The following is a 72,089-nucleotide window of genomic DNA, read 5'->3' as shown; positions in this document are numbered from 1 at the left end:
TTTGGGAGACATCAAGATGAGCTCCCCACCTTTCAGAAAGGTATATTTGATGGGCAATAAAAGTCCCTCAAACAGTCCCAAAATCTGGTCCAAAATCAACCAGAAACTGTTCAGAAAATTCTAGACAGCAGCATATACTTGGATTAAATTAAATGTATGAGTTAATTAAAAGGGGATTAATTCTCAATAATAAAGGTGGGGTCCACCTAGATGGACCACAAAAATTTCAGATCCATTCCCAATAAAAAAATCTCCAAGAAAATTAAGCATTTGGGGTCATCCAACCCATGCATGCAACATGCATAGGGATGTCCCACCTAGTGGGCCTGGACGTCCCAAAAATCTGAGGGTCTGGGATGTTTGTGGCACATCAGTGGGCCACCAATTATTAAGAGAAAAATAGAGGAAAGAAATAGAGAGAAAGAGAGAGAGGGAGAGGTATCAACGGCCATAGGGGAGGATTTCAGTACTATGAATGCTCCACCATTACAATCACACATACATCTTTCATATATCATGCATGCATTTGATCTTACAATCCAAAGAAAAATCCTAGATCAAAGAAATCCATTATGGTGGGTCTATGGAGAATAACCCACCATGGAAACGTACATGCATGAAATAGGCCTTTGACCTCTCATCATGGAGTGATGTAGGACCTCCACCATTGATTGATGGCTCCTACATACTATCAAATGTTCTAGAAAGGAAATGTAAGAAGAAAAGAAGGGAGAATCTTAATATACATCACCCACCTTTAAGATCTTCCTCCAAACTCCGAGGGCTAGCTCCCAAGCTCCAAAGGAAGGCTTCTAATGGTGGTGATGAGGATTAGATGATGAGATTGGGAGAGAGAAGAGAGAAGGATGGCTAAAAAATGGAAGAAGGTGTGGACGTCCCACCTCTTGCAAGGGAAAGAAAGAAAATAGGAAAGGGAGAAATGAGAGAGAGAGAGAGAGGTTGTAGGAGTGTAATCATCACTTTATCTCCTAGATAAGAGAAAAGTCATTATAGCCTATGGTGATATAAACTATGTTGTTAGTCTAGGAGTAGGGATGGGTAGTGTGTGGGAGATGGGTGGTATAGAAGATGTGGTTTTGGGTAGTGTATGGGTGGTGTGTGTTAGAATTTGTACAAAAGAGGGTGGCCACCTTGAAAAACATGCTCTCCATACTAGGTGGGCCACATGATCATGATCAAAGGCTAGAAATGAGATGCACATAACTTATGATCCATACATCGGATAGACGCACAAGATGCGGCATCAGAACTGCAATGACGACGCGAATAACATGACATAGGTTTCGACTCGATCCGAGTCGAGTCTACATGACCGGACTTAAGGATGACCGCAAACGCTATCCGAGGGTCGCGGGTGATCGGGATTCGACCGGTAGGACCACGGGAATAAGAGAAATGAAATGTACACTCATACACACATATGCACACACACACGCACTCGGGTCGGGTCTTATATTTATTATTGTAGAAAATCAACAAGCTATCTTCCTTGAAACTTGAAAGTGCTTGAATCTTGATCTTCCAACTTCCAAGAGAGGGAATGTAGGGGAGAGAGAGAGAGAGAGAGAGAGAGAGAGAGAGAGAGAGAGAGAGATTAAAATCACTTGGAAGTAGGAAATAGAAGAGAGAAAGAGAGAGATTAAGACCACTTGTAATTAATAAATATAAGAAAAAAATAGAGTAAGAGAGTTTTGGAGTGGGAATATTACAAACGAAGGAGATTTGGAAGCCTTTTTATATAAAAATGGTTTTTTAGATAAAAATAAAAATTCAATGTGCCATGACCAATATTGGATCGTATATGTTGTATATGATCGCATATTTTCACATATGCCACATATGTGATTGCATATGTGCCATGATCGCATTTGTGATTTGCATATGGATATGCGCATATACGGTTGCACATGACAATAATGGTACACACCCATGTCGGTGGCTCACATAGAGACTACGTACACTCTCATCAGATGCTTACACAAAGACTCAATTGAGTTTGAATTACAAACTTTATACTCAAATCTACACAAGACTTCAGTATACAAATAAACACAAAGTAAACTCTTACTAATTGGATGAGCCCCATTGCTAATGCCTTTATAGAGATGATTCTTCACACTTGAATCCGCTTCTATTCAGCTCTACCAATCTTTGAAGTGGATCTTCTTCAGCTTCTTTAACCGGTTGCCTTGCAATGATGTACCTATTAAGGATGCCAAGGTAATGGGAGAGAGGGTTGGTCGAATCTCTTACAAATAATGGTATCGTTGGTTCCAATTAGGGATTCACCTAGATGGCATTTTAGTTAGAGGATGATAGACATAAAGATTTACCTATAGGTTTGGTTTCTAACCTCTAGAGAATGTGAGAGTACATGTACATCTTCAAATGGAATTTGAAATGCTCATTAGAGTGATGAATCATAAGGAAGATAACATTAATCTCTTTCTGTTAGAGCTTAGAAGGTGTGGTAATGAGTTATATGCACTAAGGTCTCTAAAATATATAAAAAAAACTTATTAAATTTGCAAAGGTCCGACTGACACTTTTATAGAGAAAAGGCTCCAATGGACACATAATGGCTAACTATCGATTTGATCAACAACTCTGTTGATTCGATTGACTCAAATCGATAGTTGTTGATCAGAGTTTTGATTCAATCGAAAAACTCCTAATTTACCTATTTAGCTCACCGGACAGTTTTAGTCACTTTCGATCGAATTGACAAGTCCCGTCAATTTGATCGACGCTCGAATCGACTCAAATTAATGGACCGTCGATTCGATTGACAGAGCTCTGATTTCTTCTATTTTTGTCTACAACCATCAGAAGTTTTAAACCTCTTACAAGCCTAACTGAACATGTTCTTTTTTTGTAATAAGGATGGGATAAATGTATCAATTATTTTTCTATTAAGTGAATCATCTAGAGGTAGATTTTTTTAGGACTAAAGGGGGTTTGAGGCTAGGTTTACCAAGACACCTTAATTTACCTGTGTCTTCAAGCCTTGATGCAACAAGTCTTTAAGTCTCAAGTTGTCTCTGTCTTCCAATAGGTGCTCAACCGACTCAAAACACACATACTCCAATTATTGAGAAATTGAGGCACTAACAAAATAGAAATATCTTAAGATTCGGTGAGTAGATTGAGAATTCAATGGTAGTAATAACCTAGGTAAGCTTTATGGACAATATGATTGATTTACCTTATCGGATGGTCGGGTGTGTGAATGGTTGTGATGCTTGGATTAGCACAATGCAATGGTCTACTACATGAATTTTGAGATCTAAGGTTTTTGAGTCATTTATATAGTCAAATTAGTGAAAGATTGACTCTATAGGTTAGAATTCACAAACAGAGTTACTTATATCATCCAGATAAAAAATATCCCCTACAAGACTAAAGTTTTAGAATATGTCCCGTCTACATTTAATTTATGAATATCTATGTTAGACATTGAAATTTAATTTACGAATCACAAAAAATAAGTAAACATGAAAAATAATACTCTAGGGTGTTATATTAACAAGCATAGCCAATTACATTATGCGATGTGTCCTCGAGTATATCACAACCAACTAGCTATTTGATTATACATACTCTCTTAAGCTATTACATAAACTATGGCCTTTCACATTCCATCACGTGTTGATATGATGGCTATGTGTTCTTAGTCTTCTTGGCTATTTGACACGTGTCCTTGGACGACAGCCATCCTAGTCTCCTACAATTTCCTTTTTTCAATCGTATCGATTACAAGGACCCCGTCCTGATCTTACGTATTGTAGTGTTGGCAAGTATTAGCTTTCTAGCCATTATATTTGTGACGTTAGGTTGGGTGTAAATGTTAACCAATTTATTAGTTATATAATTAACTAGGACATTTTTTTTCTTATTTCATGAGGCATCTAAACGCTACATGTGATTAATACAATTTGGCTTATTTACATATACACCACAAGTAATTTTTTAAGTGCATGTGTATTTTTCATTGTACCATGCTAGAGTATCAAATATTTTTCTCTTTCACTTTTCTGATTCTGGAGAGGAAGAGATGATCACACGGAGAAAAACTTTTATATTATATCAAAGTGTGATGGATGCTACTCAAGCATCTCTTTACAGGACATGTGGAAGGGTGATGTATAAATCAAGTATGCCCATAGGTAAGACCCAACCAATTCCTGTTTATATCCATACGACTCATTTGAGGGACCGATGTTTCTCGCAGCAAGGCCTATTCTATTTCTTCGGCAGGGTGATTAATTTCTTTGATCCTATAGCTCCCATGAGGGGGGAGCTTGTTGAAATGAAACCATGTTCCTGTGTGTGGGGAATTGAAATTGCAAAGCACTCCCTGTCGGGGGTGGCTGAGGTAATGGGAAATGACTCCCTTATTATTGGGTATTCACCACATTCCTCTGGTTTCACTGCATTAGACACTGACCCCCCATTGTGGGCATTCGCCAGTGCTGGTCTAGGGTTTTCGGTCGGGCAAGCCGCTGCTTGAAATTGACTTCAAATCCCTATTGTGGGATGAGCTGGAAATTCATTGGAGACCCTGTTTGCCGGATTGGTTTGAAATTGAACTGGAAATTGATTGGAGGCTGTCCTGAAATTAACTAGGGATCCTATTTGTAGGATTGGTTTGGAATTATGCTAGAAATTGATTGGGGACCCTGTTTGTAGGATCGGTTTGAAACTGAGTTGGAAATTGACTGGAGACCCTGTTTGCAGGATTGGTTTGGAATTATGCTAGAAATTGACTAGGGACCTTATTTGCAGGATCGTTTTGAAACTAAGTTGGAAATTGACTGGAGACCCTGTTTGCAGGATTGGTTTGAAATTAAACTAAAAATTGATTGGAGGCCTCGGTTGTGAGGCCAACCTGAAATTGACCGGGGATCTTATTTGTAGGATTAATTTGAAACTGATTGAAAATCCCGGTTACGGGATGTGCTGGAAACTAATTGGATGCCTTGGCTACTTGGTTGTTTTGGAATTGACTAGGAATCCTGGTTGTGGGATTATTTTGAGATTGACTCATGGTTGTGGAAGGTATTGAAAGAAGTGCCCCATGGTCGAAGGTTGCACTGTCTAGTGTCGGTGGTCCTGTGCAGAGTTCGACGACTGTGCTTGATTCAAACTGGAGGTTGGGAGTAGCCCATGAGTTGATTGTTGTTGTTATTTAACTGGACCAACTTGGTTATTGGCTATGGCAACTTGCGCTTGCATGAATTGTTAGAACATGTTTTGCATTGCTTTCATGTCTTGTGCTAATTCCTGTATACAGGCCATTGACGTGACTTTTTCCTTTTGTGGTTATTTAGGCTGAGCTTTTGTAAGATCGAGAGCATGAAAGGGTTGAACGTCTTCCTCATGGTGATCTATTGCTACTTGAGATCTGGTATGGGTTATGCTGCGGTAAGGGAGACTTTTTCGAGGACGCCTGACTCGTGGAGGTGCAATTTTTTATTCATTTAAAAATGAATGCTGATGTAGATGTAGATGTGGGAGAAATGGTATTCTTTAGAAATTTGCAAGATCTTATTTTTCAAGTCGGGTCATGATTCGTGTGGCTAGTTAGTCCCCAGTGGAGTCGTCATTCTGTGGACGTTGGAAGATAGATTTCCCAAGGGTATGGGAGATCGACTCTCGCTTTCCACTGGTTGTCTCACTCGAGGGATTTCGTTTGGGGGTACAGTCAGTTAGATTCTGTAGAAACGGAGAAGATTGAGGACCTAAAGATCCTTAACCCTAAGATGACTCACGCATTTACGTTCCAGACATTTCGAGTAAGGGACTGTTGGTACAGATAAAGAAGGTGTTAGGCACCCACTCTGCTCATACAAATGTATGGTCTTTACTTTACAAGATCTAACTAATTTTTGAGGAGGATGACTAGTTCTTGTGTGTAGAAAATATAATGCAATGCAATGGCAATGGTGATTGATCGATCTAAATTTTCGATGGGTAGAATCCGATTATATCGGTAAGCCACAGAGCATACATTCAAAATAATTGAGTGTAGGGTACAAAGTATGTATATATGGGATGCTTGATGCTGTATTGATACTTATGATAAAACGATGACCAACCGGCTAGGGTTTCTGATGGACCTTCTTCAATTATATTGGCAGGCCTTAGAGCATATGATCGCTAATCAGATACGAGAAAATGATGAAATGCAATGTATATGTCAAAATGACGACTAACATGCTAAGGTTTCTGATGGGGCAAGACCCGATTATATTGGTAAGCCTAAAAACATATGCCGACCAATTAGATGCGAGAAAATGATGAAATGCAATGTAATGCTAATGTATATGAGAAGCAAATGGGTTAAGAATAGAATTAATGTTGCACGATGCTAATGCTGTTATTTGATGAAACTGATGGAAGCTTAAATGGTTGGATGAACAGTAGTATCGCAAAGCCAGATTGAGTGACTCATATTTGAACTTAGATGGCTCAGGGAGCTTGGACTCCAGCTAGGCTGGACTAGACTAGGGCAAAGCTCTCTTTCTCTCTCTCACTCTCCTTGGTGGAGGGATGGCTAGATGGCTAAAGCCCCAAGGGATGAGGAGGCTTTGAGATGTGAGTGGATTGAAATGAAAGTGGATGATTGAAATGAGAAGGGGAGGGGGCTATTTATAGCCTCTAAACTTGATTTTCTGGTAATTCCGGGTGATCCTAGGGGCAAAAAGTGGTTAAAGGGCTAGGATTGGATATTGACACATGGCATCATCTCATGGGTTAGATGAGGTGGTAAAAGTGTAATTTTAGGTAAAGATATGAGCATCGGAGTAAATACACTTCAACCGCATACTTAATGTTTGAAGAAGGAGAATCCCAAATGCTTGAGGGACGTTGCCCTAAAAAGAGGGAGTGCCACATGGTCGGAAGAAACCTGGCTGCCATCGGTATCCACTTGGACTCCTTGCTTTTGCAGGCAGCATCCTCCAAGCATGTGGATGCTTTGCTCTGAGGTTTCACCTGTTTCTCCGATTGGGCTTAGGTTCGAGCTTGGTTTTGAGCTTAACTGGGTGAGTTGACTGGGTTGTTGGATTGAGAGGCTAATCGGGTGATTTAACTCAGCGAGTTGACTCGCCAAGCTGACTTCAGGCTCTAGGGTTTTAGGTTTCTAGGGTTTAGGGTTAGGCCGACTGGGTTGAATGGGCTGAGTTTAGGGTTTATGACTAAGATTCCTAGGGTTTAGGCTTCTAGAGTTAGGGTTTAGGATTGGAGTTTGGTTGACCATCTATCATTTCGAACTCAATCAACTTATTAGCCTTGGGTGAGATGTCTACAAGTATATCACAACCAACTAGTAATTTGATTATACATATTTTCTTAAGCTATTACATGAACTATGACCTTTCACATTTCGTCATGTGTTCATATGATAGCTATGTGATCTTGGTCTTCTTGGATGTCTGACACGTGTCCTTGGGCAATAGCCATCATAGTCTGCTACGATTTCCTTTTGTCAATTGTATATTGACTGTAAAGATTCCTTCCCGATCTTACATATTGTAGTGTTGGCAAGTATTAGCTTTCTAGCCATTATGTGTGCGATGCTAGGTGGGTGTAAATGTTAACCAATTTGATAGTTATATAATTAACCAAGGACAATTTTTTCTTAGTTCACGAGTCATCTAAACGCTACATGTGATAAAAACAATTTGGTTTATTTACTTATACATCACATGTAATTTTTTAAGTGCATGTGTATCTTTCATTGTACCATGCTAGAGTATCAAACATTTTTCTCTTTCACTTTTCCAATGATCACATCGAGAAAAACTTTTATATTCTGTCAAAATGTGATGGATGCTACTCAAGCATCTCTTTACAGGACGCGTACATGTGGAAGGGTGATGCATATATCAAGTATGCCCATAGACAAGGCCTAACCAATTCCTGTCTATATCTCAAAAATTACAATAAAGGGTGTATAAGTAATGAATAACAAAAGTAAAAGTAGTGTTTAAGTGATGACTTGTACCCACCTCGCCACTTATATAAATCTCTCATACATCACTTATACTCAAATGTATAATTAGTATATAAGTGAAGCTTAAACGCTGAAATTTTGTATCTCTGTTATATACACCACTTAACCATGACTTATACACAACTTATTCTAAAAGGGATATATGTACAGTATAATAGGTGTAAAAGTAGTGTGTTAGTGATGAAGACTAATACACTACTTAACCATTACTTGTTATTTACTTGAACATTACTTAGACACCTGTTATACCTCCATAATATAAGTGGTATGTAATTGGTACATAACTAGTATATAAGTGGTCTATGATTAATAACCACTTATGCACAGCTTATACTCAAGATATACACTAGTTATCCATCACTTATTCTATTATAAGTTGGATTTACCTGGTGTATAAGAGGGGTTTAAATGATTTTGAGTTCTATTCGGATCACTACTCTTAAAGATGAACGGTTTGATATGACCGACCTCAAAGATCAACAGCCTGATTTAATTAATCTCCAAGATGAATGGTTTCATTTGCTCGATTTCAAAGTTTAGTGGGTTAATCAGAATCATCTTTAAGCTTAACGTTTGATTAGACTGATTGTCACCGGATTCTACATATTTAAAGATGAGCATTCTAATCAAATGATCTTCAAGATCAACCGTCGAATTTGACCAATCTCAAAGATGATCAGTCCAAATAGATCGATTTTTGAGATGAATGGTATGATTCGACCGATTTCAAGGTCTTTATTAGACTAATCTTCAAGATGAATGGTCAGACTTGGTCACATTTTTATCACTGTGGGCCACACAATCACAATTGAATATGATGATTGGGAAGAATTCAAATCTAAAGTGGTGGCGAATAACTTTGGAATATTTTCTGCACCTGAAACTTGTGCTAGAATACAATTAGAGATATTTGTAGTCCACTATGTTGTGTTATTGAAATCCACTTGAGTAATCATCTACACTCAATCATTTTCACCTTATGATCAATTCTCATCCCAAAATGTAGGCCATGAGGAAGATAAACATTGCATAATGACAACTAAAAGCAATAATAGCATTCGATTATGTGTTGTGGCCCATAGTAATTGTGCATGATGAACATTTTTTGACTAATGAGGTACGTGGTTTGGATTTATATAGTTATGTTTCATGTGTACAAATACAAATGAATCTTTATCATTCTTAGATACACTCTTAAATAATAATTTAATAAACCTAATCATGATATTCATGACAATATTGGAGTCTTAAGACTAAGTGTTGTAGGAAGATCATACAATACCATAGCTACTGGGCCCATTCTGATACATGCATGACATCCAATCTGTCCATCACATGTCCCTTCACATGATATCTTTATAGCCGAAAAACCATTATGGTGATCTAAAAATTAGACAGGCCACATTATGTGAACCCTTAAAATCAAATTGTGTGGGCCACTACAATATTGGATCAAACTCATTTTCAAAACATGGAAGAATCACCATATGAAATGTCAATTGTACGGTTTGGATTGACATAAAAAATAAAACCCAATTAATTACCTAGAGAATCCAGAAGTATATAAAATATGGAAGACTTCAAAGAAAGCTTGATGCCATGTTCAATAGCTTCTTGGGTGGCCATGAGGATGGCATTGATTGTGTTGTATGAATTTGTACCACTCATACTGATCAATTGTGGAAAATGTCATATCTGGATAAAGTAGTGCACTCAACTTTATATCAATTGAATGGTCCACATTTGCTTAATATCAGCAAGGCCGGCATCCAAATTACAGTCACACCATCGATTGTGGTTGATGGTGAAATGTTTCATTGAAATGTGATGGCACTGAAAGTAACTTTTCCGTTGCAGTGATAAGGACAGCATGGTTGCTGCATTCACGTGTAGATTTTGCCAAAATCTTATAGCACTTCCATCAATCGCATAAGTGACGTACGTGTTTGGGTATGTAGATTCTGTGGATAACTTAATAATCATCCAATGATGTTTTCATGGAATTCAAAATAGGGTGTTTGTTTAGATAACAAGTGGAATCATTAGCAAGATGATTGCTAGCTTTGTTTCTTGCGCCATAGGATCCTTATCATGAATATGATTAATGAATAATGTGTGGAATCTATATATATAAAAAGCTCATTAATTGTCTTGTCATTGGAAATTTTATTTATTTATTTATTTATTTTTATGAATAACATATATCCAAATGCGCCCTAAATTGCTAGATATATCCATTAATCTCTATCACCAATTTCCTTCTATCGTGAAACTCAACTGGGTTAACTTGACTCAGCAAGATTTTGAACTGAGTCTCTGGAAACTCAGTACTATGCTTAACTCGTTCTGGACTTTGTGGAGAATTCAATTTCTACCCACAATGATGGAGATATTTTCAACCTTCTATCAAAGTTATAAAAATCTCTTACTCGACTAGAAAATCAGCTGAGTCAACTTGGGGGCACACGTGGCCAGGCGTGGGGGCCATGCCAAGCCAAGCAAGGCCATGCACAACTCATCCATGCATGCCATGCATGCGGGGCAGAACAGTATAACTATAGAGATACTTTGGGTGCTCCTTACTGCTGAGTGGGGATTTCAACCCTATCAGCCTCAAGGAACAGCACCGTTGCCAGGCCCCACCTATGCCCCGTCTGCAATATTTCAAGATGAGTATCCGGAGAAGTCAGTATTGGGCCTGACTTGGTCTGGAATCCATGCAATTAAAAAAAAAAAAAAAAAAAAAAAAAAAAAAAAGCAGAAACAGGTTTGGAGTAAGATTTAGACCCCAAAATCACCCAAGGAGCCAATGACGTCCTTAACCAGTGAGGCAACTATATATAGTGGATGTAACTATAGTGTTCTTTCTTTGAGTTGCATTATATATTTACTTACTTTAGACCTAACTATTTTAAATATCTATCAACAATACTACTATTTTCAATTTTCACTAATTAAAAATATCAAGTGAGTTGGGGTCGAGTGCAGTTTTGGGGCTTTTGAACTATGCCCTGTGTTGGAAGACATTTACGTAGATTTGACATCCTAGGAAGATAACCACGATTAAGGTGATGATCTTAAAAAAAATGTAACGAGGAAAAAGATGAATGGCTTGGATGCACTTTCTATTATGTGTATTTCAACAAAATTTATGAGTTTTTTTTATTTTTATTTTTAAAGTTTAAGTGTTGGTTTGCTTTTTTATTCTTTTGTGTTTTTCTTTAGTATTATATTGGATAGAATGGGAGATAAAAAATAGTTTATATGTTTTTACCCAACATCGATTCTTGTTAAGTATGTTAAACTATACCCAAGTTCGTATGCGCACACAAGGAGTGCAGTCAGTGGAAAATTTGGCCCAAAAATCTTTAACCAGATGTGTGTGAGTATATGCGAATATGCACATTTATGTATACTCGCATGTGGTGTCTTACTGGTGTTGCTTTTCTACTAGCGAGTGCACATGGTATAAAATAAATTGTTGGAAATTTGTATCGTGAGACTCTGCACCGAGGGGCGCGAATTATCTTAAAAATAACGACATGTGTGCACCTTGACCCAATGTTCATCTGATCGTACTACTAACTGAGATCTACATAAGAGGTGAGAAAATTATTGGGGAGTTGTATCATGAGACTCTGCACCAAGGGGTGCAAACTATTTCAAAAATAGCGATACATGCACACCTCGACCCTGCGTTCATCTGATTGTACTACCAACTGAGATATGCATGAGAGGTATGTGGTTCCCAAGTACAAATTCCTTTATAACGAGCATTGATAATTTTCTATTACAGTAATTTTGACACTTTCTAATATCATAATAATATCAGGGACTATTTGGCTGCGTGGAAAGATACAGTCCAAGGCCTTCCATTTGGACGGGACAGTCCAAGGGAGAGGCTGCAATGCAGCTGTCTGTGGATAAATGCTACGGCAAAAGATGCTCTCTACTCTCCATCGTAACCACTGCTTCGGCAAAAGATGCGTCTATTGCACATCCCCACCGCAACTTGATGCCAACCAATAGTACATGGCCTGGATTTCAAGAGAGGCTGTCCACATTTGAGGACCTGCTTATTACAGGGTCCAGATCTTGTGGCACGTTTGCCATGATCACATATGTGCTATAGCTCATCTCTTCAATATATGCTCCTGTGATGAGCTGCTTATGAAAAAGGACTACTGAGGATGGCCAAAACGAAAATAGTCAAAATAGTCGTTATTCAACGGACGCGGATTCGGTACTTCGCCGGCCGTCTCTAGCTCGGCACCGGCAGAGGATCTGAGCGGCCACCACGATATGGATTTTATCTACACCGTCCATTAATTTTTCCATCTCAATTTAGCTAATAAGATCAAAAATGAAGCAGATCTAAAGCTCAAGTGGACCACACAATGGGGATTAATTTCTTACCGTTGAAAACTTTTTGCAAGCCACAGAATTTTTAGATCAAGCTGATATTTGTGTTTTCCTTTTATCCAGGTCTATCTAACCTCATGAAGAGGTTGGATGACAAATAAACATCATGGTAGGACCCTAGTAAGGTTTCAATGGTCGGGCGTTTCTCGTGGTGGGGTCATCTGCCTTATTTTTAGGCCCATGTCCTAAAATGACAGGGACAAATCAATGGACAGTGTGGATAAAACCCATACATCACGGTGGTCACTTATAGCCCTTGCCCTTGCCCTTGCCCTTGCACGGGAGGGAGTAGTACCCAATCCACTTCCTTATTCAACAAACTAGTAATTAATGATCAGAGGTTAGGATTGGTCCTAACTTTCAGATGAAGACCTCCTACTGTGGGCCCCAATGTCAGAACCATTTAATTTTAGTTAGTGCACAAAATTTCAATGGTTTCTAATCGCCAACATCTGAAACACACCACCAGAGTATCAATTATCTCTCCTTAAAAAGATACATCAGGTAGTAGCTGGGCCGGCTTCAAAACAATTATCTTCCCCTCGGTTGTTGAACATGCATCGTACCGACTAATTATTTTTTAAAAAATTAGTGGATACTCTGCTACAGAAAAGGAGAGAGAGATCCAGTGGTACCAGTACCACCGTAAGCTACACTAGTACCTTAGTAGATGTAGGGCCCACGTTATCTGTTCTCAACATCTAAACCGTCCATCAGATTCGTTACGCAAAAATACTTCCAGTGTCCAAAAAATCATGCTGATCCAACAAGCTGATGGGGGACGCTCGTGAGGGCCCACTGTGTTGTGTATATGGAATCCAGAACATTCAGACCCTTGGTCATGCAAAAATCAGGTGGGCCCTGGTGAAAATCAAGGGTGGGCCGTGGGCATCTCCAACCACCTTGTTCCCTGTTCTGTGGCCTACCTGAGAAATCTGCATTGAGGTGACGCATCTGACGGACGTGTTGGATGTGATATATACACATCCTACGTGGGTCCCACAACTGTCTTGTATCATCATAAGAATACCATTCAATATCATTCCAAGTAAATATGTGGTGTGTATGTGCCTGCACGTTGATAAGGGTCCACGAAGGGATTGGTTTGGAATGATTTGTGCACTAGAGCTTTCTTTCCCATGCAATCTTTTTTCTCTCTCAACTTCCATTAGAAAGAGAGAGAAAAAGAGAAACCGTTCGTGTCTCCATCAAAGCACCCAAAACTGCAACTTGTCGATTGTTGTTTGTCGTGCATGAGACAATGCCAGCCCAGTCAACCAAACCACCTCTTTTCTTTCTTTCTTTCTTTTATTTTTTCCATTAATAGACTAATAGCTGGCCCACCTCTACCTCTTTTTAAATACAACCATCAGTTTGTTCCCTGGACCAGTAGAGACCCTACTTCCATCGATCCACTATATGGTACCTGACCCTCCTCTTTCAATAGTATACACCTGTTTCCAGTTATTACAACTGGGGCCCATGGTACCTAAATCCACACCATTGGTGCATTGTGTCCCACCTTGGATGGGCTACTTGCCAAAACTCTCTTCTATAGGAATGGATCCGTTAAGAAGAGAAATGCAATTGTGGTCCACATTCAACTGAAAAGGGTCTTAACATTGGTCATGGGATCTTCCAATCTAGGAGATTTATGGTGCATGATTCATACATTTTGAGACTCAATAAACTAACGATCCGGTCAGTGAAGCAGCTAGATTATCCATTTGCATGACCAACCACTACAAATGGAGCGGAGGGTCGTGATATTTCTTCGTAAAAAACGATATTATTACGAGATTTTCAAAATATAATCACTTTTCAAATATTTCAATATTAACACATTTTTTTAAAAAGGATTTTAACTAACTCACTAATGATTATATGCTTCAAAATTTATAAGTATTTATTAATTCATAATAAATATTTTTAAAATTTTCTTTTTTTAGTAAGAATTTATCCCCAGAAAAGCCTCATACTCACTAGAAATTCCTAAGAATGAGATTTATCACCATGGCATAAGGATGAAAATGGGCCGGCAATCTAACCCTACAAACATAGGGCGTAGGCTGTAAACTTGGCTCAAGGCCTAGGCTTGAAGTTTACCCCCAAACCAATGATAAATATCCCAGTTCAATTGTCGAGTGGGTTACCATTGTAAGAAAATATAGACTTTAAAACCCTGATTATTGGGTCCCATCCAAAATACATGTGTAGCTTTGAATTAAGGGTCATGTTAGAATGATCCAAACCATTAATTTGGATTCAGGGTAATGTTAGATTTGAGACTTAATATATATGCGGAATAGGTCCACGGATCTATCTGTGCATAGAACATGAAGATCAAGGGGTCGGATGACTTACCTAGCTATGACGCCATAGGAGCCGGATAAGAATACCAGAATACCGATATAGCTAGGATCTTCCTTTCCTTCCCACCATTTCTGCAAAATAGTAGATGAGATTCGAATTCTGCCGTGGTGTAGGATCGGGGACCCAGCTCTCTTATATAGAGTTTGTGGAGAGAGAGTTTGAAACCCATCACAACTCTCGATCCCATGCTCCACATTGTAGCATCCTAGTTCAACTCAAATTGCTGTCTGCGTAAGATAGCTATAGCATTCCAACCCTAGTATTCAAAGCCGCGCAAATAGACTGCACAACGCATCACCTGAAGTGGGGCCCACTGGTTAACTCAATCTCATAGTCCAACTGGTAGGACAATCCAGACCCTTGATTAGTAAGACCCACTATATAGAGTACTTGCATTAGAATGATCCAAACCATTAATGTGTGTAGCTTTGGATTCAGGGTCATGTTAGAATGATCCAAACCATTAATATGATGGGACCCATTGTGAATGGTGGATATGAAAAAATAAAAAATAAAAAATTATTATGATAAACTATTTCAAACCTTTGGTCATTTGACATGACCGGCTCAGCTCAGATCTATAAGGCTGGAGCCTTTTCATCCAAGGGCCAGGCTGGGGCCAGACCCTGGCCAACCCATTGCCACCCTTAAAATCCACAGTATCTGGTCAACAGGCGTTTATCTGTTGAGTTTGTACCATTAACAAATTTTAATATACCCACCCAATAAATGGCCACCAATGGAATAGTCAGATCATTGTAATTTTGGGTCCGGCCCCATATACAGTGGGGCCCATGAATCGGACCGTTCGGATTGAGGTAAAAGTAAGCCATGTGCAGTCACATGGATGGTGACACTCCATAGGAGCAGGCAACACCTCTTTCATATGCTGCGTCATATGGGCATGTCTATATCATGTGTGCTATTTAAAAACATATATGCAATGAAAGAACCCTAATAAGTCTTTGCATTTGGGTCAAACTCTCACTCATGATTTATTTTTTAATTTTTTAATTTTTTTCTTTTAAAGAAAAGGTTAAGGAATATAAACATCACATATTCTCCTTGTATGGAAAAAATATTAAAAATTATTAAAAAAAGAAAAACATGCCGTCCAATGCATCTGAATTTGGTTGTCTAACTTAAAATAATAAAACATTAGATGCTTTCTTCTCTCCCTTAGTTTTAAAATATTTCATGTTCCCAGTCACGTGTAGACTGAACTTTTAAATGCCAAAATAACTTCCGTCTTATAAAAAAAAAAAATGACCCTTACGTGGGAAAGTACCTCTCTCGGTTGTGTCACTCAGGGGCAGCACACGTGCAAACTACATGATTTTCGTGATCCACCGACGGATTGATTCCATACTATTTCGGACAATCAGACCTATACATTTGTTTTTTAATGAAGGCCGACGGCATTATGTTAGGCATTGCAAAATCAATGTCCTAAAATCGGGCGGCATTGTTGCAGACACCAATGTCTTGAAATTAGTAGCATTTAAGCTAAATGTATATGATGTTTTACAACTTACACATGCGGCGAGCTTAAATGATGGATTTCTGTTTTTTATTTTTATTTTTCTATTATTTCATGGAAACGACGGTGGTATATGCATGTAATTTTGCAATTATTAAAATGTATAATTTATCTATATCTATTATCATTATAAAAAAAAACCTCAAGCATTAGGGTGAGCATTAAGAGGAGGGGAAGTGTTACTAGGTATAGGTGTAAGAATTCTATAAGGTGTGCTTTATTGATTAACAGTCAAAATTTTCCTAAGGGTTGGATAATATGATTGGACATACTAGTGGACCCCACTAAGTTGTAATTAATCTAAAATCATATAAGGGGTGATGCGCCATAACTGTGTTACACGCAAAGTGTTCTAATTGGACTAGGATTGACAAATTCGTGTGGAGCCTTAAGAGAGGAGTTTCGATGGGTTTTAAACCGGGGGACCCTCCGATGCCTAAGTTAAGTTAAGGGAATCTGGGTCTAAGTTGAGAGGTAGAGGGAGGGTGCAAGATATTGCGTACCTGTAGCAATGGATATTTATACCTATGGATTGGGTGGATCATGTTCGTCAATCTCGACATGATTTACTCAATCAGCGGGATACTAAAATAGTGGAGATATGGCCCGTAATCCGGAGATCGTGTGACACATCGAGCGTATCTACGAGCAAGACAGTCGGTTATATTCTCTTAAGGCAGTTTCCTAGTTTAGTTTGGCACATGCTGCACCCACATTCCGCCCTAGCCTTGATTCGGGACATCCTTCTTCGGATGGAGATGAGGATGAGGACGAGAAGAGTCTCGACTCGGATGTCCCTCTTCTGATGAGGATGAGGACGAGGACAAGCCTCGGCTCGGATATCCCTCTTCTGATGAGGATGAGGACGAGGACGAGCCTCAGCTCAGGTGTTCCTCTTCTGATGACGACGAACACGAAGCCCTGGTTCAGGTTGTCGCTTCATCGATTGAAGCTTATCATGTTCGACCCAGGGTTCGACTCGAACGCCGTTCTCTTTCGTTATCTAGGGTATTACTAGTGGACCCCACTAAGTTGTAATTAATCTAAAATCATATAAGGGGTGATGCGCCATAACTGTGTTACACGCAAAGTGTTCTAATTGGACTAGGATTGACAAATTCGTGTGGAGCCTTAAGAGAGGAGTTTCGATGGGTTTTAAACTCCTCAACCCTCTAAACTATAAAAGCAGGCTTGGGGTCCTCAAACCTACATACGACTAAAGCTTCTATTCCCATCTCGGTGTTTCTTTGAAGTTAATGTGTGAAAGACTACGACATCAAGCCTACATCAATGGCGTCCCAATTAGGTACTAATTTTGATTTCTCGATCCTTGTTTTCGATGCACTGATCGGTCCTTTCGATTCCCAATTAGATTAACAATTGGTAACAGAGACATACTGTGCATTGACCATGTCAGATTTGTTTAGATTGTTGAATCTCTTTAAGAACACTTTGGGTCGGATCTGTGTTTTAATTTCGGGCCATTGGAGCGTGATTTTATAGCTGTTTCTAGCGTCCCAATCAGCTTGAGGTCCTCCACCTACTTGTGTGGCCACAAGATTTCTTTTTTCCGATTGACATGTATAGATTTTATCGACTTAGCAACCTTGTCGTCCATTGTCGCCGCCATGATTGCAACTTCCTATATAACCTTGTTTCTTATGATATCAGCAAGGATGACAACCGACACTGAAAGTCATGGCATTCACCACCATTGCTAATTGAAAACTTTAGTGATGACCAGTCTTAGGATGCAGGGACGGCAACTGACACCACCCGCCCCCCCCCCCCCCCCCAACAAAAAAAAAGGAGTTTGAGTGGATGGGTCTTGTGGTTAGGGCTAGGTTTTGTTATCGACTTTTGAGGCTAGGGTTGGGCCTCTCTATGGACTGGCGCCCACTGCATCTCGTTGTGAGCCAGCTTTTGACATCAATTTGTCAAGCTCAGGCCCAATTTTGGGACTGATGTATTTGATCTATATGGGCTTATTTTAGTGGTCTTCCAACCCTATGGACTACTATAGCAAGCTTGGGTTTTAGGCCCATACATGAATATAGCAGGGCTAAATTTGGACTTGTACCTAACTTTAAACCTATTTTCGTGCTCCTTATGAGGCCAAAACTTAGGCCCTTTTAAAATATATTTATGAGCCTCCCTATTAGGCATCTTTTAAGCATTATTATCTTTGATTTGGATCGTCTATGCAGCCTATAATGAGTGTACTATCTACTTAATTCACTAGATGAATGATTAAATATCATCTGGTCCTTTCATCATGAGGACTTTAGGCATGGATTTGAACTATCCATTTTATGGACATTAACGTAAGGATTTGACAGTCCATCCAAATCATGTTAAAAGTTTCATCTAAACCGTCCATGTAGTGAATGTAGATCTGGGATGCTCATTGGTGGTGTTCAAATCATATGGACAAAGATCTTATTATGTCTAGTTGTGGGCCCATTACCCATTCTTTAGTAGCTGATATGGACTGTTGGAATGAGAAGTGAAATTTAACCATTTGTATCACTCTATTATTGTTCTCCACCTTTCGACTGACGATGTTAGCTATTTATTGGGCCAAATCAGACTAATCCAATAGTCAATCCGTTGATGGTAGGATTAAAAGCGCAGTCCTAAGTCTAAATTTATGAAATTGAATCTAGTTGTTTTAGCCACCATAGTGACCTTAATTAGTTAGAATTTTATGGGTTTGGACTTGTGATATTGGGATTCAGTTAATGGATTGCATGCAGTTGCGTTTATGTCCAATGCGAATGGTGAGGAAAACGCGAACGATCACTGTTTGGTAGGGGCATGAATGGTGGGGAGTAAATGGTACTAGTGATGTAAAGTTGAAAGACTCATCTTACCTGTAGGTGTTCAATGTCTCGGATTGACATAATTGACATCGCTTAGCTTCATGTTCAGAAGAGTCACTTACATGTCATGACTTCCTCCCACAGGAGGAGTGATGATGATGTATCTGATTCTCGCCATGATTAATTGGTTAGGCCCATCTTCATCCTAGATAATTCAATTGGAGGCCCCCAATCAATTGAAATGATAATTTTGTTCTTTGTAATTAGTTTCATGAATTATTTCATGTCTATTATATGTTAATGTGAGTATATTTTGTAACTAGTTACAATTTCAACTCAAACACATCATGTTCCTGCCGTAAATAGGTCTAATTATGTTAAATGGAAAGAATCAATAAAGATTGTTAGGGTTGCTTGTAGTTGGACCTTGCCTTGGATAAACCAAAACCTCCAAAACCATTTGAAAATGCTACTAAGTCAGAGGTTAATTGTTACGAGGCATGATCTAGATCCAATAGTATGTCTCAAAATCATGAAGCACTCAATTTCTGAGACAATGAGGGGTTCCATACTTAATGTGGATAAGGACAAAGCTTTCTTGACTGAAATGAGAAACCGATTTAAGAAATCATATAAGATTAAAGTGGGTTTCTTGCTGAACAAATTAACATTCTCATCTTATGATGGAAAATGAAACATTTGAGAATACATTATAGAGTAGATCGAAATGGTATCTAAGATCCGCTCTTTAGGCCTGAAAATTATAGATGACCAATTGGTTCACTTGGTCATGAACAACTTACCTCTTTGGTATAATATGTTTCTAGTGAACTATAATATAATAAAGGATAAAATGGACATTGGACGAACTGATTTCTCAGTGTGTCGAAGAGGAGAAAAGGCTCAAGATACTCAGTAAGCCATAGAATGTTAATAGTAACCTTAGGACATAGACATGGACATAATGGGAAAAAAAAAGGAAATAAGATTCTAATAAGGGATCCGTAGGTCCTCCGGCTGAAAATCAACTAAAAAAATGGATCAAGCAACAAGTGGGCTAAAAAATAATAATTGCTTCTTCTGCAAGAAGTGGGGTTATCAGAAGAAAGATCACATAAAGTACAAGTTGTGGCTCATAAGGAAGGGTTTCTCCTATTTACGTGTTTAGGAGTTAGGATTTCTCCTATTTTTGTTTACTCCGTTCTTACCACAGTTGGATTTCAACAGTTCTTTGAGTAAGTCCACAATTTTATCAGCAAGAGGAGGGTTTCTATCATTTCTCCTTTGATGTTTATGGTTGTTGGCACAAGTTTTTACATTAAAGGCTTCTTGAAAGGGTTTTGTGTTTTTGAAGTTATTCTTTTTACAGTTTAACTCTCTTAGAATTTCTACTTCAGAGTTCGAGGATCCTCCCTTTACAAATGAAGGAACAAAATTCTTAGATTTTTAGAATGTTATCTTTAATATAACCAAGTCTAGATTTGTCACCACATCAATGAGATGAGGTTAACAATTTTTTAAGTTTCTGGTCTCCTCGGGTATATTTTCAAGTATCCTTTGAACTTTAAAGTGGGGAAACTTGAATTTTTAATCTCTTTTTTAGATTTAAGATTTTGCGATTTAGAAAATTTTAAATTTAAATCCAATTTTATTTTTACAAAATAATCAGAAAAATGAGATTTTTCCAAAACAACCTTTTAAAGTTCTAATTGTAATTTGGGCACATTTTTCTTTTTAAAATTTCAATTTAGCCGCAATCTTGCAACTTTCTTTGTACATATGCTACTTGAAGATCGTCTTTATTTTCAGAGTCACTTCCAGGAGTTTCATAATCAGATGTTTCACAATTATCTAAAGAAGAAATTCTGGCCATAGTCATAAAGACATTAAGATCTTTTATAGTTTCTTGGTCTGATTCGTTAGTTTTTAAATTAGTTTTATATTCTAATAATTCATCTCAAGTAGCAATCATGCCTTTTCTTCACAATTTATCATTTTTATGACATTTTGAAGCGAGATGCCCAAATTCAAAACAATTAAAACATTGGGTGTCTTTAGATTTAGATTTTCGATAGTTTGAGTTTCCTTTTCTTTTATCAAATGATTTTTGAAAATCAGTTCTTTTCTTATTTTTAAAATTTCTTTGCCAATATAGCTTATCATCCTCATTTTCCTCGATACCTGAATTTACATTAAAATCCTTTGATTTAGATTTAGAGGATTTTCCTCGATATTTGAATTTCCTCGATATCTAACTTGTTCTTAGGAGCTTTGAAATTCAGCTCGTAAGTTTAAAGAGATCCAACCAACTCCTCAACCTTCATTAAATCAGTATCTCTCAATTCCTCTATAGCAGTAACTTTAGAATTAAACCTATCAGGAAGTGATCGCAATATTTTTGCACAAACCTTGCTTTTAACAGTGAATGCATGACAACCCTGACCCTTAACACATGACACTTGTTAGATCCAACTTGGTTTCAATGATCCCAACTGTTTATAAAATGAGATTTTTATAGCCCAAGGAGAAGGATATTTGTTTTCTTTCTTTTAACTTATTTCAAATAATGTATCATTTGAATCCTTTTCCTTACAAGGTTGAGCCAGTGAAACTAGCTTAACCCCATAGGACTAAGGTAAGGCTAGAGCTTTTTCAGCCTAATTAGGGTTAGGGATATGGCTTAGGGGATTAGGACTAAGCTAGGGCCAACATCAAGCAACCCTAAGCTCTACCCCTAGTGATAAGGGATGTAAAGGTATATTAACTTATCAAGGATTAGGCTCGAGGATTAGTGGAATCAAATTCACAAGGCCAACCCCGAGTAGTTAGGACAATGCTATGTTGATGATAGAGATTTATGTATCAAATTAAGTTTTAATTATCCTTAACTTGTTAAATTTTTTAATGTTCTTATAGTTTTTAAATTAAGAAACAAAACAAGATCAACATGTGATGATTGACCTAACTAGCCTCGTGGTATTGTAAAATGCCCCAAAAATTTATTCTCTCAAATATATTCTTTAGTTGGCCTTTTAATTACTTTTTCGAGAATTAGTGGATGAAAAGACCCATGCTTTGGAACGTGGTCCCTTATGGAGGATTTTTTCTTTTTTCTTTGCTATTTTTCATGAGCTTCTTCTTCCTTTTCAGATATGTCTTTCAGGAAACCACTACCACCACCCCTTTCGACTGCATTTCTCGACATACGTTCATTGTCATCAACTTCTCTAATGTATGAGTACCTCTAACAACTTCTAAGTACCAAAAGTATTATTTTTGCTCCGACGACCACATTTCTTAGAGATGGAAGTCACTGATACGTGTAAGACATTTTAAATAATTATTTTATTTTATTTTTTGTACAATAATATTTTCTTAGAGATAGAAGCAAATTTTGATTGTGGATAAAGAGTGATGGCCATGGTTGTTATTATTATGGGGAGAAGCGATTGTCAAAATAAACTTAAGGTAGATAAGAATGGTTGCGATTGTCATGTGGAAGATAGTGAATGAGATAGAATTTGGATTTTTTAATTTATTGCCTTGGTTGAAGTGGTTGTTAAATGTTAAGGATCTGGGTTATCTGTATTAAGGGTCTAGGTTGTCATGTGTTAAGGGTCTAGGTAATCATGTGTTAAGGGTTTAGGTCGTGGTTATCATTTGTTAAGGGTTTAAGTTATCATATGTTAAGGGCTTGGGTCATGGTTTTCATATGTCAAAATGTATAGGTTGTCATGTGTTACGGGTTGAGATTTTTGTGTGTGAAGGGTTGAAGTTGACACATGCTATGGATCTAGACTGTAGCCTTTGGTCCATTTTTAATAGTGAATGCATGACAACCCCGGCCCTTAACACATGACAGCCTTGACCCTTAACACATAACAACCTCGACCCTGACAGCCTCGACCCTTAACACATGACAACCTTGACCCTTAACATATGACAACCTCGACCCTGACAGCCTCGACCCTTAACACATGACAACCTCGACCCTGACAGCCTCAACCCTTAACACATGACAACCTCGACCCTTAACATATGGCAATCTCGAACCTTAGCACATGACAACCTCGACCCTCAACACATGAAAACCTTGACCATTAACAAATGAGCCCCAGAAGGAGGCAAACCAAAGGCTTAAACAGACTACACCACAAGAAACAATGGTGATTGAACTCCTACCGTCGAAACTTCTTAAACAAACTACACCACAAGAAAACTTCTAAGGTCGTTCATACACCATTTGTGGGGTCCATCATCACATGTGTGGAATCCACTCCATCCATTAACTTTAGAATTTCATGGAAGGCCATGATTGGAAACATGATCAACATTCACCAATTGTGACGAGAAGGTTTGAAGTCCATTCTCTCCAGAATTTTGAAGAAGGTAAATGTCTAAAGAATGACCAAAATCTTCAAATTTGGTGGCCCACAACATAAAAAGATAGTAGGTATTGTTCCAGCAAACCGTTGATCTTTTTTTCTCACTATGGGCCACTGATAGCTCAAAACAGTGTGAAGTTCACACATTTTTGTGAAAATCATAAGCCACAAAAATTATCAACGAATTAGATCTACATTTTGATGAGCCCTATGATCAAAGGGATTAGATCGACCTTTTTTATGGGCATTAGGAATCGTAATGGGTGAAGGTTCTCACTTACGCAAGTTTTTATTGTACCTACATGCGATTAACCAAGAACGGTACAAAGTCAGCTCTGTGGGGCCCACAGTGATATTTATATGTCATCTAACCTATTCATAATATCACAAATATATGGATGAAGGGAAAGTACAAATATCATATTTATCGAAAAGATCTATGGCCCACCTAATAGTTTTCAACGATTGCATGCAACTCATACTATTTATTATGGTGTGGTCCACTTCATTTATAAGTAAGCTTCATTTTTTTGGTTATATATTATGATGAGCTTATACAACTGATGGAATGTATAAATTAAAAACTTAAATCACAATAAGCCCACGCCTGGGTATGTTACTATCCAACACAGGACTTAGAATTGTTGTCCTCTCTTCATTCATCATTACCTTTTCTACTGTACATGGGTAATTTGGTCTGAAAATATTTTCAGAACCTATCAAATGACTAATTTAAGAATATTTGAAACATCCCTTCCTTTTCGAGAATTTAACCATACCACGGTACTAGTAAGATCAAAATTTCGGTGATAATATGGGTGTCAATTCATTACATGTCCATGGGGACGAAATGATGCACAAATAGTACAGAGGTTTTGACACAGAGAACCTCCCCTTTTGTTATAAGTCAAAATAATACCACTCCTTCTCGTATTTTCAAATAATCTCCTTCATTTTTCTATATAACCTTAAAAATCACCCTATGGCTAATATCAGTTAGAAAATCGTGATAGACACATGACAAAGTTATTATAGTGATCCCTTAACAGTTTGAAAAGTCTTTTTTTTTTTTTTACATCAGTGTTACATAAAGAAGAGTAAAATGCCTCTTTTAACCCTTACCACGGATGTTATTCTAGATTGTGCAAAAATGACCTTTGATTTGATATTCAAATCATTGTTAACATGGGTCCATCAATGTTGGGAGATCCGAAATGGTCCCACTAATGTCAAATGATCTAGACAAATCACATGATTGAGGTGTGTTAATGCAAAAATCTAGTGCGCCCTCCTTGGACCCTTTACTTGCACAGAAAGAAGACAATGGAGACCCTGGCTAGAACTGGGGACCCTCCGATACCAAAGTCAGGGCTAGGATCGTATTAAAGGGTTTGAGAGAGAGTTCTTGCGTACCTTTCACCCTTGAAGTCTCTTATATTTATAGGAGGGGGAGGATCCCATTGTGTCAGGATTCTTTCCTGATATTTTGGAGATTTAATGCCAATCCAATTTAGGACTCTAGCTGATCCCGAGATCCTCGGGATCGGGGATCTTCTTCCTGAATTTTTGGGAAGGTGTTTCACTTTACACTGTTTCTCTCTTTCTCGGTAAATTTTACCAATTGAATCGGGCCTGGCCGACTCTATTGATAAGCGAGTCTCGGCTGGCTATATAAGGTTGAGCTACATGCCTTTTGTCAGATGAGACGAGGTCAATCCATAATCAGCGCGCCTTCTTAATCCAATAGCCGACTCTGTAACTGACCCAAGGGTAGGTCGGTTTTATGGCCGGTCGTGTGGTTTCTGAGCATTGGGCCTTAGTCGGCCTATTTGGATGCTGCTGTCTCGTTTGTTGAGCCAACTTCATGCACCTCAAAGATTCCTTATCTTATGGCTCAGGACTTTGTAAACCTCGGTCTAGATTGGTTCCTTGAGATCCGAGCTAAGTCTCTCCTTTAGGCTTTTGGCATGCATGCCTCGGGAGCCTAGGCCATGTCAATAGAGTTAGTCCATTCCATAGCCGAGTCTCTAGACTTGTACTATTTTTCCCCGACAGTAAGCCCCCCTACTCCTTGCACCAACTTTGTTGACGCTAAGAAGTAGAGTTGTTGAGTCGGCTTGAGCTAGAACCGACTTTATGATGGAACATTTATTGCTTGTTTGGTGACCAACGTAGATGTCGAGGCGTCCTATATCGTCCAGAACACGCGTCGGTTCGTCACTCGAGGTTGCACGAGAGGAAAGCCGCCAATACATCTTTTCGTCTTATGAGAGCCAAACACGTGGTAAAAAAGTACTCGCGTCGCCCGAAACGTGCCATGTGTCGAGCAGGGGAGTCGAAGAAGGCGTCGATTCGACTCCTCCTTAAATGCCCTTACTACATGGCAAGGCTATAAAAGGGGGAGCGGGACACTGAGTTCCCATTTTCGCGCGTTTTCCACCGTTTTTAATCGTCTCCGCCATTTTCGCCCTTCCATTTCCAACTCCTACTTTCACATTCCATCTTTTCTTCAGCCACTCCTGCTTTCTCTGGTGAGTTTTTTAACTCTCACCCTCCCTTTTACTTTTAGTTGTAGTGACAATGCAAGGACCCTTGAATCCCCGGGAGGGAGCTTCCAGTGATGAAGGTGAAACGAAACGTTTTTGGGATATTTCGGAATCACCTTCGTTGTTGGCGGAGATGGCTGTGGATGTTAATGTCACTTTCCTGCACTCTGAAAGGATGACGGGGTCTTCAGCGGAGTGCCCAGTTCCAGCGGGTTCATCTCGCAAAGGGGCGTTATTGACGATTGCCCCTGGCAGGCCCAATCCTCCTGAGGAGGAACTAGAGGATGAAGAGGGTGAGACGGCTGATGGAGTTAGTGAGTCGGTCGCTGCCCGAAAAGCGGCAAGTGCTACCAAATCAATAGCCGAGGGAGAGGAGGCTGAGGACGAATAGAAGGGTCCCGTTCCCTCGGTTCTAACCGAGGCAGAATTGGACAAGATCAGGGTCGGGTACCATGTTCTAGACTCGGTCATTCTTCGCCTACCTCTCCCCAATGAACTACTCGACTGTCCTCCTACTGGGATGGTTGCAATTTTCTAGGTCGCTATACAGTGCGTCTTGCGTCTGCCTCTTCAGGAGATAGCTCGGGATTTACTTTCCCGACTTCGAATAGCTCCTGAGCAAATAGTTCCGAATGGGTGGAGGGACTTGTTCAGATGCGCAGTGTTATGGACTGAGATCGAGCAGCCCTCACTGACCGTTGATGAGTTTCTCCATCTATACCAAGTACGGCCGAACCTACAGCAGCCCGACTAGTATTTTTTGTGTGCTCGGCGAAATAAGGGTGGATTTTTTATAATCGACCCTCCTACTTCCAATAAGCATTGGAGAGATAGGTAGTTCTGGGCGTGTGGTCGCTGAGAGACTGCCGAGCCTAAACCCATTGACTCTCATGTTCCTCGGGTTTTCTCCCAAATAGGTGACACGGTGTGTGCACTTTTCTACATCTCCCCATAATTGTAAGTCTTCGAGCCTGACTGTGTATGTTTCGTAGATATCCCTGGGCGAAGGCCCAGTCTTGGAGTCGGTGCTCTAACTCGGATCAAATACCTGAAGGCACTGAGTTCGAAGCGAAGGTCTTGGAAGAGACTTCTCCAACCGAAGCATCTTCTTACAACAGGTTTGGACTCGACCTTATTAGGTACTTTCTGGCTACCCTTCTTTATTCTCTTTTATTCTTATTTGACTCATCTTGTAGCTATGGCTGATGCTCGTCCCTTTCTCTGTCCATCTTCTAAAATGAAGGCCCCTCCAAGGTCAGAGTCTTGGCCTTCGAAGAGGTCAAAGACAGTTTAAAAGACTAAGGGGTAAATGCCCCGGTGATCCCGACCATGATTGTTCCTGACTCGGGGGAAGGGGCGGGAGCGGCGGACACGGTGGCTCCTGAGTCCCAAGGGGCTGCTGAGCCAGGACCTGTTGCTGAGTCGGTTTCGGAACAGAGAGAGGAGCAGAGAAGGAAGGAGCCCTCATGAAGGGAGACGACTCAACAGGAGACGTCAATCTTCTAACAAGCTATTAAGGACATGCTCCCGTGGGCGATCTCCCAGGAGAGCGAAAAGGACTTTGCTGCCCTCTTCGAAGCTCCCTCAAGGCCGACTCTCTCCCATATAGTGAAGATGGTTCTCGAGGTAAGAACTGAACTTTGCGCTTGCTTTGTTGGTTTTCTCAGGCATGAATGACATTTTATTTTCCTTTTGAAGTTTGCCCTTTGTGTGCTTAGGGCTTGCTCGGATCTGGCTGAAGCCCAGAAACAAGCTGAGGAGGCAAAAGCACAATTGGCTGCTGCTATGACTCGGCTTAACATAATGACTGACGACTTAGGGGTTGTCAGGCAGGCCCTTGAGAGGGCCACCATCGAGAGTGCTCGTTTGGCCTGGCAATTGAAAGAGGCCCGGGAGGAGAGTCGGTAGAATCGTCAGGCTTATGTCTCCTCTTAAGAGAAGTTGACTCGGCTTAAGACCAAGACTAAGGCTACCCTTGCTCATGCCAAGGTCCAGGCCATAGAGGCCTATCTTGAATCCCGTGAGTATTTGGACGAGCGGGACCGCTTGTATTAGGATGGCTATGCTAAGTGCATGGACCTGATGAAGCTATCCTTCCCCGAACTCGATCTCTCGGGATTCGAGAAGAGTGGCTCTGGGTTTAACGATCCGCATGCCGAGGCAACTGGGTCTTCTGGTGCAGCAGCGGCTGATCTTGAGATTACTTCAGAGGTTGCTCGTGAGGCGGCGCCAGTGGTTGCTTCGAGTGACGATAGCAGTTGAATCTGAGCCACCTCCTAAGTCGGCTCCTGGTGAATCTTGAAGGTAATTTTGGATTGCAACGCTTCAAGTACTTCAAGCACATTGAAGCTAATTTTGGATTACAAAGTTTCAAGCACTTCAATCACATCGGGCTTCAAGCCGGGTTTGAGAGCATCTACAACCAGGGGGGATGTCGCTTATCTCGGCCGACTCTTTTCTACATTTTTTCCCGTTGCTTTGTCAATGTAATTCTAAAGTGGGAACTAATGTAATCTAATATAAAACTCATACTGATGAATGAATATATTCAATTTTTACATTCATTTGTCTCAATTTACATGCTTTCTATTTTTTGCTCGTCTGATAATAGAGTTTAACCAATCGCTCAATGGCCGACCTAGGGATAATAGATTTTTAGATGCTCGGCATTCCATGAATGGGGGAGTAATTGCCCAGTTAGATCTTCCAACCGATATGTTTCAAGTCGTATGGTGCTCAAGACAACATAGGGTCCTTCCCAATTGGGTCCCAGTGTGCCCGCACCAACTTTCTTTGTGTTTAGGAACATTTTTCGGAGGACCATGTCCCCAACTCGGAATCGTCTAACCTTGACTAGGGCATTGTAGAACCGAGATACTTGTTATTATCGAGCTGTCATTCACAACTGAGCCATTTCCCTTCGTTCTTCCAAGAGGTCGAGTCCGAGAGCCAGCAGTTGTTCGTTGTCTTGTTCGTTAAACGAACTGACTCAAGCAGAAGGCATTCTGATCTCAACCAGACTGATGGCCTCTGATCCATACGCAAGGGAGAAAGGAGTCTCTCCTGTGGCCATCCGGGCGGTAGTTCGGTAAGCCCATAGTATTTTAGGAAGTTCTTCAGCCCACACTCCTTTAACTCAGTCAAGTCTGGTTCGAAGATGTTGTTTGATGATTTTGTTGACTGCCTCAACCTGTCCATTCGTCTGAGGATGATGAGGAGACAAGTAGACATTCCTTATTCCGAGATTGTCGCACATCCCTCAGTATTGCTTGTTGTCGAACTGCTTTCCGTTGTTAGTAACAATTGTCTGAGGTATCTCGAATCGGCAGATGATATTTTTTTAGACAAAATCTATGATCTTTTGCTTGGTTATCCTGACCAATGTTTTGGTTTCGGTCCACTTAGTGAAGTAATCCACCATGATAACAACAAACTTGGTCTGGCCTTTCCCCAAAGGGAATGGTCCGATGATGTCCATCCCCCACTGCGCGAAGGGCCAAGGACCGGCCATAGGGGTCAGTTCCTTGGGTGGCTGTCTTGGAATGACCACAAATCGTTGGCATTTTTCACAACTTTAGACGAGCTTGCGGGCGTCGTGCTGAATGGTCAGCCAGTAATACCCTTACCGCAAGACCTTGTACGCAAGCGATCGTCCTCCCAAGTGATTTCTATAAATCCCTTCGTGAATTTCCTGCAGTACATAGTTATCCTCGCCATGTCTTAGGCAACGTAGCAAAAGAGCGAAAAATCCTTTCTTATACAGTACACCGTTGAGTATGATATAACGGGAAGCTCGAATTTTTAGCCGCCGGGCCTCAGCACGATCCTCAGGTAACTTTTCATTATCGAGATATTGGACGATCGGGTCAAGCCAAGTAGGTTCCAAATCGATCGAGTGCACGGTCAAGCTAGGCGGGTCATCAATGCTTGGCTTAGCGACGTGCTTAATTGGAACGAACCTAAGTATATCGTCTTCATCGGCAGAGGCAAGTTTTGCCAATAGGTCGGTTTTAGCATTTTGTGTTCGGGGGATCTGAATGACAGTACATCATTGAAAATCGTCGATCAACTTTTTGGCTTTCTTCATGTAGGCTTTCAGCTGCACTTTACGTGTTTGATATACGCTAGTAACCTGATTGACAACCAACTGTGAGTCACTGAATACGTTGAGATGAGTAACACCCAGACTGACTGTTAGTCGAAGGCCGAGCAATAGGGCTTCATATTCTGCTGTATTATTCGAGGCTTGAAATCCAAGTCTTAAGGCATATTGCATGTAAGTTTGATCGGGAGTTTTCAGGATGACTCCTACCCCACTTGCCTTAGAGTTGGATGAGCCATCCACATAAAGATGCCAGTGGGGTGGGTCGGGCGATGTCTTGGGAGTTGCAGTCATCGACTGATTGGTTGGCTCATTTACAAGCTCGGTAGGTGGGTCGGTTTGTAGGGTAACTTCAGTTATGAAGTCGGCCACAGCCTACCCTCTACTTGCTACCCTCGGCTTGTACTGAATATTAAATTCACTAAGCTCAATTGCCCACTTCGTTAGGTGGCCGAAAGCTTCTGGTTTCTGAAGAATCTGACGCAGTGGGAGGTCAGTTACGACAATGATGAAGTGTGCTTGAAAGTATGGCCATAGTCATCGTGAAGACACAACTGATACTAGGGCCACTTTCTCCAGAGGTGGATATCTGGTTTCTGCTGGGAGTAGTGCTTTGCTGACATAATACACTGGTAATTGCTTCCCTTCATGCTCATGTATCAAGGCCGAGCGTACGGCTGCGTCAGAGACCGCCAGATACAACAGCAAGGTTTCCCTAGGCTCGGGCTTTGATAGGAGAGGTGGAGATCCAACATATGACTTCAACTGCTGGAATGCTACTTCACACTCTTCCATCCAATCTACCATTTGTCGTCCCTTTAATTGTGTGAAGAATAGGAGGCATTTATCGGTAGCTCGGGAAAGGAAGCAGTTGAGTGCGGCTATCCGACCAGTTAGTCTCTGTATATCTTTAATCGTTCTCGGGGATTCCATGTCAAGTAATGCCTTGATCTTTTTCGAATTTACCTCGATCCCTCGCTAGCTGACTAGGAATCTGAAAAATTTACCCGAGCTTACTCCAAAGGCACATTTTCCTGGGTTCAACTTCATCCGATATTTACAAAGGATAAGGAACATTTCTTCTAGGTCGGTGATATGATCGGCCGCCCATATACTTTTGACGAGCATATCGTCGATGTACACTTCCATGGTACGGCCGATCTGCTGGGCAAACATTTTATTCACTAGCCGCTGGTAGGTTGCTCTTGCATTTTTTAGGCAAAAAGCATCACACGGTAACAGTAAAGACCTTTGTCAGTGACAAAGGTAGTCTTAGATTTATCTGATTGATGCATTACAATTTGATTGTACCCAGAATAAACATCCATAAAATTAAGAAGTTCATGTCCCGCCGTGCTATCCACCAACTGATCGATCTTTGGAAGAGGAAAACTGTCCTTTGGGCATGCTTTTTTAAGTCAGTATAATCGATACAAACTCGCCACTTCCCATTGGCTTTTTTAACAAGTACGACATTAGCTACCCATTCCTGATAGTATATCTCCTCGATGAATTTAACCTTGAGGAGCTTATTAACATTTTCTTCGATGATGGCGTACCTTTCAGGGCCGAGTGGTCGTCACTTCTATCGGATCGGTTGGTAGGTCGGGTCGATATTGAGGTGATGAGTAATTACCGAGGGATCGATCCCGGGCATGTCTTCACGACTCCACGTAAATGCGTCAACGTACCCTCGAAATAAAGATACCAGCTTATCTTTCAGGGTGACTACAGATACGAGCCAATCCAAACAGTTTTGGATGCATCTATCTCGACCAAAGGTATCGGAATGAGGTCCTCTACCGATTGACCTTGCTTGAGAGTCTCGGCTCGAGGGTCCAGTGATTCGATCGTGGTTACCTCAACTGGAGTTTTTACGGCCATCGCATAGTAGCGTCTTGCATCCTGTTGGTCTCTTTTGATGATTCCTACTCCTGACTCAGTAGGAAATTTTACGTAGAGGTGGTATGTCAACACGACAGCTCGGAGAAGATAGAGGGAAGGTCGGCCGAGGATAGCATTGTAGACTGATGGCTGGACAACTACAAGAAAGTCGACCATAACCATTTATTGGTTGGGGGATCCCCAGCTATGAGTGGGAGTGAGATCACTCCTTCAGGAAGAGTCTGGCCCCCCGAGAACCCGATCAACGGAGTGCAGACTGCCCTTAGCGTCGACTATTCAATTCCCATCTTATCAACCGCTTGCGTGAACAGTATGTCTGTAGATGAGCCTATGTTGACTAGGATACGGAAGACTCTGTGATTTGCTATGGTGAGAATAATGACCAGGGCATCGTCATGAGGGTGACAGATGCCTCGGGCGTCTTCATCAGCAAACGATATGTAATGTTTCTCTTTCTTTCTTTCCTTGGTAGGCCGACTCAAGATCATGATTTCTGACTCGGGCCGACTGATGTTCCTTGCATGGTTCTTTCGAGCATTATTTGAATCACCCTCGCCTTGATGATCGCCAACGATTGTTCGGATTTCTTCGATAGGTCGGTTGTCGTCCATCCGTTCTTCAGTACCCCTGGCTTCTCGGTCAATATGCTCTCCCAAGTGACCTTCTTGGATGAGCCTCTCGATTTCCTGCTTTAGATTAAAGCATTCACTCATATTATGCCCATGATCGCAGTGATAGTGGCAGTATTTGTTTCTACGTCGTCAGTTGGGATTACCTCGGAGTTTATCAGGCCAGTTTACGAACCTTTTGTTCTTTATCTTCATGAGGACTTGTTCTCGTGATTTGTTAAGCGGGGTGTAGGCCGAGAACTTGTTGTCGGTCACTTACCCAACTTGCGATTATCTCGTGGATGCTCGTCTTTTCACTTTTTACCACTGGCAGAGTCAATTTCTTTTTTAGCCGACTGTTTCTCAGGGTTTTTAGCACACTATAAGCGGCCTCACGTAGGATTTGTGTTTCCTCGGCATTGACGTATTTTTCCGAGCAAGCCATAAATTCGACCAAGGTAGTCGGAGGATTCTTATTGAGAGATGACAAGAACAACTTGTCCCCCACCCCTTGCATGATGGAATTGAGGGTTGTTTCATCAAAGTACTTTCGAACTTGTAATGCTTCAAGATTGAAGCGCCTGATATAGTCCTTGAGGAGTTCACCCTCTTTCTGGACTACGTTGTTCAAGTGCGCTGATGCTTTAAGCCTCTTCTTTCCTCCGATGAAGTTAGCGACGAAAGCATCGCTTAGCTCAGCGAACAAACTAATGGATCTCGGTTTGAGTTGCTTGAACCACAGTTGTGCAACGTCGGATAGAGTAAGGGAAAATGTCCGGCACATAACGGCACATCAGAAGCGTCGTGTAGTTCCATGTAGGTTCGAAAGGATTCTATGTGCTCGATTGGGTCGGCCTTCCCAGTGTAGGGGGTGATCTGAGGAAGACGGAATCGGTCTGACAATCGCGCTTGCAAGATGGTGTGCACGAATGGAGAATCTTTGTCCTCAGATCTCGTTGAATTAGCCAGGCGGCTTTGCTTTAGGTCAGAAATCTGTTTACGCAGATCCTGTATTTCGACCTTCCATGGTTCTAGGTTATCGGTTGTTTCTTCAGCTAAAGGCCTCTCTCGCCTTCTCCGGTCTATCTCATGACGTAGATCAGAAGCCGACAGCTAGAATGCGATCGAAGCATGAGAGGAAGCAAGCTCCACTTGTTCTTTCGAATGATTCGGATGTAGATAAACCTGGGAGGCGGGGGGCCGGGAGTGAGCTGGTTGTCGAACGAGTCAATCATCCTCTTACATGGGCGTATGTTGAGGCTGTAGCTGTTCCAGGAGCTGCCTCATATAGTTCGTGTTGGCTCGGATATCTTGAGGTTCCTTCTCCTAGCGTCGGTTTTTGCGATTACGCTGGGTACGCCTAGATGAACTAGAGTTTGTTGGGCAGGCGACGGGAACCTGATGATTGTCCCATCACTGTGGCTGCCCTTGGGCCCCATTGGTCGCCTAGTCCCACTACCCTGGTTGCCCTTGGGCCCTATTCAGAGACTGTGGACCAATAACCGGAACTTCATCGGGCTCCATTTGAGCAGTCCGTCGTGTTACTGTTATTTAAAATTTTTGAGGTGAGCGAGGATCACGACTTTTTGTTTGATTCCCACAGACGGTGCCAAACTATTGATGCAAAAATCTGGTGCGCCCTCCTTAACCCTTTACCTGCACAGAAAGAAGACAATGGAGACCCTGTCTAGAGCCGAGGACCCTCTGATGTCAAAGTCAGGGCTAGGATCGTATTGAAAGGTTTGAGAGAGAGTTTTTGTGTACCTTTCACCCTTTAAGTCTCTTATATTTATAGGAGGGGGAGGATCCCATCGTGTCAAGATTCTTTCTTGATATCTTGGAGATTCAATGTCAATCCAATTTAGGACTTTAGCCAATCCTGAATCCTCGGGATCGGGAATCTTCTTCCTGAATTTTCGAGAAGGTGTTTCACTTTACACCGTTTCTCCCTTTCTTGGTAGATTTTACGGATTGAATTGGGCCTGGCCGACTCTATTGATAAGCGAGTCTCGGCTGGCTATAGAAGGTTGAGCTACTTGCCTTCTTTCAGATAAGACGAGGCTGATCTATAATCAGCGCACCTTCTTAATCCGATAGCTGATTCTGTAACCGACCCAAGGGTAGGTCGGTTTTATGGCTAGTCGTGTGGCTTCCGAGATTGGGCCTTAGTCAGCCTATTTGGATGCTGCTGCCTCGTTTGTCGAGCCAACTTCGTGCACCTCAAAGATTCCTTGCCTTATGGCTCAGGACTTTGTAAGCCTCGGTCTTGACTGGTTCCTTGAGATCCGAGCTAAGTTTATCCTTTAGGCTTTGAGCATGCGTGCCTCGGTCATGCTTGTTGCCTCGGGAGTCCGTGCCATGTCAATATAGTTGGTCCATTCCATAGCCAAGTCTCTAGAGGAGTGCACTATTTTTCCCCAACAAGGTGAGATATGAACCATTCATAATCTGGGTCTCACCACAATTGTATCTGAATTTCATCATATATCATGCGATACTCTCTGAGTCGCTTTCAACGGCCGACCATTGTATTTGAATTTCATCATATATCATGCGATATTCTGAGTCGCTTTCAACGGCCGACCAATGTCGAATGACATAGACCATTATACAGTTGATGTGAAATCCAAATGGTTCATAATGCGTTTCGGGAGAACTGGGAGAAGGAGAGGAAGAGTAGACATGCTTTAACTCAAGGTTAAAAATATCATTTCTGAAAAAAATAAAAATAAAATTGGCTTTACTAACCCAAACATAGTTTTTCCCAGGTAAATTCGGACTAATGGCGAAAATTGCGGGGGGTGTTATTTACGAATATTCAAAATAGAGGAGTGCACTGGGCATCTAGAAAAGGAGAAGGGTTAACAATGTAAAAACCTCAAAAATAGCTGGGACACTTGATTTAGTTGATAAATTTTTAAGTCATATGATTACATATTTTCTAAATTTTAGGGTTTCTTTTAGAAAATCATGGATTTTAGTGATTTACCAATTCTATTGTGTTGTATATCACTAAGTCATTACTGCCAAAGGACACATTCGCCTATTGTATGAAAACAACAACCACCCATTTTCTTTCCCATTTCATATGATCCAAAAATTAGGAAATTTTATTTTTATTTTTTTTATTTTTTTTAAGAAAAAGAAAGAAAAAGAGTTAGGTTTTAACCACCAATTCGGTCATTGAAATCATTTTCAATTCGGCCATTTCCTTCATTAGAATAGCATATCTCTGTTGACATGGTCACTACCAGACAAGCTGAAAGGACGCTCCCCGTTGTGACAAATGTCATCATCCCAGAGCACCTCCCTGTTATCTTCTGCTTGTTCTTTTCTCCACCTACAATCACCTTTCTTGGACTCTTACTCTAGTGGTCAAACTTTCTCCATCCATATAACTCCCTCCTCCGCCACCCTTTCAGGACTCCCATCAAACACTTAGAAATTACAGGCCCACCCAACTTGAGCAATCGTTGAATCACCATGTTCAATACGGAAAACAAGTGCGACCCGCCTTTTGTCGATCGATATGGAGCTTTGTTCGACTCTAGCACCACTTGCGGTGGTTCTTGGGACAGTGGCATTGTGGGGGTATGTGAGCTCCCATTGATAGATCTCAAGGCTCTAAGGAGTGGCGGTGACGAGGGGGAAAGGCAGGCGTGCATGTCGGCGATTGCCAAGGCGTCGTCTGAGTGGGGTTTCTTCCAAGTGTTTAATCATGGGGTGAGTGGTGAGCTCTTGGAAGAGATGAGGAGAGAGCAGGTGAAGGTGTTTGGAATGCCTTTTGAGAAGAAGGCTAGTTGCAGGCTGTTGAATGATTCATATAGGTGGGGTACACCAACAGCTACTTCTGTTAAGGAATTTTCATGGTCAGAAGCTTTTCACATTCCTCTCTCTAAGATTTCAGAGGAGGGTGTTTGTCATGGAGAATTCAGCAGTATGAGGTGAGAAATGAACAAAATGCTCCTATCACCTTCTAAATAACCTTTTTTGAATGTGACCCAAAACACCCTTCTACTCAAAATTTCCTTGGCCAATCTACCCTTCTCGTGCTTGGATGGTCAGGATAGAATCTAAGGCTATTTGGGTCAGTTTCAGAAATAGAAATGATCTTATCCTTAGCTTCTTCCTGCAAATGTCATGCTCTGATATTTTCTCTTGACGAATGATCTAGTTCAAAGAGCAAGAATCTCATCCATCGTGTGGCCGGAATTGGGTGGAGCCCACCCTGTCCTATCATGTGGTAGAATATCAAAACAATAGGCGTCACGTCCTCATTGTTGAGAAATACAGATTAGACAGTAATAAGATTCATGCACAGTAGCCGTTCATTGTGGTTGTTTGATACAAGCCATTCCTCAAAATTTTCTATTACCTCACCAAAATACCCTTCCAGTATGAAAGTTTCCATGCCCAATTTACCCTTCTCATTTCTAACTAACACAAGGGTATTTTTGTCATTTTGAAAAAACTAATTTGACCATTTTATCCTTACTGATTCTTACTAGTTACTACTATTGCACCACAAAGGGAATAGGTAGAGGAACTAGAGAGACCCTTTGCACTGTAAAGACCACATTTTGGTAATTTCGGTCACTTTGAAAAAGTGATTTGACCCTTTTACCCTTACTGATTCTTACTGCTGTTGCACCACACCAAACTGCAGGGAAGTGATGGAGAAATTAGCAGTGGCGATGTCGGATCTCGCTCGACTGCTGGCAGGAATTCTAGCAGAGAATTTAGACCATCCAAAGCGTTTTTTCGAAGAGAATTGCAACGAGAGCACGTGCTTTCTTCGGTTGAACCGCTACCCACCTTGCCCTCTCTCCCCAGAAATGTACGGTCTGGTGCCGCACACGGACAGTGATTTCCTGACCATTCTCTTTCAAGATCAAGTTGGTGGATTGCAACTGATGAAGGATTCCAAATGGGTCTCTGTGAAACCCAATCCAGATACCCTCATCGTCAACGTCGGCGACCTATTTCAGGTGAGTACTGTCATGGTGGCTTACGTTAGCACAGCAGTTATGGTTGAATACTAACTACAATATATAAATATTAAAAATACCCCTCATCTATGAAAATTATAAAAATTAAAAATTAAAAAAAAAAACACCTTGGCCGGCTGAGTTGCACCAGGAATGTATTAGAGTTCTAGGGGTATTATTGTCTTTTGACCCATTACCGGAAATAACAGTTGAGAAATGTTCCAGTGCTTTTAGAGTACTTGTAAGTTATAGTGCTCTTAGTTGGTTAGGTTTATGTGGACAGTTTAATTTATGGATCTGAACTGTACATTAAGTACAGATCAGATCTTATGGGCCAGCATGAAAAATTCATGCTGATCAGATGATCCAATCTCTCCTTGATTTTGTCCTTTTTTCTATAGCCATCCTTTTTTCAATCCATGGATGGGATGGTTAAAATTCCCTAGAAAAAGTTTTTCTTTTAAATTATAAGAAATACATGATCGGGCTTAACAAATAGATGTATTAAATTGTTGATTGGGCCTATTTTCCTTAACTGTCCATACTAATGGTCATTAATTAAATGGTTGAGATTTATGATTTTGGCATGATATTTGCATGCTAGCCCATGATGTATGAGATGTACTTAATGAACGATTTAGATCAATGGAATAGATTTCCTAAGTGTCTCAATGTCATTAAGATGACCTATTGAACGGTTTAGATCAATGGGATGGACTACCGCTTAAGTGTCCTAGTGCCACTAGGAGTACTTTAACTCGTGGTGCTCTGAAAGCATGGAGCATTTCTCATAACAGTTTTTGAAATTTCGATTGGAGGCAGGATTTTTCCTTGAAATGACCATTATATCCTCATTTTCCAAGTTGGGGGAAGGGATTGCCTGCAGCACGGGGTTGCAGAGGATTCCTGCAGTCCAAAGCACTGTGGGGCCCACCGTGATAAATGTGTTACATCCACTCCGTCCATCTGTTTTGCCAGCTTATTTTAGTAAATGAGCTCGAACATGAGAATGATCCAAATCTCAAGCGCACCACAGGAAACAGTGGGGATAAATACGACAAATGTTGAAACCCTACTAGCGAACCCACCGTGATAATATTTATATACCATCCAAACCGTTCATAAGGTGAATCAGACCTGAATGAAGGGAAAAAACAAATATCATCTTGATCCAAAACTTCTCTGGCCTCCAGAAGTATTGAACGGTGAGGATTTAATTCCCGCTTCTTCCCGTTGTGTGGTCCACTCGAACTTTGGATCTGTCTTAAAATAAGCAGGAAAAACGGATGGAGTATATATAACACATACATCATGGTGGGCCCCACGGAGCTTAGGGCTGCAGGCAATCCGCGTCAGGGGTGACGACATTGCATTCTCAGGGGCCTTCTGTCAACTTAAAATAAAAATAAATAATAATTAAATAATAATTATAAAATTAAAAATTAAAAATAAAAAACTCGTAAAAAAGTCAGGGGCAACATCTGGAGGGTAGATGGTACGGTATATTCAGTAGAACCGAAATATAATACAGTATCATCCATCTTGCAGGCCTTGCAATGGACGGCCAGATTTTTATAAAATATACCACAATCCAGGCAACTGGATTTTTTCATTTTAACACTGTCGGCCGATGAACAGTTTAACCCTTTTTTTTTTCCCTTACCGTTGATTTGAAGTTCACTAATCAGATGGCTACGATCATCTGATCTGTGTATTTTGAGCTATATTCAATTCATTGTGGAGCGATGGCCCTACCTCGTCCTTCCCCACAAAGGTACCCCAATGGTGGGCCCAATATGTGTGACCTTGGGCCAAAATAGCACCTAATCGAATGATCTGAACCCTCCAAAAGGGTAACTACAAAAAGGATGGCTAAAATAAGGCCAATGGTTTCCATTCATTGGTTGGTCAGGGTAGCCTGATCAGTGCCGTTTATTATCTCATTGACATATCAACAGCAAGACCCATGGGATGAACCGTTGGATCCCGATTTCAGGGTTCTTCAATGAACATTGGGCCTAGGAATTAATATTGGGTGGGCCCATTTCCTTTTTACCACCATGGAAATGATCCCACAGCAAACTTCAGCTATGGGTAAATATATCATGTTCTGGCCCCACTGATGGGGGTTTTAGGAGTTGATGTGATTGATTGTGGACCACTCGTCCTGAAAGATTCTTCAATTTTGTTCCAGAAACGCCTGGAATAGAGAAGTGGGCCCCACTTGCTTTGACATTTCAGGAGGCCTCTGGGACATTGATATGAAATCGTTGTCGCGTCATTGCGTGCCTTGATCAAGTGGGCCGACTGCCCGACATTGACGGGCTTTGATCGAATGATGATTGCTAAGTGGGCCCCATTCACTTGACTTTTATGATGCGTGAATCATTCGACTTCAAATCTTTGATTGGACACTGATATGATACATCCCATAACAAACTTCCGCTACGGTTGTTCCCCAGTGGCAATTACCTCTGCTCATTCTATCATAGCAGGAACCACAGCAAAACTTCATTAACGGTGAAATTTTCATCACCAACTGATCATGGGGCCCATTACCATTTCAGTCTAATCAAATTCACCCACATTAGATCTTCACTACACCTGTTTCCCCCTCTTATTTCCAGTTTATACTAACACTGTCAGGCATTTTCATCCATTCATGGAGCCAAGTTATTCTCTGGTCTAGATTTCATCTGATGGGCCACATCCAATGGTACCTATCCGATGGACTCTTTATACTAGTCCTACTCAAACAACACAAATTAACTAGACATGCATAACAAAATATATCTCTACATCTTCTCCTACAACTAAATGTATCTGTGTATTGAAATGCAGGCATGGAGCAATGACATGTACAAGAGCGTAGAACACAAGGTGATGGCCAATGCAAAGGTGGAGAGATATTCAATAGCCTATTTCATGTGCCCTTCATATGATACCATGATAGGGAGTTTCAAGGAACCTTCCCATTACAGGAACTTCACCTTTGGAGAGTATAGGCATCAAGTCCAAGAAGATGTTAGGAAATCTGGCCACAAGGTGGGCCTCCCCAGATTTCTTATCTAGCCTCTATCAATTACTAATAATACCATATACAATACATATTTTCATTGGGGTGGCGTTTCACACGCAACTAGTTGTAACTATCGATTGACATTCAACCCATCTAAAAGGTTGGGCACACCATGAAGGACACCTAGAGCCAAAATCAGGCCAATCAAATCATCTAGCGGGTCACATGCACTTTGGATTTTCAATGGTGTGGCCCACATAATGAGCGGACTGGGTTGATTCTCGCCTCGTTCATTTTTCATGATGTGACCAACGTGTTGGACGGGCTGGATGACATGGTGAGATTTGCGAGGTAGTTGGACGATAACTTTATTGTCCAACTAGTTGCGTGTAAGACCCCCTCATGTTTATTTACATCTACATATACCTATTGTATATGTAATGTTTATAAAACATATCACCAGCCGGCCATTGATTGCAGTTTCAATTTCTGTAAAATGGGAAGTGAAAAATAAAGAGGGGGGGATATATGAATAGAAGAGTGGGAGCTCATTCTCTCTAGTATATTGTAAAGAAAGGTTTTGTCTTATGTATTCAATCGATTCTTCCAAATATTCTGAGAAATAAACAAAAAAAAATTGAAGCATAAACTGTCGTGTTGTGTTGTGTTGTGTTGTGTTGGGTTGACAATGGCAATGTCTGCCGTGATCACATCCAGATGGAAACATCCTAGCCCTCCAATGAGTGGCCAACAAACAGACAGTTACAAATTCATTGAGATATAGGTTGTAGTGCTCCTACTCGGACAATTCATTGATCTGAACTGTCCATTAAGTCCAAAATACATTTCATGGGCTATCAGACAAAAATTGAGCCAATTGGATGATCCAATCCATCTTTGATTTGGCTTAATTCGCTACAACCATCCATTTTCAAAACCATGGAGGGGAGGGATGGTTACAATTCCTAACAAAAGCATCAATGATGGGCCCTAACAAATAGATGGATCAAATTTTTTATTGGACCTATTTTGTGTAAGTGATCTAACCATCCATATAAATACGATCAATCAAATGGTTTGTCAGATCATATGAGTTTGCATCGGTAGCCAATGAAATGTCTATTGAACCTAATGAACAATCTACATCAATGGATGGGACTGTTTTAGTGTCCCAATTCAACTAGGAGCACTAAAACTTACGGTGCTCTGATAGCACCAGAGCACCACTGACAATTTGTCACATTCAAAGGTTTAGGATCATCCGATTGGTTTGATTCTTGCACCATGGCATGCTCCTAGTGTATTAACAAACAAATGGTTCAGATCAACAATAGGACACCCCATGTGCCATTTAAAAGGATAGAGGATGTTGCTAAGGCCCCCACCTTCATGGTGGATGTTAGCAAAACCCATACATACATACAAAGGAGGAACAGTCTGCTTTTGTAGCATGTGCATGTGTGTGCACTAACGTGGCTCGACACGCAACAAGCATGTGAATTGGGCTAGGTGAGCACACTGAAAAAATATCGAAACTTTTCTACTGAAGATCAGAATACAATTTCTTAAATGCTCTACACAAGTAGGATAAGCAATAACCAAGATGAAGCGGCTTTGAAAGTAGGCAATTGAATGAAGCTCATAGGGTTCAACAAATACAAAGAAAAAGGGTCAAAACCTGAAAGCTTCATCGTCTAAATATTGAGATTGCTAGAGCGGGTGAATATTTTTAGCTAATGCAACGGCTATTTCCACATTGGTTTTGTGCATTTCAGAACTTCCTTTCTTCTCCCTGATGAAATAAAGAAGCATTCTTGTAAAACTTTTGCTAATCTTAAATTGAAACTGTTAGATGGAAGCTGAAATTCATACAGAGTTCATCACCAGCAGAAACAAGAACGGACATCTACAACTGCCCTGATTGATTTGCAAACATGCATTTTCCATTTGGGTATCAAAATAGGAAGTAATATCAATACTCACTTTGATTGATTTGCATGCCCTCCATTTCCTACTTTGGGCACTCCCCACTGCCGCTACAACAGAAAAAAGAAAAAAAGCAAAAGAGCTTAGTAACTGGGATGCAGGCCAACAGATGAACATCATAAATCTGCAAATGAGTTGGTATCACAATCAATACATGCATACAGTGCTTATGAGAAACAACTAAACATCAAACTGATGAAATGTATTTTATGTTTCCCACACATGTATAGGGCATTATCCAAGGTTAGGTACAAGTACATATAATCCCCTGAATTCTGAAGTATTTCCATGAGATCTTTTAGGTTCTTTTTTAAAAATAAATAATAAAAAACTAAGATTGTATTAGGCACATTTGGTTGCACCAAATATCATTACCAAATAGGGTCCTTACTCTTGCCCTGGTGGTAGACTCACAACAGTTTCAACACCAGGTCAAGGGTTCGAGTACCCATAGGAGGTGAAATCCCACTACGTCGTGTGTGTGGGCGTCTGTGTGTGGGGTGTAAGTGTGAAAAAAAAAAAAAAAAAAGCATTACAAATGATGATATTTGGTGCAACCAAACGCACCCTTTGTCTCAGTTAAAGTTAGTCAATTCTAACACAATGATACAGAGTGATTTCTTATATAATGAAAGAATCAAGCATTTCATTTACTTACAAAAAATTCATCAGCCATTCCAATCCAACTGAAGCCCCAAAACTGCTTTGTTACCAATATTTACAAATATGTTTGCCTAGACCATAAAACAGCACCTGCCATGGACTCATATAAATACATCAATCATCCAGTATAGTTATCAGTAATACTCTTGGTGTGTATTATACAAAGCACTCAAGACCGCAGCCACCTCTTCACAATTCTATTCATTCTTCAGAATCAGTAATCCATCTTGAACAAGAGCAGGTGATGGAGCCCTGATTATCGGTTCGCCAGGATGGATTTGTGACGTGAGCCTGAGTAACTGAATTTGGACAACGTTTTCAGTCAAGAAACATGGCCACCTTGTCTTTAAGGCTGCTTTTCTTCTTCATCATGGGTGCTGATTCTTTGACTGGGACCTGGCTCTTGATGTGTTTACTCAAGTCACAGGCTAAGCTCATGTCCTCCATAATTAGTTCAACCTTCCTGTCCTCAGATCGAGGTTTCTTGAGCAAGGGACCCAGAAAGAGATCCAACATATCTTGAGCAGGATCACCCGTTCTGCTAGTATTGATCATGGCGCCTTCACTTACTGAGTTAAATTTCTCTGTTTCTCTGGTCTTGTTTAAATCGGAACTGGGTATCTGTTGGATGCTACCAATGGCTTGGAGAGAACCAACGGACTCATTTTTGGAGAAGATAGACGTGCTCTGGAGTTGGGTTTTTGATTTGGGTTCTGTTGTTGCTGCCTGTTGACATTCTTTATCCTTGTCGGCTTTTACACACTGCACATGAATGGAAGAGAGATGTGAAATAGCTTTTCATTATCAGTCTGTTGTAATTATAAGATGGGTAACAAGAACACGAGCATAGGGCATCAGACATGGCAACCCAAAAGGTTGACTTGCAATGCATCAAAACATTAACAATAAATATACCTACATACAGAAATATATTCCAAAATTTTTATTAACAGTTACAAGTAACACCAAGAAACTGAAGGGCGGTGACTTAGATCTGACGAAATATAGAGGGTTCAATCCAGCATTCTCTCAGCCAGATTCAGTCTAAGCATATGATCTACCATTTAGTGGTCCAAAATGTCACATGGTCAGCCCATGTTGGGTGGAGAAGTCCTAAAATCCCCCCCATTGGGTGATTCTAACTGTCAATTAGGCACCATTAAATGTGGAACGTTGTTTATTATTTCCATTTTCATTGCATGGCTAGGATCATCAATATGTTAAAGGCCCATTTGGATGCACCCTCCAAAGGTACATTTGAGGGGCACCAAAAAAAAAAAAAAAACAATGTGACAAACCGGGTTTTTATGTTTTTGGATGCACTTTCCAAACCCCTGTTTTACCATATCCCACTCAACAAAAAAGGCACTGAAGTGCTGACTCGAAGAAAACCCCAAGTAGAACGAAAAAGCAGGCTTGAACCCTCTTATGCGGAATCCTTTTGCACAAGTACATCCACATGGTCCCAAGTTTTCTCTTTGATTAGGCGCTCTACACATTGCATGACAATAATTGTTACATGATTTCTGAGCAAGGTTTAAAGTGTAATCCGAAACCAGTAAGTATACGTATCGCCCGACACGTAGCTGTTTCGTCCATGAACAATACAGCTGTATCAGCCCGTATTGGTCCGAAATAACCCAATACAGGGCTAGACTGGGCGATACAACCATGTATCAGTTGTGAACAATTTGGTATTGCCCAAACTGATACTTAATCCTTGTTTGTGAAAGCTATTTCTGCTCCTTTTTTATTTTTTTGTGAAATAAGTTGTTCCCATTGAGTTTCTAATTTATTACAGCAACATATACCTCTTCAGCCATGCTCAACAGATCTTCCATTGTCAGATCTATTCCATCCTCGCCTCCTTCAGTTGGTGATGTGGTCTCAATCTCATCACTACTTTCAGGTCCACAACCCTTCAGTTTTTTCTTCTTTGGGGCAGCTCGTTTCCGAACACTTCTCTTGTCTCCACCACATACTGTCCTGGATTTCTTCATAGGTACATCAGCTTCATTAGAGCTGGTGATGGAATTGTTGGGACCTACACCTCGCCTCCTTGATTTCCGTGTTCTTTCCCTGTTTTCACATCTAACAAGTGAGCTTGAGTCCACCTCCAAAGCTTCCTTGTCGTTGTTATTAAGGATCTGCTTTCCAAGCCTTTTGGCAGGTTTTGCCTTGGGCTGGGAGGTGGCTTGAGATAATGATTGCTCTTTTTCTGATGTGTGACTTTCATCTTTGTTTCCCAACGTTCTTATTTCATCAGTGGTAGTTACTTGCAGCATCCATAGTGGTAACCGCCGCTTTCTCCCAACATCAATATCAACTTCAGCCATGTTTCGTATCAACTTTGAAGATTGTTATGTCTAGACAGGGAGAGAAACCATCACCTTCATTCAACTCTCAAAAGGACCTCACATCAAAAATACCTTCAGCTAAACAATTTCAAATACAATAAAAGAAATTAGAGATGAGAAATTTTATAGAAGTATAGATTTGAATTCTACTTCTCTTGGAAAGATAACAAAGATATTATTGAGCAATTAAGCTAAAAGGAAAGAATTCCTGACATAGAGATGTCCAGATATTAATATTTCAATCCTACTCAACTCACTTAAATCTTACGAAGAAAATTAGGGGGGGAAAAGCATTTCATTTGGTTGAGGGCATATTTTAGAAAAACAAGAAATATTACAGATAGTATTTAAGTTTTTTTTTTTTTTTTTCTTGGAACAAGGGAATGTCAAGATATCTATACGCTATATACAACCAGAGCAGCGTTTGAACATTTTTTACCCTACAATTAGTTTCCATGTGCTGAAGACCTTTGGATATGTAGAGGACAAGGGAAGATATTTCAAATGAAGGTAGGCGTATTTTAAGAACTAAAAATGTGGTTGTTGTTGGTCGAACTGTTCAGATTTGACCGGCAAAAAGACTGCAACAGCTTAGATTTTACCTGCAAGAAGCAGCCAGTTATTTAATCAAGAAGCTCACTCCTCTTTTTTGCGGTAGCCTACCCCGACAGTTCTACTAGGGAGCCATGCAACAAAGGTTGTGTGGGGCTTACCATGATTACTAGAAAATCCACTCCATACATCTATTTTGCTACCTCATGCTAAGACATCGGCCCAAAAACAAAGTAGATCTCAAGTGGGCCACAACAACAAGAAAGTGGTGATGGGTCGCCCACCACTAAATGTATAGCATATGCTTTGTGTGTCTCTCCCTTTCTCTTTCCACACACATCGCACATGCCTTACCCCCAGTTATTAACAAATGCCAATTATTGACACAGTAAGGTTGGCGAACTTCCACAGGAAAAGTCACTGTCCTATATCTAATGTTGAGAGTGGGGTTATAACCCACATGTTCTTGAACTAGAACCTTAATTGGGTGCGTTAGACTAACTCAACTGACTTAAAACCTAAGAAGCACCTCTTACCTATGACTGCAAATGATTTTGTTTAGGTGTAGAAAAGAAGAAGAAGAAGAAGTTATTATTCAGATTGGTCTTTCATATTGCACCAAGAGTTTGTACATGTGGGGACTATGGTTTGGTGGTAAAGGAAGATGGGTAAATGGCCCCGTCATGATGGATGGTGAAATAAATTGACATAAATCTCCCTGATAGGCAGATCTGAGCCATTGAATATTTGGCCATTCTTCCATAAGATGTGGAATATTGGCGTATTTTAACCATGCCTTGTAAGCCAACAATCAAAAGGTTAGAGTTGTCCAATTGTAGTGGGTTTTTTTTTTTTCCATTTTCTTTTGGCCATCAAGTAAATAATTTGGATCATCAAATCATAGAAAATCCTATATCAATCCACCAGTAAAGAAGTATGCCTCATGGTTATATATCTTTGTCATCATAGCCTTGTCCCAAGCTCCCATCTATCTAGAGTTACTTTTAATATGCACGCACGGAGTAGTTTCTTTTCTATCTGTCATTAGACTATTTGATTTAATCTTTCTTCTCTACAGAGTCTCAAAAGATTCAGGCTTTGATTAGTAACCTCTCTTCTTGATCATGATTAGTATGCTCTGTAGTTGCCGTCAGAACGAATCCTCTGCAACAGAAAACATGATTAAATGAACAAGTGAATGATAAGCCTTTATTTTTCTGATATCATGAGACTTACACTTTCATTTAAGAATTAATTTGCAGAATGCAATAACTGTATTGAAGGGCCAATCAGACAGAAGGTCGTTCCGTTGCTCGTTGTTTACAGTAATATTGCTTTCGCCTTAAAACTCTTACTCCAATAACTCATATTAATAAAGAGAAGAAATGATTCCAATCATCTTGTTTACTGATAGGTAGACCTTTGCCCTATGGCATCTTCTTCCTCTACATCCTCACTTCAACCTTCTCCTCCTCTTAGAACTTCTTTAGATTACCTCTATGAAATAGAATACTTACCAGACTCTAAAATTCCTGCAACCAAATATCCAGTCATCAATCCTTACCAAATATATGGTAACCCTCAATCAGGTCTCGTACAAAAGCCTTTAAGAAACTTCTTTCTCCAAAATCCTCCTCTGCAATCAAAGAATATGCATGTGTCTCTAAATTTGATCAGCACTCCATCCTTGTATATCAAAATGAATCTTTTGTCAACATCAACCTTCTAAAAGAACTTTATCCCCTTTGGAAAAAAGAAGGATACACATATCTTCACTTTGGAGCAATCAAGATTGCATCAACCTTTCATAGAAAGCATGGTCTTCCAGTCTCATAAAAAATAACACTTTAAGACTCATGCTTCAAAGAATACCAGCATGTTTGCATAGGGACGATTCAAACTACTCTGAATACAAGAACAGTGTTCGTACATGGGCTCCCAATTTTAACACATCCCTTGATTATCCATACCTCTTTAAGGCTCTTAAGGTTCAAGTCCAGCTTATTGGAGCACCTCAACTTCAAAATTCAATCGCTACCACCCTTCACTACCAGGTAGCTTTCCGAGTCCAAAACCATGCTTTGGATCTCTCTTTAACAGGACTCCAAAGCTCTGCTCATTGATGTTCAAGGCACTTCTATGCCAACTTGAACGTTTGTTCCAAGACAAATCTCTAGAGAACAACTTCAATCCATCCTTCCAGAAAGCTGGGTTACAAGCTACAAGAAAACATACTCTGATTCCCAAGTAGTCCACAATAACCAACTGATGTTCATCAGGAAGCAAGACAAGACTGTAGAAGCAGCGTTCTTGCCCTCTGCAATACAAAGCTCTCCAGTCTTCTCTACCCCTTTTCCTGAAGCAAACATGAATTTTCGAATCCCAATTGTCTGCATTGATGATGATGGCTTGCCTGTTTACCAAGGCAAGAGCAAGACATCACACAACACATTTGGTGGGTCATATCTGGTTGTGATGACTGTCTTCAACATGAGTTTGATGATGAACCAGACAATTGGTGCCACAATTGCAAACCCAAGAAAAAGAAGTCTTTTCCACAAAAGCTCAAGGAAAGACATGAAGTGGGAGATTCAGATGTTGGCATGTTAGGAGAACCCTCTGAAAATTTTGATTACTATGTGCTTTACCCCCAAAAAAAATACATCAAAGCCAAAACCTTCCACTCCCAACCCACCAACTCAACCCCCATCTCTCCTTCAAAACCAACGCCCATGCCATATTACCAAAAGGCATTATCCTTGCTCACTACAAAAACCATCCTTCCATACCCTGTTAAGCACATACCATTACTCCTTGCAATATGCCTTGCTGAATCAACGTCTTTACCAAAACCACAAGATTTTGATCTTCCTTAGCAACAAACTAAACATATATGGAAAATAAAAAAAAACCCCATTGGCTCAAATCCATATGTTACTCCTAGAAGGGTTTCGGTAGCAGAAGCAACATTGAATCAGCAGGCTGAAAATGTTGTTTCTCAAAACAAGGCATTGCAAAAAAATACTAGAATATTAAGAACAAATGTCTCCAACTCTTTCCAAGGAATCTTCCATTATCAGTAGGATCAAGTCTTGGCTTTCAACTCTCGAAACAGAACCCCTTCAAATTGCAACTACAGTCAATGGCTTTGCTTATGCTAGCTCCTTTTATTTTTATTTTTATTTTTACACACACACACATACCCCACACACTCATGCTAGTGGAATTTCACCACCTATGGGTACTCGAACCCTTGACCAGGTGCTGAAACTCCTGAGAGTCTACCACCCGAGCAAGAGTAAGGACCCAGCTTATGCTAGCTCCTTGATTTCACAAAAGGAGGCAGAAAAGAAATTGTTAGAAAATCAACTCCAATCTATTCAGCACAATTCCACTCCTTCAACACAACCCTTCTCCTTTTTTACTTATTCCCCAAGATCCTTTACTCCTTCACCACTTCATCATACTCTTCATATTCAGCCACAACTACTTCTTCCAACCTCTAATAATCCATGTTCAAAGACCCAATTCTGCCCAATGCAAAATACATTTTCTACCTACAACCCTCTACCTCCCAAAACCCTTCTTCACTGCCTCATCCACCAAGACCTACTCTTAACAACCAGAAAAAACATGTTCCTTCTTTTCCAAACCCATATAATACAAATCCAACAACCTCTTCCATTCTTGACCCAGATATCCTCCCAATTGAGGCGCTAAAACCAATTTCTTCATTTCTTCATTCTCTTCCACTATCTTTTCTTAACAACCAGAAAAAACATGTTCCTTCTTTTCCAAACCCATATAATACAAATCCAACAACCTCTTCCATTCATGACCCAAATATCCTCCCAATTGAGGTATTAAACCCAATTTCTTCATTTCCTCGTTCTCTTTCACTCTCTTTTGCCCATTCCCCAAAAAACTTTGCAGACTCCATTGAGACTTCCAATGATACTTCCAGCTCCATGAATTTCCTAACCATTTTCATGCATGAAGGTCATGTCCAAAATTCCATGGAAGTTGAAGTAGAAAATCCTCCTCCAACACATGCTAGGCTACCTCCTGAAAGAGAAAGGTTACACTTCCAAGAAACTATTGATCAAAAACAGGTGTTCACCCTGGATGACATCCCTTCTACAAAATGGCAAGATAGAATAATGGACATCTATTCTTAGTGTGTTCCAGATATGCACACCCCAAATGCTATTGTTGCAAGAACAATTCAGAAATATGTATACATACTTAGTGGTCGACTTAGAGAATGGTGGAATAGCTTGGGAGAATATCGGCAATTACAAGCGCTCCAATAGCCAACCTTTGAACAGTTCATTGGTTCCATAAATGGTAAATTCGTTGGCACACTTGATTCATATCAAGAGACTGTCAGAGATGAGTTACTCCGCATGAAGGTTTACTCCTTAAAGAAAAAGATCTTGAAAAGCATTATGGGAACATGTCGAAGCAATTCTACATCATTAATGAAATCAATGATGTAAATCTCTAGCAAACCTATCTCAACTCTCTCTTTGACCCTTTGGGAGATAAAAGCTAGAAGCTTCTCTCCCTCAAAGGGCTCCAACTCTCACTAGTGTCCTTAAGATTATTCCACCAAATAAGCCTCTCAGCTGTTGAAAATTTGTGTAACCAGCACAAATTCATTAAGCATATAGAACAGCTAGGAAAGATTTTTGGTATAGCCTGCACCAAATCATACCTCAACATCAAGTGCAAAGACCACAAAAATTGCATGTCCCTCCAAGAAAAGGCAACATTTCTGAACCATTGCCTGCAATCAATCCTCAAAGAAACAGAAGAAATGGAAATTTCTGAGAAAGAAAAAAATTTAATTGCAAAACCTCAGATCGCTGCTGTGGAGAAAAAGGTCACTTTGCCAAGCAATGTCCAAAACGACATCTCAAGAAGAATGTCTCTCTGCCCCAACAAGCATCAACCTTGGCTCAGACAGACTTTGACAATGTTGAGACTGTATTCTTGCTTGATGATGAATATCATCATGATTTTGTCCTCGCTATCTATCATATAGATAGGGAAGACAACTCTGATGAATATTCAGATGAGCAGTCTGAAACTTTTGGAATTAACGGCATTTTCAACATATCTCATAAATTAGAAATAATGTTCTCTTTAACCCAACCAACACCTATAGCACAAGTCTAGATTTGCCTGTGACCTCAAGCTAATCCAATTCCTATAATTGCCCTCTGTTTGACACAAAAGCATCCGCCACCATCCTCAACCAAAAAATCATTCCCTAAGATTACTGGAAACCTTTCTCTCAGTCCTTCAAAGCAGTAGATGGCCAGATATTCCATATCAATAAGATTAGTAAGAAGATCCATATCAGCATTTTCCTAACCTCACCGTTACCCACAAAGTTCTTGGATCTCCTCTCTCTGGGAAAGATCTGATTATTGGCTTTGACATCTTACATCAAATTAACCATCTCAAATGGACAAGCAAAGGTCTAACCCATAAGCAGCACTCTCTCAACTGGTCACCCATCCCTAATCTCCATGTCCTACAAACTATTGACCAGACACATGAACTCCTCATCAATGAATGTTGTGCGGATTCTCATTCCCAGTTCCTCCTGAAAAATCCAGACTTTAACATTCGATTGCCCTTCAAGAAGAATCTAGAAGTTAATCCAACCAAGGCCAGGCACCAAGGCATGAAGCTTGAACATCCCAACCAAGCCAAACAAGAATTTGCTGCCTTGCTTGAAGAAGGCTTAATTGAACCAACCGCTTCCCAATGGTCATGTGAAGCATTCTATGTAAACAAGCATTCTGAACAAGTCCAGGGAAAACTCAAACTGATTATCAATTACCAGCCACTGAATAGCTTCCTTCCATATGACAAATTTCCCTCCTGCAATGGTCATCCTTGTTCCAACATATTTCTAATGCTCACATTTTCTCTAAGTTTGTGATGCAGGACATGAAAATTAGATATGATGTGCAAGATTTCAGGTTTTAGATCATAATAATTTAGAAACAATCACTATAATTTCACATCCCACATAAAGTCAAGCATTCAACAAGGGGAATCTACGAGGGTCCAAGCCTACACATGTTAGGGCCGAATTAATTAAAAATTATAAAACAAACAATAATCAAAGGAGGGTAAATTCATCCACACATGCACAGAAATAATTCTCTAATCCAAGGGATTCACAGATTTCAATTCGAGGAACCCTAAGGTTGAAGAAAGGGCATAGAATTGGGGATTTGAATAATTTAGGGTTAGGGTTAGGAATTTGGGTGAAAGAGGAGTGAAAGAGAAGAGAGAGACGAACTAGAGGAGCACCACACACGTGGACAGCAACAATGGCTCAGACGCACGTACGTGTGATCCCGCCCGCACGTGTGTGGGGCCCACGAACCCAAAATCCCCCTCCTTGGGGCTGGTCGTCCAGGGGTGGGCTACAAAACCCCCCGAATTTCAGCTCGATCTGATGCACGATTTGTGCGTGGTGCTCCGCCGAAGTTTTAGCCCCCCTGCAGGGCCAGATTTTGAAAATCTGTTGTAGAGAGAAAAGCAGATACAATAGAGGGTGGATTTGAAGCGTAGATGACTGTAAGAAGAGGTGAATATGGAAGGTAGGAAATGGGACGATTTGGGATAGGTCATAGGTATGGCTTCGCACTATGGTAGTCAGCCCTTTGAGGAAGGGAGGGTTTCACACCCAATTAGATCTCTGCAACTCAGAAATTTATAGGAGCAGAAAAACGCAGAAATTTTATTTATCTTCAATGAATAAAAAATACTACAAAGGGTGCCTATTTATAATAAAACCCTATACCCCAAAACTGGCGCCATGTGCGCAACCTATTACTTGACGACGAAGTAATAAAAAATAACAACTAATTAAAGCAATCTAAACCGTCCATGATACTTCTAATAGCAATAATAAGCTCCCTAGTGGGATTCATATGAGAACTCACGGTGGGATTCACATGGCTACCGGGTCCACTCCAACGAACTAAAACGCAGTCCTCTAGCTAGGAGACCCTCCCTGGACGTCGTCATCGATCCAGATCGATGATGGCGCCCTCCTCCTCCTTGTGTACGTGTGTAGGGGGGGCGTGCGTGTGCGCGTGATATCCCCATCAGTTTGATTTGAAATCAAGATTTTGGCAACTTAGTATCCATCTCAATGACAAACACAAGACGGCATTTACAATTCCCGATGCACGTTATCAGTGGACGGTCCTCCTGTTTGGGTTGAAGAATGCACCATCCGTCTTCCAAAAGGCCATGATTTGCATCTTCAACTCTATCCTCTCAAATGCCATGATCTATATTGATGATATTCTTCTCCTCCCCAACAGAAGAGCACCACTCCCAATTGCTACATCAATTCTACACTATTGTCAAAGAATATGGGATTATGCTTTCAGAAAGGAAGATGGTAATTGGCAAAAGAGAGATTGATTTGATAGGACTGTCTATCTCGAATGGCTCTTATCACCCACAGCCACACATTGCTGCTCAACTACAACAATTTCCTGACGTCCTTCAGACTCATAAACAAATACAACAATTTCTTGGTATCGTTAATTTCATCTCTGATTTCATCCCTCACATCTCCGAATACAGAAGCCTTGTCACGGCCCAGTTGAAGAATAACCCCACCCCACCCCACACCCCTGCACAGAGAATTCGATAACCTTCAGACTGGATCTTGTAAATGGATCCCCAACCACCCACATAACAGACACTGACATACCTAACAAGCATAGACACATCCAACAAACTAATCAAATTTTTACAGCCCAACTCAAGAAAGCTAACAAAAAATGCCTTCCTTGCCCAGGCTTCAACTCTTTCTTTCGCATTCTCAATTAAAGGTACCGTCCCAAAACTTTCTTTCTCATCAATCAAAGAGAAAGAAAAAAGAAAAGCAAACGGTATTTTCTCAAATTCTACAAATTTTCATACGTACACACTCTATTCTTCTCTAAATATACTATAACCCGATCGAACAGGCATCAAATTCGTAACAAAAATAATAATAGAAAACCCAAACCCAGAAGGAGAAGAAATTATATTTTAGAATTCGAACAATGGTGGAACGCTCCCATCAAGAGAACAAAAAAAAAAAAAAAAACTAATTTTCATCTCTTCATGGGAGAAACATGCATGATTTGAATACAAACATGATGAATTCATACCCAAAAAGAGAAATCAGGAAATGGGTTTTCAAAAATCGAATAGAATCGTTAACATACATGAGAACGATCGAAGATTGTTGATGAAGATGGAAGAATTTCAACTTCTTGCTTTGAAAAATTCAAACTTGGGCTTCTTGCCTTGAGATGAGCAGAATGGCACAATGATTTCAACGGCGGGTTTGCAGAAAACAAAGAGAGAAACTTTGATACTCGGGCAGACTTTTATGATACACAGGCACTTACAAATTACTTACAAGTAATTCAAATCGAACCGTCCAAACTACTAATTTCAGTTTAGATGTACCACGGACCCAAAAAAAAACGCTTATTTCATTATCTGACCCTCTGATTAGTCGACATTTATTGGACGGTTAAAAATGAAAAATATCATGTGGTCTTATTTTCACAAACAAGTGTCCGCGAATCAGAGGTTAGGATTGCGCAGCAAATAATCATTGTTGTACGGTAGCTTGGGGACAGTGAGTTCTTCCACAATTTATCCAGTCTAATTTGAGTTGATGATGTACGGTACGTGTTGAAGTGCCTGCGTATCTAGCGTCACACGCAGCGGAGTATCAAATAGCTCCTAGAAAATAAAAGAGTTATTTACCACCCTAAACTCCACCCTTTACCGACCGACTTTTCTAAGCACTGTTAAACTTTACTTTTCAAAACTAAACCATGCTTAAAGGACACACTATTTGCATACGAAAATACCCTTGCATTTACCATGGAACTCTCTCTTGTCCACAGTGGCACCATCCAATACCAAGAAAAGAGCCAAAGGCCATGGCTAAATACCTATGGCTATGGATTATGATCGTAGCCATTAGTAGCATAGCCATTGCTTCATTAGATTCATAGTCATTAGTTCTATAACTATGAATCTAAACTATAATCATTGCTTCTGTAGCGAAAAGTGCATACAACTATGTATGATTGAGCGAGCCTAATGTGAAATTGAATGAGCCTAACATGAAATTCAACGAGCCTAACATGCCTAACATGAAATTCAGCAAGCCTCAAGGGAAATTAAGCGAGGCAAACATGAAATTCAGCAAGGATAACATGAAATTGAGCGAGGAAAATTAAAAATTCAACGAGGCAAACATGAAATTAAGCGAGACAAATATGAAATTGAGAGAGGCAAACATAAAATTGAGCGAAGTTCAGAGGAAATTGACCGAGGTAAACATGAAATTGAGCGAGCAAACTAGAAATCAAGTGAGGCTCAGAGGAAATTGAGCAAGGCAAACTGGAAATTGAGTGAGGCAAACCGGAAATTCAGCGAGGTGAACTAGAAATTGAGGGAGACTAACATGAAATTGAGTGAGGCAAAGAGGAAATTGAGCAAGGCAAACATGAAATTGAGCAAGGAAAACTAGAAATTGAGCAAGACATACAAGAAATTGAGCGAGGCAAACTAGAAATTAAGCAGGGCTAACATGAAATTGATCGAAGCAAACTGGAAATTGAGTGAGGCTCAGAGGAAATTAAGCGAGGCAAACTGGAAAAAACTTAAAGTTGGGTGAGGGAAACTAGAAACTGAGCAAGGCAAACTAGAAATTCAGTGAGGTTAACATGAAATTCAGCTAGGCAAACATGATATTCAACGATTATCAAATGAAATTGAGTAAGGATAACATGAAATTCAATGAGGCTCAAATGAAATTGCGTGATGCAAACATTAAATTAAACGAGGCAGAAATTCAACGAAGCAAACATAAAATTCAACAAGGCAAACATGAAATTCAACAAGGCTCCAAAAAGTAAATGCCCTCATTTAGTTTGCCTCACTCAATTTCCTTTGAGCCTCGTTGAATTTCATCTTAACCTCGTTGAATTTCATTTTTGTCTCGCTGAATTTCATGTTTGCCTTGCTCAATTTCCTATGAGGTTCATTGAATTTCATGTTTGCCTCGCTCAATTTCATGCTTGCCTTATTCAATTTTCTTTGTACCTCACTCAAATTCCTATTTGCGTCGTTGAATTTCATGTTAGCGTCATTGAATTTTCCTTGAGGCTCGTTGAATTTCATGTTTGCCTCCCTCAATTTCCTTTAAGGCTCATTGAATTTCATGTTAGGCTCGTTGAATTTCATGTTATGCTCGCTCAATTTCCTATAGATAATTCTTGATTTCACCACCTTTAAAAGAAAAGGGGAAAAAAAAAAAACTAAATGAGGACGACATTTAGTTTTTGGAGCCTTGTTGAATTTCCATCTTTTCTTGCTCAATTTTCTTTGAGCCTCGTTGAATTTCATGGTTAGCTCGCTCAATTTCCTGTTTGCCTCACTCAATTTCCTATTTGTCTCGTTGAATTTCATGTTTGCCTCGCACAATTTCCTTTGAGCCTTGTTGAATTTCATGTTAGCTTCGCTCAATTTCCTTTGATACTTGTTGAATTTCAAGTTTGCCTAGTTGAATTTCATGTTAGCCTCGTTGAATTTTTAGTTTGCCTCGCTCAATTTTTAGTTTGTCTTGATCAACTTCCAGTTTGCCTCACTGAATTTTCAGTTTGCCTCGCTTAATTTTCAATTTGCTTCGCTCAATTTCATGTTTGCCCCGTTTAATTTTCAGTTTGCCTCGCTAAATTTTCTCTGAGCCCCTCTCAATTTCCAGTTTACCTCGCTCAATTTCATGTTAGCCTCGCTCAATTTCTAGTTTGCCTCCTCAATTTCATGTTAGCCTTGCTCAATTTCCAGTTTGCTTTGCTCAATTTTATGTTTGCCCCGTTTAATTTCCTCTTTGCCTTGCTCAATTTTATGTTACCCTCACTAAATTTCCAGTTTGCCTCGTGGAATTTCATGTTTGCCTCGCTGAATTTCCAGTTTGCCTCTCTTGATTTCCAATTTGCCTTGCTCAATTTCCTCTAAGCCTTGCTCAATTTCCAGTTTGCCTCACTCAATTTTCAGTTTGCCTCACTCAATTTCATGTTTTCCTCGCTCAATTTCCTCTTTGCCTCGCTCAATTTTTAGTTTACCTAGCTCAATTTCCAATTTGTCTCGCTCAATTTTCAGCTTGCCACGCTCAATTTCATGTTAGCCTCACTCAACTTCCTCTTTACCTCGCTCAATTTTCAGTTTGCCTTGCTGAATTTCATGTTTCATGTTTGCCTCATTCAATTTTCAGTTTGCCTCACTCGATTTCCTCTTTGCCTCGCTCAATTTTCAGTTTGCCTCACTCAATTTCATGTCAGCCTCGCTCAATTTCATGTTAGCCTCGTTCAATTTCTAGTTTGCCTCGCACAATTTTATGTTATCCTCGCTGAATTTCATATTTGCCTCGCTCAAATTCCCTTGTGGCTCATTGATTTTCATGTTTTCCTCACTCTATTTCCTCTGAGGTTCGTTGAATTTCATGTTAGGGTCACTCAATTTCTTGTTAGGCTTGTTCAATTTCACATTAGCCTCATTGAATTTCATGTTTGCCTCACTGAATTTCCGGTTTGCCTCGCCCAATTTCTAGTTTGCCTCAATCAATTTCATGTTTACCTCGCTCAAATTCCAAATTGCCTTGCTCAATTTCATGTTATCTTCACTCAATTTCTAGTTTGCTTGTCTTTCATGTCTACCTCACTTAATTTTCAATTTGCCTCGCTCGATTTCCAGTTTGCCTAGCTAAATTTCTAGTTTGCCTCATTGAATTTCATGTTTGCTTCGCTCAATTTCATGTTATCCTCGCTAAATTTCATGTTTGTCTCGCTCAATTTCACTTGATGCTTGTTGAATTTCGTGTTAGGCATGATAGGCTCATCGAATTTTGTGTGTAAGCTCGCTTAATTTCACGTTAGGGTCATTCAATTTTACGTTAGGCTCACTCAATTATCCATAGTTGTATCTACTTTTCGCAACAGAAGCAATGGATACGATTTAGATATGTAACGATAGAACTAATGACTACGAATCTAATAAGGTAATGGCTATGCTTCTAATGAAGCAATACCCTTTTTTTGGTATTGGACGGTGCTACCGTGAACAAGACAGAATTCCATGGTGGCACTGTCGATATCATAGTGCCACCGTGAATGCAAGGGTATTTTCGAGTATATATCATAAAGTGAGGGTATTTTCATCTTCAAATAGTGTTTTTGTACATAATCAGTTAAGTCTTTGAAAGTTTGGGAGTGCGTAGAAAAGCCGCTAGGTAAAAGGTGGGGTTTACTGAAGTAAAAAAAACTCAAAATAAAACTACAATGCGCTGGCTTAACAGGCGCCACATGCCTCCCACATCAGCCACTTTGGTGGAACTTTCATCAGATCCACCCCGTCCATCAGGTAGGATACCTCAAATTCACCTTGGAAGCCAAAAAATATAATTATACAGGAAATAAATAGACCACACCTAGGAAAAGTTTGGAATGCGACGCCTATAGTTAATTTTGTGGAGGGCCTACCATGGTGTTCATGTGCTATCTAATCCGTTCATCTGATCTTTCTCATAAGGATGAAAGAATTAACCCCAAAGTCACGGTATTCAAAAACTCATATAGGACATACCATGTGAATTTAGAAGTTTTAAGGTATAATTTTAAGAGGAGATCTAACCGTGCTTACGATGAATCTGATTTTTGGAATAATGCTATAAAAATAAAAATAAAATAATTAACAGAGAGAGAGAGAGAGAGAGAGAGAGAGAGATGCACCCATCGGGTGGGTGGATTTCTTTCAAGTTGAGCCGATTTCCCATGTTAAAGAAAGGGACACCAGCAGGTGCACGAACGTTTTCCAACATGAAATTTACCACTGTACGACCCATTTACCCAGTTAAGCCCACTCCTTCTTACCTTACAAGAATAAGCCTCAGCTGAACGGATGACTTGCCAAAAGCCGAAACTGCCCCTACTTTTTACTTCAAGCGGATCGGCTGGTGCATGAAGGCTGCCTATCCTCTGGCTACGAATTATAGCCGTAGCCATTGAAAAAAAAAAATTTAATCCAAGCAACAGTACCACTGATCCGGCAATAATGCCACCGACCTCTGAACGTTTGTGCGGTAGTACTGGACGGTTTTTAAAAAAAATTGGGTGGGTCCAATCGTGGGCCCCACACTCAATGTTCATGATTTTGGTGGGCCCTACATCCACCATTGCACTTTTTTTTTTACATGGATAACTTTATTCTACCTACATTTTTCTCTAATATATGTTTATATAAATATGTATATATAAGCATATAAAAAAAATTTCTCTTTTTTTCATTTCTTTCTTTATTCATTTAACAAGAATATCTTTTAAACCAAAATTAGTTACTTAAATGTATCCTATATGATTTTGGGGTAGGAGAAGCTACTTTAGCCAACCAACTTGTTTATTTTCCAAGATTCCATCAGGTTGATGGTCAAAAATCCATTTCATTCACTTTGCGGTCAATTTCAATCAGTTCGCGGTCAATTTCATTCATTTCATTTACTTCACAATCAATTCCATGTATTTCACGGTCAATCCCAGCGATTCTGCTTCACTTCACGGTCAATTCCATGTATTTCATAGCCAATTCTCTTCACTTCACGGTCAATTCCCTTCACTTCATGGTCATTTTCATGCATTTCACAGTCAATTCCGGCGATTCCGCTTCACTTCACGGTCAATTCCCTTCATTTAACAGTCAATTCCATGCATTTCATGGTAAATTTCCTTCACTTCACAGTCATTTCCATGCATTTCACGGTCAATTCCAGCGATTCCGCTTCACTTCACGGTTAATTCTATGTATTTTACGGTCAACTCCCTTCATTTCATGGTCAATTCCATGCATTTCACGGTTAATTCCGGCGATTCCTCTTCACTTCACGGTCAATTCAATACATTTCACGGTCAATTCTTTTTACTTCACGATCAATTTCATGCATTTCACGGTCAATTCCCTTCACTTCACGATCATTTCCATGCATTTTACGGTCAATTCCGACGATTCCGCTTCACTTCACGATTAATTCTATGTATTTCACGATCAATTCCCTTCATTTCACTGTCAATTCCATGCATTTCACAATTAATTCCATGCATTTCACGGTCAATTTCCTTCACTTCACGGTCATTTCCGGTGATTCCGCTTCACTTCACGGTCAATTCTATGTATTTCATGATCACACTTCTGTTCATTTCATAATCAATTCCATGCATTTCACGGTGAATTCCCTTCACTTCATGGTCATTTCCATGCATTTCACGGTTAATTCCGATGATTCCGTTTCACCTCATGGTCAATTCTATGTATTTCATGGTCAACTCCCTTCATTTCATAGTCAATTCCATGCATTTCACGGTCAATTCCGGCGATTCCTCTTCACTTCACGGTCAATTCAATACATTTCACGGTCAATTCCCTTCACTCCACGATCAATTCCATGCATTTCACGATCAATTCCCTTCACTTCAGGATCATTTCCATGCATTTCATGGTCAATTATGGTGATTCCACTTCACTTCACGGTCAATTCTCTACGGAAATAATATCGATATCATCAATAATATCGCTGATAACCGGAAATATCGGTATCGCTACAAGTTTCACTGGCTAGGGATACGGAAATAATATCGATATCGTCGATAATATCGCTGATAACCGGAAATATTGGTATCAATATAAGTTTCACTGGCCAAGGATATAGAAATAATATCGATATCGCCGATAATATCGCTGATAACCGAAAATATCGGTGTTGCTACAAGTTTCACTGGCCAGAGATACGGAAACAATATCGATATCGTCAATAATATCGCTGATAACCGGAAGTATCGGTATCGCTACAAGTGAAGGGGATTGACCGTGAAATGAGTAGAATTGACCGTGAAATGAGTGGAATTGATCGTGAACTGAAGGGAATTGACTGTGAAATGCATGGAAATGACCGTAAGTGAAGGGAATTGACTGTGAGATGTATTGAATTGACCGTGAAGTGAAGGGGAATTGCCGGAATTGACAGTGAAATGAAGGGAGTTGACCGTGAAATACATAGAATTGACCGTGAAGTAAAGAGGAATCGCCGAAATTGACCGTGAAATACACAGAATTGACCGTGAAGTGAATGGAATTATCCATGAAATGAATGGAAATGACTGTGAAGTGAAGTGGAATCATTGGAAGTGACCATGAAATGCATGGAAATGATCGTGAAGTGAGGGGAATTGACCATGAAATGCATGGAATTGACCATAAAGTGAAGGGAATTGACCATGAAATGAATGGAAATGACTGTGAAGTGAAGCAGAATCATCGGAATTGACTGTGAAATGCATAGAATTGACCGTGAAATGCATGGAAATGACCGTGAAGTGAAGGGAATTGTCCGTGAAATGAATGGAAATGACTGTGAAGTGAAGTGGAATCACCGGAATTGACCATGAAATGCATGGAAATGACCGTGAAGTGAAGGGAATTGACCGTGAAATGCATGGAAATGATCGTGAAGTGAAGGGAATTGACCGTGAAATGCATGGAATTGACCGTGAAGTAAAGGGAATTGACCGTGAAATGAATGGAAATGACCATGAAGTGAAGGGAATTGACCGTGAAATGCATGGAAATGACCGTTAAGTGAGGGGAATTGTCCATGAAATGAATGGAAATGACCATGAAGTAAAGGGGAATCACCGAAATTGACCGTGAAATGCATGGAAATGACTATGAAGTGAAGGGAATTGACCATGAAATGCATGAAAATGACAGTGAAGTGAAGGGAATTGACCATGAAATGAATGGATATGACCGTGAAGTGAAGTGGAATCATCAGAATTGACCGTGAAATGCATGGAATTGATTGTGAAATGAAGGGAATTGACCGTGAAATGCACGGAATTGACCGAGAAGTGAAGGGAATTGACCGTGAAATGCATCGAAATGATCATGAAGTGAAGGGAATTGTCCGTGAAATGAATGGAAATGACTGTGAAGTAAAGTGGAATCACCGGAATTGACCGTGAAATGCATGGAAATGACCGTGAACTGAAGGGAATTGACCGTGAAATGCATGGAAATGACTGTGAAGCGGAATCACCGGAATGCTTATGCTTGGTGATCTCTCTCTCTCACACACACAATCACAACATTAAAGCAGTGAAATTCTTTCATATTGAAGTGGAATTACCGTCATTGACCGTGAAATGCATGGAAATGACCGTGAAGTGAAGGGAAATGACCTTGAAGTGAAGGGAATTGACCGTGAAGTAAAGTAGAATTGTCGGAATTAAGTGTGAAATGCATGGAAATGACCGTGAAGTGAATGGAATGGAGCGTGAAATGCATGGAAATGACCGTGAAGTAAATGGAATTAACCATGAAATGCATGGAAATGACCGTGAAATGAAATAGAATCACTGGAATTGACCATAAAATGCATCGAAATTACCGCGAAGTGAAGGAAAATGATCGTGAAATGCATGCAAATGACTGTGAAGTGAAGGGAATTGACCGTGAAATGCATGGAAATGATTGTGAAGTGAAGGGAATTGACGGTGAAATGCATGGAAATGACCGTGAAGTGAAGCGAATTGACTGTGAAATGCAAGGAAATGACCGTGAAGTGAAGGGAATTGACCGTGAAAAGCATGGAAATGGCCATGAAATGAAACAAAATCTCCAGAATTGATGGTGAAATGCATGGAAATGACCATGAAGTGAAGGGAATTAACCTTGAAATGCATGGAAATGACTGTGAAATGATGGGAATTGACTGTGAAATGCATGAAAATGACCTTGAAATGAAACGGAATTGCCAAAATTAACTGTAAAATGTATGGAAATGACTGTGAAGTGAAGGGAATTGACCGTGAAATACATGGAAATGACCGTGAAGTGAAGGGAATTGACCATGAAATGAAATGGAATCGCCAGAAATGACCATTAAAAGCATGGAAATGACCCTGAAGTGAAGGGAATTGACCGTGAAATGCATGGAAATGACCGTGAAATGAAACGGAATCACCGGAATTGACCGTGAAATGCATGGAAAAGACCGTGAAGTGAAGGGACCATGAAATGCATGGAAATGACCATGAAGTGAAGGGAATTGACCGTGAAATGCATGGAAATGACTGTGAAGTGAAGCGAATTGACCGTGAAATGCATGAAATTGACTGTGAAGTGAAGGGAATTTACCGTGAAATACACGAAATTGACCGTGAAGTGAAGGGAATTGACCATGAAATGAATTGAATTGACCATGAAGTGAAGGGGAATCGCCGAAATTGACCATGAAATGCATTCATGGTCAATTCCCTTCATTTCATGGTCAATTCCGTGCATTTCACAGTCAATTCCCTTCACTTTACGGTGAATTCCATTCATTTCACGGTCAATCCCGATGATTCCCCTTCACTTCACGGTCAATTCCCTTCACTTCACGGTTAATTCCGTGCATTTCACGGTCAATTTCATGCATTTCATGGTCAATTCCAGCGATTCCCCTTCACTTCACGATCAATTCAATGCATTTCACAGTCAATTCCCTTCACTTCACAGTTAATTCCATGCATTTCACGATCAATTCCCTTCATTTCACGGTCAATTTCATGCATTTCATGGTCAATTCCGGCGATTCCCCTTCACTTCATGATCAATTCAATTCATTTCACGGTCAATTCCATGCATTTCACGGTCAATTACCCTCACTTCACGGTCATTTTCATTCATTTAATGGTCAATTTCGTGCATTTCACGGTCGATTCCTTTCACTTCACAATCATTTCCATTCATTTCATTCCCTTTCACTTCACGGTCAATTCAATGCATTTCACGGTCAATTCCCTTCACTTCACGGTTAATTCTGTGCATTTCACGGTCAAATTCCTTCATTTCACAGTCAATTCCATGCATTTCACGGTTAATTGACCATGAAGTGAAAGGGAATCGCCGGGATTGACCGTGAAATGCATGGAAATGACCGTGAAGTGAAGGGGATTGACCATGAAATGAATTGAATTAACTGTAAAGTGAAGGGGAATCGCCGGAATTGACTGTGAAATGCATGAAATTGACCGTGAAATGAAGGGAATTGACCATGAAATGCATGAAATTGACCGTGAAATGAAGGGAATTGACAATGAAATGCACAGAATTGACCGTGAAGTGAATGGAATTGACCGTGAAGTGAAGGGGAATCACCGGGATTGACTGTGAAATGCATGGAATTGATCGTGAAATGAAAGGAATTGACCGTGAAATGCACGGAATTGACCGTGAAGTGAAGGGAATTGACCGTGAATGCAATGCCCTGAAAATTGGGGGTCGAGCAGGAGCCCAACACCTGAGTTCCAACACATCACTTATGCAACATAGATAATGATGATTTAATGTTGTCCATATTAATGTCTTAAAGATGAATGAGATTATACCAAAATAACATATCATACTCCAGAGACAGTTAAATTACGCAAGAAGAAGACTGTGATAAATGTATAAGATATATAAACTGTTGTAAGTCTCCAGAGTGTGAACATGTTACCAAGTTAAATATATACATGTATACTCCCAAAATAAATAAAATGAATATACATGTGTGTTCCAAAAGTGTAAGAAAAATGACAAGTGTAATGGCGTCTAATCAGTATCCCTGTAACCCCATCGATCAGAACACGGTCTACATAGACCCGCCTGATAACTGCATGAAGGAGAACTCATCCTCATCGTCATAAAAGTCCAGCTCCACTTCGTAAGCATTGCCATCATCTGTAACTATAACAGGATTTGGTTGGTGTTTAAAGCACTGTCCTAGAACGTGGGAGTGAGTGATCAACTCAGTGGAACTATGAAGCAAAGGTTAACATGTTATCAATTCAGTCAAGTAGTAATGATAAAGCAGTACAACACTCATGTCCTAAGTACTCTTGTTAATGCAAGAATGGTATGTTGTAATGATGCATGCCCTCGCCTGCATTCCCTCTTGCGACAACATCTTACGATCGTGGCATACACCACTCTCAGTAAACGTGTACTTTCTCACCAAAGCACCGTGCAATGCGATGCATGATCGTGTTATCTAAGTTCTTAGTTAGCCCTTTTTCATACAGTAGGATTGGGAAGCTAAGCACCTCCCTTTATATTATATACCAAAGGTCGTCACTCCTAGTCATTCACATACGATAGATGATTTCAAGTCGCCACAGAGAGGCTCGTCACCTCAATGCAGGTCTGGTTTATACTCTAGTTTACTACGGAGAGACTCGTCACCTCAGCACAGTTTAGAGTATGCTCGAGGTCACTAGGAGAGGCTCGTCACCTGATCGTAGACCGACAATATGAATACAGTGTCTCATACCACCGTATTCGGCTCACGAGTCTGGGTTACTCACTGGACACTACGGGGAGGCTCGTCACCCCAACATAGGCCGACAGCTCGACCACGGTGTCCCATACCACTATGCCCAGCTCATGAGTCTTAGTGGATCAAGGTACCAAGGTTAAATGGGTTTTCACTGGTGAGTTTGGTACCTTAGATTCAAGCAGTAGCGTCCATACATGGTGAACATACATTAGGCCAATCGGGTTGCTTGACAAGCTCGACTGGTACGAGTATACGTCGAGACGATCGACATGGAGCGCATAAGCACTTCGCGTGGCCTAACCACTGTTGACTAACAGCGTATGACTCAGATTCCTCGAACCTATCTGGCGTGGCGAAATGACCTCAGTCACAAACTAAGAAATCCTTACCGATTGCCTGGACTACGTCGTAGCCCCAAACACACTCCAAATAGCAGTATACGCATGTAGTAGCCAAAGATAGCATGTGAGAACTAAAATCAAATATAAATCATACTTTAAGCAATTCGACAAAACATATACTACACATGTACCGTACATAGGCATTTCATCCTTATCCCACATGGTAGTAAGATAGGTTATATAAAGGATTCTATAATCATAGATAAGGAGTTGAAAATCTCATCTCAACACCCTGATCCGAGGGTGTACTTGGGTCAGATTCTGACTGTCTGAATCCTTAGATTTGGCCCGCAAACGAACGACTCAATTTACTTAAGTTTCAGTTCGCTTTCTAAAGATATTCGCATTTCTCACATACTTCGCTCCGGGATTAAATTGTGCATTTTTGGGCACTATTAGGACTTGATTTCCGAGGTGGTTGTCAAGTTCAGTACTGCGGTCATAACCGTATAGTTTTGTAATAATCGAACTTTCGACGTATGGTCTAGGTCCGATACGGAGTTTCAAGGTGCTCCCGAGAGCAACTGGGTTTAGGGATTGATCATAGATTTTAGGGTAATGCAGCGTTAACGATTCTACACGTTTTGAGTCTTGCAGTTCGTATTTAAAGTGATTAGTGTTAATCCCACAGGTAGTCTCGTTTAACACTTATAATTCTCGTCTAATTTTTAAAAGATTTGGTCCTTAGTGATTTCTGCCTGAAGTGATACTCGGGTCTTTGTACGGATTTTTCCGAGACGTTACAATCAAATGCATGAAATTGACCGTGAAGAGGAGGAATCATCGGGATTGACCGTGAAATGCATGGAATTGACCATGAAATGAAGGGAATTGACCGTGAAATGCACAGAATTGATCGTGAAGTGAAGGGAATTGATCATGAAATGCATGGAATTGACCGTGAAGAGAAGGGGAATCGTCGAGATTGACCATGAAATGCATAGAATTGACCATGAAATGAAGGGAATTGACCATGAAATGCATGGAATTGACCATGAAGTGAAGGGAATTGACCATGAAATGCACGGAATTGACCGTGAAGTGAAGGGAATTGACCTTGAAATGAATTGAATTGACCGTGAAGTGAAGGGGAATCGACGCAATTGACCATGAAATGCATTCACGGTCAATTCCCTCCATTTCACGGTCAATTCCGTGCATTTCACGGTCAATTCCATGCATTTCATGGTCAATTCCGACGATTCCCCTTCACTTCACGGTCAATTCCATGCATTTCACAGTCAATTCCCTTCACTTCACGGTCAATTTTGTGCATTTCACGGTCTAATTCCCTTCATTTCACGGTCAATTTCATGCATTTCGCGGTTAATTTCGGTGATTCCCCTTCACTTCACAGTCAATTCAATGCTGTTCACGGTCAATTCCTTCACTTCACGGCCAATTCCATGCATTTCACTGTTAATTCCCTTCACTTCACGGTCATTTCCATTCATTTCACGGTCAATCCCGGCAATTACCTTTCACTTTAGGGTCAATTCAATGCATTTCACGGTCAATTCACTTCACTTCACTTCACGGTCATTTCCATGCATTTCACGGTCAATTCCGATGATTGACTGTGAAATGCATGGAATTGACCATGAAGTGAAGGGGAATTGCCGGAATTGACCATGAAATGCATAGAATGGACCGTGAAATGAAGGGAATTGACTGTGAAATGCACGGAATTGACTGTAAAGTGAAGGGAATTGACCATGAAATGCATTGAATTTGATCATGAAGTGAAGGGGAATCGTCGGAAATGACCGTGAAATGCATGGAATTGATCGTGAAATGAAGGAAATTGACCGTGAAGTGAAGGGAATTGACCGTGAATTGCATGGAATTGACCGTGAAGTGATGGGGAATTGTTGGGATTGACCGTAAAATGTATGGAATTGATCGTGAAGTGAAGGGAATTGACCTCTGTGAAGTGAAGGGAATTTGCCGGAATTCACTGCAAAATGCATGGAATTGATCGCGAAGTGAATGAAATTTACCGTGAACTGATTGAAATTGACCGTGAGGTAAATGAAGTTGATCGCGAGTGAATGAAATGAATGAAATTGACCGCAAACTGATTGAAATTGACCGCGAAGTGAATGGAATGGTTTTTCGACCATCGACCTAATAGAATTTTGGAAAATAACTAGGTTGGTTGGCTAAATTAGCTTCTCCTAACCAAAATCATATGTGGTACCTTAAGTAACTCATTCTAGCTTAGGAGATATGCTTGTTAAATAAATAGAGAAAGAAATGTGTTAAAAGATAAAAACATATTTTTATATACTTCTATATATATATTTACGTAATTATCTATTAGACAAAAATGTAAGGGGAAAAAATTTCGTAAGAAAAAATTAAAAAAAAAAATTTGTCAGCGGCAGCGGCACTGCCGCCGTACGCGGCAGTCCAACCTTTTTTTTCCTTTGGAATTCTTGTTGCTTTTGTGGGTCCCATCATGAGGTCTGTGTTATATCCAAACCGTCCATCTATTTGGCGAGCTTATATTAAGGCTTGAGATAAAAAAATAAGATAAATCTAACTATCAAGTGGACCACACTATTAAAGGCAGTGAAGAATTGAACCTCTACCATTGAAACCCTTTTAGGGGTCACAGAAGTTTTGGATCATTATGAAATTTGGTTTTCATCTTCATCCAGGTCTTTGTGACCTTATGAATAGATTGGATGGAAAATAAATGTTACGGTGGGCCCTACAACATTTTTAACGGTGAAAATCAATTTTCCCGCTGCCTTTTGTGGTGTGGTCCAGTTGATCTTTGGGTATGATTTTTTTTTTTTTCTGGATAATGCTCGGAAATGACTCGAAATATGGATGGACGTTGTGGATATAATAAATACATAACTGTGGGGCCATGTAACTTTGATCTCTTTTGAACCGTTCGTACGACTTGGAGTTCGAGGAGCGTCAGCGCTCGTCTTCGATCACCAGCCGATCCGCTTGAAGGAAAAAGCAGGGGCATTTTCGACCTTTGGCAAGTTGTCCGTACAGCCGGGGGTTGTTCTGGTCCGGTAAAAAAGGTGTGGTCGTAAGGAGGTAAATGGGCCATAAATGAGTCATACAGTGGTAAATTTCTCTTTTCCAACAAAAGCGGCATTTTCACAGTGGTAAATTAGCTACGCGGCCTCTTGAATATCTAGCCCGCAGGCGGGCCCACACGGTGAAACGTGCCTTGAATTGTAGGGCCACCATAGTTGAGACGGATCCTGATTGCATTATGGATTGACTATTGCCTACTGTTGTTTGCTCCTATTCCTATATGCATGCAAGCGTGTGAATTGAAATTGTGGCTTTAATTTAAGCTGATAATAAAAACCATGAGCACCAGGATAGGAAAAAACGTAGTGTATGACCAAGATTAAATGTAATCAGTTGCCTACTCTCAATGTGTAAATAGTATAAGTCGATATTCAAAGGGTGAAGTTTGCATGAGTTGCACATTTGCCTCCTGTAATAAATGACATTTTGATATAGACAATTGAAAATGAGAAAATGATTTTTACAATTAGTTACAAAGAACAGTTGCAGAACACCTTTTTAATTGATGAGCTGAATTCAACGTATGAGTGTAGACTCAAATTATAGATAAAGATTACCAACTACTTGGTTACTACTACAGATTACACTACAAAATGTAAACATCATACTAAATGTTATTTGCTTAGCATGAAAAGTAAATGATTACACTATATATGAAATATAAATTTATTGATAATTGAAATATATATATTTAGTTTATTTGAGTTAGTATGAAACGATCTTTCTTACTGAATTCTTTTGTTATTTATATCCTTAATACAGTCATTTGTATCCTTTCCATGTCCCGACAGTTATCATAATCGTTCAGCATTACTTTACTTCATTTGTTTCTCCTTTTACCATTTGTCCAGTTTTCACATAATTGCTTTTTCATTGGTCACTCAAACAATGATATATTAATCTTTAATATGCTCCAATTATTATTATCAAGAAATATTTTCTATACATATCTGTAAATCTTAAAATACACCATGTAGATTCATACAAATCATATATAACTCTCCATGATTAGTGCTCACGAGGAATGGTGATAATAGAGATGAACAACTATTGCATGTGGACTTTGAATCCGACTGCTTTTGCATCTCTTTCAACCACCTCTCACATAGTATTCATCAGAAAATTTAGATCATTAAATGGATGAATATTTTAAACTGTGACACAATTATGGTTAGGACAGCTAGATGGATGATTAAGACCACCGTCAAACAACATGGGAAATAAAAATAGATGTGCACATGCACAGACTTTACTAATTTCGTTATGAGGTTTGCTAACATACAGTCCACATGTATGGTGAGAAAATAGGTGGGGACATTAGCCGTTGGATCAATGTCTTTCCTGATGATCCAAGCAATTCATATGATGGGTATCCCCAACACCCAGATCCATAGCTCAACTGGCAGACTGAGCGGAGATACCTCGTTTCAACACTTGAGGTCTTTGGTATCGATCCCTAGGAGGGGTGGCTAACATGGAGTGTGTGTACTGAAATATAGAAAGACTATAACATCGAAATGTGGGTCTATTTCTAATGAGAAAAAGTCAAATGACTAAACCAATCTGATAATCTAAGGATGTGATCTTTTGCGCATCTCATGATTGATTAAAGATTTAGGGTTTAGGGTTTAAGTTTTAAAATTATATTAAAATTTTTTGAAAGATGGCTCTATATTTGAAGGATTAAAGTCCCTCAAGATGCGTTATTGCGAAACTTCTTGGTCCCATCATGAGTTATGTGTTATATCCAAGCCGCCCATCCATTTGGAGAGCTCGTCTTAAGGCTTAAAACTAAAAATAAGACAGATCTATGGATCAAATGGACCACAATGCAAAGAGCAGTGGGGGATTCGACGTCTACCATTCAAACCCTTTCAGGGTCACCGAAGTTTTGGATCAATATGATATTTGTTTTTCCTCTTCATCCAGGTCTTTGTGACCTTATCAGTAGATTGGATGGAAAATAAACGTTATGGGGGACCTATGAATGTTTTCACGATGAAAATCATTATCCTGCTGCTATTTGTGGTGTGTTCCATTTGAGGTTTGGATATGATTATTTTTTGGTTAAAGCTCTAAAATGATATCAAAAAATGGATGAACGGTGTGGATATAATGAATACATTATTTTTGGGCCCATGTAACTTTGATCTCCTTTGAACCGTTCGTACAACTCAGAGAGTTCGCTAGTCTTCGCACGACACGTACCCACACAGCCAATCCACTTCCAATTCTTATAGTGATCCACGTAGCCCAGTTGCGGACCACGACTTCACTTGAGTAGTCCCAGGACTACCTGCCCATTTACCCTTTTTCTTCACTATTTCTGGTTGAGGGGAGCTTTTAAAAAGTGTTTAACAGAGAGTTTCTTGGAAGAGTTTGTGGGAGATGCATAAGAGGCAAAGAAAAGAGGGAGAGAAAGAGAGAGGAACCTGAGTGATCAAGTCATCCAACCTGACATCATATGGACTCAAGCCTTCTTAACATCAAGCAAAGTAAAGGTGGTCCATTAGGTATCTAATCATCTCTACCCATTAGGTCTCTTATTTCTCCCCGCACATCTCGAGGAAATATTTATTCTTTATTTATCTTGTTGTATTTTTATTTTAATATTTATAATAATTATCTTCCCTGTCATGATCAATGTTGGGCACTTCTATGACTATAATCACAATAAAATTGATTTAATTTCATTTTTTAATTAAATGATTAAAATAAAAAACTCAAAATCTTATAAAGTAGAAACCATGCTTTCTTATGACAGATAAAGTTGCTTAACATCTTCCTCCATCACCACTCACCTAGAATCAACTATAGCAGATTGAGAATCATTTACATTAAGTAGTCTTCTATGTTC

The 72,089-nt window shown here is 40.1% G+C and overlaps 3 protein-coding genes and 1 long non-coding RNA gene across 4 annotated transcripts; 1 reads left to right on the top strand and 3 right to left on the bottom strand.

Moving 5' to 3' along the window:
• Positions 1-32,405: 32,405 nt before the first annotated feature.
• On the bottom strand, positions 32,406-33,525 carry LOC131244110 (uncharacterized). Its single transcript, XM_058243767.1, has 2 exons — positions 33,022-33,525; positions 32,406-32,819 (listed from the first exon to the last, which is right to left on the bottom strand). The coding sequence occupies exons 1-2, from the start codon at positions 33,523-33,525 to the stop codon at positions 32,406-32,408; spliced, it is 918 nt and encodes a 305-aa protein (XP_058099750.1).
• Positions 33,526-36,188: 2,663 nt separating this feature from the next.
• Positions 36,189-40,801, top strand: LOC131244450 (gibberellin 2-beta-dioxygenase 6-like). The gene is made up of 3 exons (XM_058244046.1): positions 36,189-36,685; positions 37,408-37,729; positions 40,571-40,801. Exons 1-3 carry the CDS (start codon positions 36,225-36,227, stop codon positions 40,799-40,801), a joined length of 1,014 nt encoding a protein of 337 aa, XP_058100029.1. The 5' UTR covers positions 36,189-36,224.
• Positions 40,802-42,260: 1,459 nt separating this feature from the next.
• On the bottom strand, positions 42,261-43,649 carry LOC131243006 (uncharacterized). The gene is made up of 2 exons (XR_009169806.1): positions 43,393-43,649; positions 42,261-42,784 (listed from the first exon to the last, which is right to left on the bottom strand). It is a non-coding gene; the product is annotated as an uncharacterized LOC131243006 (long non-coding RNA).
• An 11-nt stretch (positions 43,650-43,660) lies between these two features.
• Positions 43,661-54,714, bottom strand: LOC131243005 (uncharacterized). Its single transcript, XM_058242049.1, has 3 exons — positions 54,565-54,714; positions 45,209-45,832; positions 43,661-44,159 (listed from the first exon to the last, which is right to left on the bottom strand). The coding sequence occupies exons 2-3, from the start codon at positions 45,731-45,733 to the stop codon at positions 43,716-43,718; spliced, it is 969 nt and encodes a 322-aa protein (XP_058098032.1). The 5' UTR covers positions 45,734-45,832; positions 54,565-54,714; the 3' UTR covers positions 43,661-43,715.
• Positions 54,715-72,089: the final 17,375 nt, after the last annotated feature.

Source organism: Magnolia sinica, chromosome 4 (assembly GCF_029962835.1).
Source record: "Magnolia sinica isolate HGM2019 chromosome 4, MsV1, whole genome shotgun sequence".
NCBI classification, from domain to species: domain Eukaryota; kingdom Viridiplantae; phylum Streptophyta; class Magnoliopsida; order Magnoliales; family Magnoliaceae; genus Magnolia; species Magnolia sinica.
The sequence above is the reverse complement of the archived record's forward strand: the minus strand, read 5'-3'. Positions and strand labels throughout refer to the sequence as shown.

Bases quoted from the DNA above. Each gene is read 5' to 3' on its own strand.
- LOC131244110 (XM_058243767.1), bottom strand. From the start codon at position 33,525: ATGTGCCGGACATTTTCCCTTACTCTATCCGACGTTGCACAACTGTGG. The intron at 32,820-33,021 runs GTAAGTGACCGA...AATCTAAAGCAG, and splicing joins ACGAGATAATCGCAAGTTGG to GAAATCGAGAGGCTCATCCA.
- LOC131244450 (XM_058244046.1), top strand. From the start codon at position 36,225: ATGTTCAATACGGAAAACAAGTGCGACCCGCCTTTTGTCGATCGATAT. The intron at 36,686-37,407 runs GTGAGAAATGAA...ACCAAACTGCAG, and splicing joins GGAGAATTCAGCAGTATGAG to GGAAGTGATGGAGAAATTAG. The intron at 37,730-40,570 runs GTGAGTACTGTC...ATTGAAATGCAG, and splicing joins ACGTCGGCGACCTATTTCAG to GCATGGAGCAATGACATGTA.
- LOC131243005 (XM_058242049.1), bottom strand. From the start codon at position 45,733: ATGGCTGAAGTTGATATTGATGTTGGGAGAAAGCGGCGGTTACCACTA. The intron at 44,160-45,208 runs GTATATGTTGCT...ATTCATGTGCAG, and splicing joins TGTTGAGCATGGCTGAAGAG to TGTGTAAAAGCCGACAAGGA.